At 38.0% G+C, this 72089-nt stretch overlaps 1 protein-coding gene and 1 long non-coding RNA gene across 20 annotated transcripts; both read left to right on the plus strand.

Moving 5' to 3' along the window:
- The first annotated feature begins 29653 nt into the window (after window positions 1-29653).
- LOC110912078 lies at window positions 29654-34835 on the plus strand. Its single transcript, XM_022156752.2, has 2 exons — window positions 29654-29977; window positions 34332-34835. Exons 1-2 carry the CDS (start codon window positions 29766-29768, stop codon window positions 34615-34617), a joined length of 498 nt encoding a protein of 165 aa, XP_022012444.1. The 5' UTR covers window positions 29654-29765; the 3' UTR covers window positions 34618-34835.
- A 15748-nt stretch (window positions 34836-50583) lies between these two features.
- Window positions 50584-53915, plus strand: LOC110912079. Of its 19 annotated transcripts, none has more exons than XR_004881266.1 (9): window positions 50585-50870; window positions 50985-51096; window positions 51267-51378; window positions 51470-51521; window positions 51624-51726; window positions 51838-51922; window positions 52014-52938; window positions 53384-53426; window positions 53498-53915. It is a non-coding gene; the product is annotated as an uncharacterized LOC110912079 (long non-coding RNA). The 19 variants fall into 19 exon arrangements; XR_004881264.1 differs by having other exon boundaries at window positions 52014-52509; window positions 52812-52938; window positions 53384-53915; XR_004881270.1 differs by having other exon boundaries at window positions 52014-52509; window positions 52812-52882; window positions 53384-53915.
- The last annotated feature ends 18174 nt before the right edge of the window (window positions 53916-72089 follow it).

The raw sequence follows: 72089 nt of genomic DNA on the forward strand, positions 1-72089 counted from the left end.
CTATCGACGAGCGGTTGCAGTTCGTCGAGGAACCAGTGGAAATCACGGACCGGGATGTGAAGGTCCTCAAACACAAGAGAATCCCTCTTGTCCGAGTTCGTTGGAACTCCAAACGTGGCCCAGAGTACACCTGGGAACGCGAAGACAGGATGACAGAAAAGTACCCCCAGTTATTCGAAACCAATGCAACCACTACTGTGGCTGAAGCTACTACTTCGGAATTTCGGGACGAAATTCCAGATCAACGGGGGGAGGATGTGACACCCCAGGAAAATTAGTGAACAATACAGTTTACCTAGCTTCCTCAGTGAGTGCATACCAAATTTCGGGACGAAATTTCCAATTAGTTGGGGATAATGTGACAACTCGAACTTTAGACTCGCTTTGTGTAACGCTATGTGCATATGTGAACTAAGTTATATGTTTGGATTTAATAAATGTTTTATTATTGTGTGTTTTGTGTATGTACGTATGTTAATAACTCGAACCGCACAACATACACATCACTCGCACAAGGCCGTTTGGGCCTCATTCTTGCACACGGAACCTTGGGCAGCCCAAGAGTGGGTTCGGCCCACTTCCTTTAGTCACGTAAACCCCATAGTTGGGGATGGATGGGCATTGTTAGTTGTTACAATTTACACATAACACACACACACAAACCCTACTTGCTCTCTCTCTCTCTCAAACCCGGCGGCAAAGGCACCAAGCGACCGGCGATCACCTCCTAGATCGAGTCACCTCTTTACTCGTAATCGGTTAGTATATTTGCTTGGTTGATGTATGATTCATGTGAAATTTCTCATGTCCATCGGCTTGTTTTGATGTGTATACAGAATGATACTAATCGATTTGTTGGTTATTATGATTGAATGATGTATGGTTTGCATGATTGTATGATGTGATACTAATTGATAGTACTCATGCTAACCGGCCATGTGTGTTGACTTAATCGGATCATAGTTGGTTCATGTGCTAAGTAAATCGGATTAATTGATGATCTCGGCTATATGATTTTATGAATTGTTATGGTTTTGCTCATATGTTAGAATGTATTCATAAATGCCTCGGTTAGGGTTCTTGATAAGAACATGTGAATTATGCTTGTTTGATCGGATATTGAATAAGATAGAAACTGTTAATTGATATGGTCAAACTTGGAAACTGATAATGTTAATTGATTTGCATCAATGCGTGTAACCGAAACTGATTGGCAGGAAACATGGAAATCTGTTACAAACTGATAGACCCACACGGTTGCGAGTCGGCACCTCCAGTTGCGACTCGAAACCTCACACCGACACGACAGCACGAGCCGAAACCATGGTTGCGAGTCCCGTTACGACTCGTAACCGGACCATGATGAGCCGAGACCACCCGTTGCGACTCGTAACCCCCGGTTGCGACTCGTAATCCCTGTTGCGACTCGAGACCTATATGCATGTACACTGTTTCGGGCTTTCACTGTCACGGGCCCAATCAGTTTGGGCCCAATGATTGGATTGTTGACTGTTTGTTATTGGACCAGTATGCGTTTACTATTTGGGCCGATTGGGAATCTGGACTATTTGGTTTGGGCTGCTATATGAATTGGTTGAATGTTAATGCCATGCTCTCACCTGCTCACATGCATACGTGATAGTAACGTGTTAACATATGTGATGCACACGTGTATTACCTCAGTCAAAACCTGACTTGCATAATAACCATGATAGGACGTGGTTGACCATTTACTTGCTACCTGTACTCTTTGTGTATCTGCCGAGCAAACCAAGGTGAGTTCACACAGCCAAGGCATGGGATTCCTGGGTTGGGAATCGGGTTGGATATGTTGAATATGGAATGATTACTCGTACTTACGCATTCTCTAGACTATAGACCATCGTCCTCAGGATAGTCAGGACACGTTACGTAAAGCCTACGTAACCCAGTATTTGCCATTTGTCTCCCGGGTCGGGAGGACACGTTACGTAAAGCCTACGTAACCCAATACCATCTACTGGCTTCCAGGTCGGAAGGCCACGCTGTGTAAAGCCTACGTAGCCCCCACGCGTACCATGTCCTCGGGGAAGGGCACGTCACGTAAAGCCTACGTGACCCTGTACGTTTTCCTGTTCTCGGTAAAGAAGAACACATGGTCGGAAGTTAGTCTAGTAAGTACCGTTAATGAGAAGCCCTCATTAGCCAGGTTAAACATGGGAAGCCCCCACCAGTAATATGAACACAAGGTTTGGGAAGCCCCCACCTTTAGTACACACTAGTATGGGAAACCCCCACTAGTTATACTTATGCACTATGTTATGAACTTACTTTCTGTGAACTCGCTCAACTAGTTTGTTGATTATTTGCTGCATGCCTTGCAGGACCTTAGGTATACTGGGAGCTTGCACAGGGAGGAGCAGGTCGTTGTGGGATACGGATCGTGAACTTTTTCTGAACTTATAACTATTTTGAGATTACATACTATGCTTCCGCTATTTAAACGATGTTTGGTTTTGGAACATCAATCATGTCATGATGATTTATATTAACTACTTTTATTATTAAATGCTATGTTTGATATGATTGATGGCTTGATCCTGGTCATGTCACGCCTCCAAGCGGTGGTACTCCGCGTGTGGATTTTGGGGGTGTGACATAAAGCATGCAAAATTCGGACAAGATAACCTTAATAAACAACGGACCTATACAATACATTAAAAGTCGGATCCCCCTTGTGAGGTGCATAATGTTCGGACATGTATCCTACTTGTAAAAGTCGGACCTCTAAAGACAAGCTAAAGAAGTCGGACCTTCCCTTGCCCCTTTAAAACTCGGACCCTTTCCTCTGTATAAAGATCGGACCAAAAGCTCCCCCCTATGAAACTCGGGCATCAAGTGTATAAATCGGACAGAGGGTGGGGGTTTCCTTACCTTGAAACTCGGACACCCCACCTCTCATTTAAATTCGGACCAAAGGGGTGACACAAAGGTCGGACCTTCATCACCTTGTAAAGGTCGGACAAGGCTTTATGCAATCAACATTCGGACAAGCCAACACAACTCAAAAGTCGGACCATGTTCTTCATAAAAGTCGGACTCCCTAAAGCTTAAACAAAGTTCGGACATGCCTTCTTATTACAAAACTCGGACACATTGTCCATTGCCAAAAGTCGGACAAGTATCGATGATGTGAAAGTCGAATCATGACAAATTTATAAAGGTCGGACAAGCAATAGATCATGAAGCTCTGACCACTATTAACATTCAGAAATCAAAACCCTAGTAGCACATACGATGAGTAACGTAACAACATTCATACGATCCTGAAACTCAAACTTCACACATTTCTCAGTACAGTAATCCAATCAAATCAATGGTTTTAATATATCATGTATCTAAATCGTCAGGCAACCGTTTATTCGTGTAATCAACATTATTAACACAATAAACAGAATCCAAAACAACAATCACAAAATATTATAAGAAGAACTAGGGTTTCCATGAATCATACATTCAAGAATTGAAAACAATCAATCAGTCAATTAGGGTTTTCATGAACACATAATCAATAAACAATTACCTTGAATGATTCTAGATGGATTGGTAATCAAACTTGATGCAAAAGAACTTGTGAATCCAAGAATGATGAGAAGGTGGTTGTAGAGAGGATTAGGGAATGTGGGTGTACGTGTTTTGATTCTTGTCATGATTAGTGAAAGAGATTAGGGTTAAGTATGGTTTAATTTTCACTAATTACTCTATACACCCTGAATTACTATATTTTACACAAGTACACCATCTCATAACAATTTCACAATTCCACCACCAAGTTCACATATTTAACAAGTCTTTCACAATTAACACATAACCATGCATAATCACACAATACCGTTTCATTGCATCAAACGTATACAATTCCAAAGCACTCAATTGTGCAAGAAAACAACTAAATAATAAATGAACGTGCAATAAATGCGAAATAGAAATCTTGGAAATTTGAGTTGTCACATTATCCCCAACTTAAAAGAAATTTCGTCCCGAAATTTAGCATGCGGTTACTGAGGAAGCTAGGTAAGTTGTATCGTTTACTGGTTTTCCTGGGGTGTCACATCATCCCCCCGTTGATTTGGAATTTCGTACCGAAATTCCGCAGTAGTAGCTTCAGCCTCAGTAGTGGTTGCATTCGTTCCGAATAACTGGGGGGTACTTTTCTGTCATCTGGTCTTCGCGTTCCCAGGTGTACTCTGGGCCACGTCGGGAGTTCCAACGAACTCGAACAAGAGGGATTCTCTTGTGTTTGAGGACCTAACATCCCGGTCCGTGATTTCAACTGGTTCCTCGACGAACTGCAGCCGCTCGTCGATAGTGAGTTCCTTAAAAGGAACTATGAGGGTCTCATCTGATAGGCACTTCTTCAGATTCGACACGTGAAATACATTGTGAACTGCATCGAGTTCAGCTGGTAGGTTTAGTCTGTAGGCTACCTTGCCTATACTTTCAGTGATTTCGAACGGTCCAACATACCGTGGATTGAGCTTGCCTCGTTTACCAAATCTAACCACACCCTTCCAGGGTGAAACTTTAAGTAAAACTCGGTCCCCGACCTGAAATTCCAATGGCTTCCTACGCTTATCCGCGTAGCTTTTCTGGCGATCGCGAGCTGTTGCCATGCGTTGTCGTATTTGTGCTATTCGTTCAGTGGCGTCAACTACCATCTCTGGACCTGTAATCTGACTATCTCCCACCTCTGCCCAACCGAGAGGTGACCGGCATTTACGTCCGTACAATGCCTCGAATGGAGCAGCTTGTATGCTGGTGTGATAACTGTTATTATACGAAAACTCCACCAAAGGAAGATGCTTTTCCCAGCCGTTGCCGAAATCAATAACACATGCCCGAAGCATGTCTTCAAGAGTCTGGATCGTTCGCTCAGACTGCCCATCCGTCTGAGGGTGATACGCTGTGCTCATGTCTAACCGTGAGCCGAAAGATTTATGCATCGCTTGCCATAGCTCTGACGTGAATCGTGCATCCCGATCCGAAATGATGGAGATGGGCACCCCGTGCCTCGAAACAACTTCTTTAAGATAGATGTCTGCGAGAGTGGAGAACTCATCCGTTTCTTTGATAGCCAAGAAGTGAGCAGACTTGGTGAGTCGATCCACGATCACCCAAATAGTATCGTTCCCACGCTGGGATCTAGGTAGGCCTGTAACGAAATCCATACAAATTTCTTCCCATTTCCATTGTGGTATCTTGGGTTGCTGAAGTAGGCCTGAGGGTTTCTGGTACTCTGTCTTGACTCTCGCACAAGTCAACCATTTGCCGACATAGGTTGCAATGTGGGCCTTCATGCTAGGCCACCAATATGTAGTTCTAATGTCGTGGTACATTTTATCCGACCCTGGATGTACCGAGTAGCGAGACTTGTGTGCTTCATCCATCACAAGTTCTCGTAAACCGCCGTATAGTGGAACCCAAATACGTCCTGTTACATAGTAGGCGTCGTCTTCCCTTTGTTCTAATCGTTGCCTTGAGCCACGCAAGGCTTCAGCCTTTACGTTTTCTGGTTTCAATGATTCCCCCTGAGCATCTCGTATCTGTGCAGGAAGACTGGACTGAATAGTGAGCTGCAAGGCTCGTACGCGTCTAGGTAGAGTGTCTTTCCGGCTGAGAGCGTCAGCCACAACATTGGCTTTGCCTGGATGGTACTTGATGGCGCATTCGTAATCATTAAGTAACTCGACCCATCGTCGTTGACGCATATTCAATTCCTTCTGCTTGAAGATATGCTCGAGACTCCTGTGATCGGTGTAAATAGTGCACTTGGTACCGTACAGGTAGTGTCGCCATATCTTAAGCGCGAAAACAACAGCTCCCAGCTCTAAATCATGCGTCGTGTAGTTCCGTTCATGAACCTTGAGTTGACGAGAGGCGTAGGCAATAACTTTATCCCGCTGCATCAATATGCAACCAAGCCCCTGTATCGATGCGTCACAATAGACGACAAAATCATCCGTGCCCTCTGGCAATGAGAGAATAGGTGCGCTGCATAGTCTATCCTTCAGATACTGAAAAGCAGTTTCTTGTGTATTACCCCAACGATAGGTAACACCTTTCTGTGTCAACATTGTGAGCGGCTGTGCGATCTTGGAGAAGTCTTTGATGAATCGTCTGTAATACCCCGCCAAACCCAAGAATTGGCGTATTTCCGTTGGTGTACGCGGCGCAGGCCAGTTCCTGATCGAATCTACCTTGGATGGATCGACATGAATCCCATCCCTGTTCACCACATGACCTAAGAAGTGGACTTCTCGAAGCCAGAAGTCACATTTAGAGAATTTGGCGTACAATTGTTCCTTTCGAAGAAGTTCCAAGATAAGACGTAAGTGCTGCTCGTGTTCCTCCTGACTCTTGGAGTAGATCAGAATGCCGTCGATGAAGACAATGACGAACTTGTCAAGATAGAGTTTGCACACCCTGTTCATAAGATCCATAAAAACGGCGGGCGCGTTCGTAAGCCCAAATGGCATGACAAGGAACTCGTAATGACCATAGCGAGTTCTGAATGCTGTCTTGGAGACGTCCTCATCCCGGACTCTCAGCTGATGATAACCAGACTTTAGATCAATCTTGGAGTAGTAACTCGACCCTTGCAACTGGTCGAATAAGTCGTCAATGCGTGGAAGAGGATAACGGTTCTTCACTGTGACCTTGTTCAGTTCACGGTAATCAATTTCACATCCTGAAGGTGCCATCCTTCTTTTTCACAGATAATTGGTATCCAAGAGTTCTTGTAGCTCCCCAAGGCGAAGAGATAGGTCGGATAAATCCCTTATCCAAGATTTCTTGTAGTTGCGTCGATAGTTCTTCCGGTTCTGGTGGAGCTAAGCGATACGGTGCTCGAGCTATGGGTGCTGCTCCTGGAGCGAGCTCGATTTGGAATTCGACCTGACGATGAGGCGGTAGACTAGGTAAATCTTTAGGAAAACCTGAGGAAAGTCGCGTACAACTGGATGGTCTTCCAACTTCTTTTCTTTCGTTGATGTGTCAGTAACGAGAGCCAAAATTGCGGTGTGGCCCTTCCGCAAACATTTCTGAGCCTTCAAGAAAGAGGTGATGCCAACCACAGCACCACTCTTGTCGCCTTGAACTTCGAGAGGTTCTTGACCAGAACGAGGAATGCGAACAATCTTTTCTTTGCATAGGATTTCTGCTTGCTGTTGCTGCTGGCGATTCCGATTTGCAGGCTGTGGGCTCCTGAATCCTTAGCTTCATGGCCCATCTTGAGACACCGCTGGCAACGTCCCTCGTTGCACTAACCACCGTGGTGTCTGTTGCATTAGTTACATATTGGGTGAATTCCCCGATATCCACCCTGCCCCTGACCACCAGAAGTTGGCTGACTCGGCTCTGGTGATCACTATTCTTGCGCTGCTGTGTGCTTGAGACTGAACGGTAGCTGAACCCTTGCTGGAATACCCATCCCATTTCCGCTTGTTGTCACTAGGAGTAGCGGGAGTAGCAGAAGTGATAGCGGTAGTAATAGTGCTGATACAACTAGGCAGCCTGTTCTGTTCCACTGCCTGATCCGTGAGGCGATGAGCAAGACGCTGAATGTCTTGGATATTGTCGAGGTTAGCTGATGTAGCATGGCTTTGAATCTCTGAGGCTAGACCCTTGAGGTACAATTCGATACGCTTGGTTGGAGGGTCCACCATGGTTGGACACAAGATGGCCAGTTCGTTCGACCGTTTCGTATAAGCTTCAATTTCTGACCCCGTCATTTTCAAATGGTAAAGCTCTACTTCCAACTTGTGGATGTCATCACGCGTGCAGTATTCCCTTTTAATGCGTTCTTTGAATTCGTTCCAGGGGTGGCGTTAGCAGCTGCCAACCCTAGTATCCGTACTTGCGCGTTCCACCAAGTTAGCGCGATTTCTTCCAAGGTACCAGTGGCGTACTTGACCCTGCGAGCCTCAGGGCATTCACACATCTCGAATACTGACTCGAGCTTCCCAAACCAATGGAGTAGTCCCACTGCTCCTTCTGTGCCACTGAATGTGCTTGGACGACAGTCCATGAAGTTCTTGAATGTGCAGACAGGTTGCTCTGCGTTCTGACCCGTTGCGCGAGAAAGATAGGTCAAGGTTAAGCGCGAGAGTTGGGTCACGAGAGTAGGATCTAACATCCTAGGATAGGTTTGGAATTGCAGATTATACCTCCTGCTTATGCGGCTGCAAGCGCCGCAGCAACTTGTTCGTTAATGAGAGCCGTCAACTGGGCTTGAGTCATGTTAACACGTCCAGACATGATCGAACAGTAAAGGTAGCATAAGTATGAATGGTTCGCGAGTAGTGCGATGACAGAAGAGAGTAAGCACGCATGTGTTCTCAAGCAATACCAAGTAACGAGCATTGAAATCTAAGCATACTACGAGCAAAGTTCTATACAGTTCTAGCAAGCAGGTAATAAACATAAACCTTATTACCTAGGATGTTGAGTCTTGCACGTGGAGCGAAGCGTCGTTGTGGATCGTTGAGAGCACTATTCTGGTTATAGTCTGGCTTTAATAAAAACGTTTTCCCATATTAAAACCAAGTTCTCTATAACCAATGGCTCTGATACCAATTTGTCACACCCCCAAAATCCACCTGCGGAGTATCACCGCTTGGGAGCGTGACTAACCAGGATCAAGCCACCAATCATATAGAACAACGTATATAGTTAAAGTAATAGCAATTAAACCAAACCAAATCCATATGAAAGGTGTTCCAAAACATAAGTAAGTTATCATTGTTTTAGCGGAAGCGTATAAATAAACCCATCGTAATTAAGTACGGAATGTCATGATTGTTTAATAAGATAATCCCGATCCAAGCCCACAACGACCAGCTCCTCCCTGTGCAAGCTCCATGTATCTAACGACCTGCAAGGCATGTAACAGAGGATCAACAACTAGTTGAGCGAGTTCACAGAAAGTAAATGCGTAATAGTAAGTTCGTAAGTAACATGTGGCTCTGCTGGGCCGATAGTACGTTCTATTAGTGGGGGCTTCCCATGTTGTATAACCACTAGACTATTCGTAACCATAAGTATCCTTCACAACCGAGGATAGTAGTAAGTATAAATACACGTAGGTTTTACGTGAGTATCCTTCACAACCGAGGATAGTAATAAGTATAAGTACACGTAGGTTTTACGTGAGTATCCTTCACAACCGAGGATAGTAATAAGTATAAGTACACGTAGGTTTTACGTGAGTATCCTTCACAACCGAGGATAGTAATAAGTATAAGTACACGTAGGTTTTACGTGAGTATCCTTCACAACCGAGGATAGTAATAAGTATAAGTCTACGTAGATTGTAAGTATGTGTCCTGCACAACCGAGGACAGTGAATAGCATACGTATGTGTCCTGCACAACCGAGGACAGTGTGTAGCAAAAATATGTGTCCTGCACAACCGAGGACAGTGAATAGCAAATGTATGTGTCCTGCACAACCGAGGACAATGGTATGGTAGTCTAGTATTAGTGTCAGTACGAATCTATTCAACCTTATTCCTTCAATCCCATTCCCAAGCCCTGGGAATCCCATGCCTTAGTAAGAGTGTGAACTCACCTTGGTTTGCTCGGTATGTTATTGCTTCTAGAGTTAATTAAATGTCTAAGTCTGTTACACACGACCTAGGATACATTGCACATGATTGACGTAAGTATTTATATTCAATTAGGGTTTACAAGTCTTTGATATCCAAGCAATCGTGTTTGGTGTGATTATCGTGTACAGAATGCCATAATAAAGATTGTCGATGCATACAGTATTACCCAGTAATGCACATTATCATATAATCACATATAATCATACAAGATTCTAATCTTGGCATCCTAATACATTCTGTCTCTTCAGGTGTTATCAGACTTAGAGCATGTAACATCACTATAATTCCGTTCATACATTCAATCAGGAGTTCAGACAACTCATCAAGTGCATACAATAAACTCAGACATTAGGTGTAAAGCATGCAAAATTCGGACAAGATAACCTTAATAAACAACGGACCTATACAATACATTAAAAGTCGGATCCCCTTGTGAGGTGCATAATGTTCGGACATGTATCCTACTTGTAAAAGTCGGACCTCTAAAGACAAGCTAAAGAAGTCGGACCTTCCCTTGCCCCTTTAAAACTCGGACCCTTTCCTCTGTATAAAGATCGGACCAAAAGCTCCCCCCTATGAAACTCGGGCATCAAGTGTATAAATCGGACAGAGGGTGGGGGTTTCCTTACCTTGAAACTCGGACACCCCACCTCTCATTTAAATTCGGACCAAAGGGGTGACACAAAGGTCGGACCTTCATCACCTTGTAAAGGTCGGACAAGGCTTTATGCAATCAACATTCGGACAAGCCAACACAACTCAAAAGTCGGACCATGTTCTTCATAAAAGTCGGACTCCCTAAAGCTTAAACAAAGTTCGGACATGCCTTCTTATTACAAAACTCGGACACATTATCCATTGCCAAAAGTCGGACAAGTATCCATGATGTGAAAGTCGGATCATGACAAATTTATAAAGGTCGGACAAGCAATAGATCATGAAGCTCTGACCACTATTAACATTCAGAAATCAAAACCCTAGTAGCACATACGATGAGTAACGTAACAACATTCATACGATCCTGAAACTCAAACTTCACACATTTCTCAGTACAGTAATCCAATCAAATCAATGATTTTAATATATCATGTATCTAAATCGTCAGGCAACCGTTTATTCGAGTAATCAACATTATTAACACAATAAACAGAATCCAAAACAACAATCACAAAATATTATAAGAAGAACTAGGGTTTCCATGAATCATACATTCAAGAATTGAAAACAATCAATCAGTCAATTAGGGTTTTCATGAACACATAATCAATAAACAATTACCTTGAATGATTCTAGATGGATTGGTAATCAAACTTGATGCAAAAGAACTTGTGAATCCAAGAATGATGAGAAGGTGGTTGTAGAGAGGATTAGGGAATGTGGGTGTACGTGTTTTGATTCTTGTCATGATTAGTGAAAGAGATTAGGGTTAAGTATGGTTTAATTTTCACTAATTACTCTATACACCCTGAATTACTATATTTTACACAAGTACACCATCTCATAACAATTTCACAATTCCACCACCAAGTTCACATATTTGACAAGTCTTTCACAATTAACACATAACCATGCATAATCACACAATACCGTTTCATTGCATCAAACGTACACAATTCCAAAGCACTCAATTGTGCAAGAAAACAACTAAATAATAAATGAACGTGCAATAAATGCGAAATAGAAATCTTGGAAATTCGAGTTGTCACAAAACGGCTCATGTACCGCTTGAAGACATTGAAATAGACGAGAAAATGAATTACATAGAAAGACCGGTAGCTATAAAGGATTCCAAGGTAAAAACCCTTCGTAACAATGAAATCAAGCAGGTTCTAGTCCAATGGCAACACAGAAAAGGGTCAGATCTTACCTGGGAATCGGAGGACGAGATGAGAAAGTTCTACCCGTCTTTATTCGGTACGTTAATATGGTTTCGGGGACAAAACCTTCTTTAAGGGGGTGGACTTATAACACCCCAGAATGTAATTATGTGCGTTATATATATATATATATATATATATATATATATATATAGGAAAAGGATCATGTGAGAAGTGATAGGCTAGTTGAGAAACTTGAGAAGCATTCTGGACCACACATTTTTCTAAGCCTTTCGTAATATACACATATGTATAGTTTAAAATTGACTATATACATATGTGTATAACTCAATATACATATATATATATATAGTCAATTTTAAACTATACATATGTGTATATTACGAAAGGCTTAGAAAAATGTGTGGTCCAGAATGCTTCTCAAGTTTCTCATATAGGGTAGACTTCTCTTAGGATCCCTACCATATATATATATATATATATATATATATATATATATATATATATATATATATATGTTGTTACAATATGTTTAAATTTTATTTTTAGAATTAACTAGAAGGTAAACATAGTTAGAAAGTGAAAAAGGGTTCTTAATTAAAAGCAACAAGTTTCAGCCATTTAAAAACAATTGGGCATATATGAGGGATGGAATGTGTAATTAATGAAAGATAAGTGATTAAAAACAAACAAAACACACAACTCACACACATACGTGTGTGGTTGGTCGCCAGGAGCAAGAAGGGAAAGAAAACCCTCCTTTCCTTCACAAAATCGAAGAATTGAAGCACAAGAAATGGCTGAAACACTTGCATGTTAACAAATTCGTGATCCTCTAGTCCTAACAAAGCCCAAGGTAACAAGAATTTTATGTTTTAGTGATCTTGGATAATTGGGGTTTCAAAGAATCCTTGAGTTTAAGTGAAATTAGTATGAGAACGAACTAAGATCACCTTTTAGAAACATGACGAATGCTTGATTTATGTTAATTTGATGTTAGAAAAGAAAACCCCATGTAGACTAAGATGATAGTGCTATGTAACATGGAATTTTGATGTAAATGGGTATAATGATGTTGTATGATAATGTTCTTGTTAAATTGTTACTATATGAAATCGAATTAGGATGAAGGTGATAAGAGACTTTGATAGAAATTGATGTTTTTGATATTATTGATATGAACTAGTGATGGATATGCAAATAATACTTGTACGCTATGCTTGATTAGTAGTACGCACACCAAGTGTTTGATAAAATGCTTGAATGAGGTGTCCAAATGATTTCCAAGGATAAATGGTTAAAATTAGAAGTTTGTAAATTGTTAATTTGAAGTTGTCAATTTTGGAATGAAAAGGATGACATGAGCTTAAAGTATGTAATTTTGGATTGTAGGGATTAAAGAAGAAAGCTCAAGTCATTCCGGAACACAAACAAACCACGACAAAGGTAAGTTTTCTTGCTTACGAAATGTTATTAGTATGCACGATTATAAATAATATCTTTGTACATGTTGAGATCGTATACTTGTAATGAGTTAGTTAAGGACGAAGTGTGATAAGAATGTGATTTGAGTTAGTAGAAGTGATTATGTATCAAGTTGAGAAATTCATGTTTGGAAGAAGGTTTATATGCTCTTTGAAGTTGACTAGTAAATTGATGTTGAATAAACTTATATTTTAAATTGTCTAATGAGTCGGTTGTATGTAGGTAAAGGAACTTGTTAGCGGCGCTACTTGGATCGAACACACTCATGATGCACGCTTCCACGAAGATCCTAGTTTGGTTTAAATCTTTGGGTTAAACGTTTTTGTTAAAACGGGTCTTTTGTATGTAAGTTAACCCGGTAGTGGTTAGATGTTAACTTGTAGTTAAAGACTTGGTTAATATTTTGTAAAACATGTGGGGTATGAACTCTTTTATAACCATTTTACTTAGTTAAAATGAAGTTGAATGCAGAATTTTGCTTATAAAATTATTCGACCCATTTGGTATTTTTGTCTAATGAAGCTCGTTGTCCCTTTTCAAAGTTTAGACCTTACATCACGAGTATGCCAGAGGAGACTACAAAGACTATCATAGAAAGATATTGCCATCTTGTGCGTACCATGTCTTTGTTGAAAATCACTAAAACTCCAGCAGAGTGGGTCGAGAAGTTAGCTGATGCTTTACCTCAGAAAAAATGGGGTACATATCTCATGATTCTAAAGAATGCAGGAGTGTTAGTAGATTATCAATTGCACAATTCATTGAGAAGCTTGAAGGTCAAGATCTTGAACAGCAGAAAATTGCAAGAATGAATAGTTCAAATGCTCAACAAGACATCAAGTTATATTACAAAGGAAATGTTGAGAAGACTGAAGCAAGTCCAAAGATCCAAACCGCGTTTAGTGCAGGAAATTCATCCGGATCAGACAGTCAAAGTTCAGTCAACACTAGTGGGTTTTCAAATGTTAATCCTCCAAGTGTTCAAAGTGCAAGTGTTGGAAATGGGCATATGATTCAGTGCAATGTAGCTTTACATCTTCAAAATGTTCAAAACTTTTCTGAAGAAGTGGTGAAAAATCATATGGGTTTACTAGTTACTGCATTGGAATCTTATGAAGGATTGATTGCTGGAAAGATCGGAAATCCGATGCTAACAAAGGAAGATTATGACCAAATAGATGCAGAAGAGTTGGAGCTCATGGACATAAAATGGTGTCTAGCTAGTGTCCTGAGAAGAGCTGAGAAGTTTAAAATGATAACAAGACAAAATGACTTTTTAGATGCTCATCTTTCATCTTTAGGTTTTGATAAATCTAAAGTTACTTGTTTTAAATGCAGGGAAAAAGGTCATTTCAAAAGAGAGTGCAAGAATCAGGAGCCGAGAGGAGCAAAGGATCCTTTTGGAAAAGATGATTACTATAAAAAATCTAAATACCAACAAATCACTTATCAACCGCATCAACACAAGGAATCTCAAACTGCACATGAAAAAATGATCGAGGATGCAAACAAGAAAGCTTACTATGGCATCATTGATCAAGATTATGAGAAATTGGTTGGTGGTTTTAGCTGGGACAAGTATATTCCAGCCGATCCTAATGTTAAAGCTTTCATTGCTCAGATTGTTCAAAAACCAAAGTTAATGAAGGAGTGGATGGCTGTGATGTCAGATAATGAAGAGAGTCAAGATGGAAAATCTGTTTCTTCAGAAAGAAGTGATGATGATGAAGAGCTTGAACAGATAAATCTTGGAAAAACGCATTTATCTTCTGACAGATTTGAATTTTATTTTGTAGAAAAATTGAAGAAACTGAAAGAGAGAATAGCTGCAAAAGAAATGAAAGAGGTCAAAGTTGTTGAGAAGATAGTGGAAGTTGAAAAGGTAGTTGAAGTAGAGAAGATTGTGGAGGTCGAGAAGATTGTTGAAGTCACAAAACCATGTCTCACATGTTTGGAATCTTGCAAACAGTGTGAAGTAAAAGACGCGAGATTTAGTGAATCAGAAAAGATGAAAGAAAAATTGTTGTTTGATGTGAAAAATTTGAAAGAATCATACGATGTTTTGAACAGAACAGTGAATAGTTTGCAAACGACAAACACTGAAAGAGAAAAAGCGTTGAAAATGTTGAATGCAACGATGATGTCGAAGCAGAAAAAGATAAATTTCTACATTGAAGAATGTGCGAAATGGAAGCAAGAGTTGGATGGTGAAAAAGTTGAAAATGAAAGAATCAGATGTTTGCTGAGAAGTTATACAAGTTTTGATTACTTAATTGATAGAATTTACCCTACTGTTGCAGGTTTCGAGGCGTTTAAAGATGAAGATAAAGACAAGAAGTCAAAGAAGAAAACGGATACTGGTAAGAAACAGAGTGTCTGTTATAATAGGTGTCCGCCTCCAATTTGGGAAGGGTATTCGCCTAGAAAACTGAATGAGGAACAAGTCAAAAAGGCAGTTAATCTAAAGTTAGAGTCCGAGTTAACTGATGTATTGCCAGATAACATTGATGTCACGTTCATAGCGTACGACACAGATCATGAGTCCGAATTAATAAAAAGAATGGTCGATCAGGTGTTGGATAAGGATGAGGAGTCAGAGTTAAAATCCGAGTCCGAAAGTTCGTGTCAGTCTATCGGGAGTTCGAGTTCGTCTGTCATGAGTTCGAAAACATCGGGAAAACGGGTTTATAGTACAGAGTTTTGTTATCAAAATCTAATTTGAATGATGAAACATTTGAAGTTGTGTATACTTTGAATGATTCTGACAAATTATATTTTGATAAAGAGTTTCCAATACGAAGTGTTCGTTTTGACATGATTAAAAAGGTTTTCAAAATGACAGAAATTAATATTTCTGAAATAAAAGATTTAAATCTTATTGAAAAACCTAAAAGGTACACTTCAAGAGTTCAACAACGGTTAAACTAGAAAAAGAGTTACAGTTCTGGTTGTGGTTTTCAAAAGAAACCAAACCATAACCGTAATTTCAAAAAGAAAGGTTTAGGTTTTATTCTACCTAAAAATTATAAAAATGAAAAATTTTCTAAAACAAATACAAAATTTTTTTCAGGTCCGTCTGCTGAAGAGGAAAAGAAGAGCTCATTCTGGAGACAATCAAATCAAGAATTTCTTGCTGAGAAAAAGAATAATGAAGTTCAGAGAAAAGAAACCAGAACCTGTTTTAGATGCAATGAAGTTGGTCACATTGCATGGAACTGTCCTAAAACAACCAACACAAAACAAGGAGTTTCTGGAAAATTGAAAGAAGTTGTTGTTGATAAAACCGAACCACCAACTGAGAAGTTTAAAGTGTTTAAAAACTCTACATATGAAGTTGGTGAATGTTCGAAAAGATTTTACAGGCGAAGTGTGAAACTTGACAACCAAAAATGGGTTGTTAAGAAATCTGAAGTAAAATCTGGCGATGAATCTGATTCCACGAAATCAGAGGAGCCACAAATTGATGTTAAAAAGAGTGAAAACTCAGTTCCTCCAATGGATGAGGTGAACTTTCCATCATTGAGGACTAAGAATTTTAAAAGAAAAATTGGGAAAGTTGAGATCTCGAATCAATTTTATTCAGGAAAGGATGAATTTGATGTCGAGAAGACATTTAATGGAAATGTTAAGAAAATTTTTGGAAAGATGATCGATAGGAAAGTTAAAGGGGTAAAAGACTTTTATACTAAAAAGAAAGCAACTTACACCCCAACTGAATCTGAATTGATTTCACCCAAGGCTGGTCAGGCTTGGGTGGACATTTTCTTTGCTTGAAAAACCTGACTTGCCGGAGATCCCAAGTTTGTAATCGTGGATCAGGAACCGGCATCTTTCTTAAAAACTGATTATGTAAATGAATCTTAAAGTTTGTTAATATTTTACAGATTGAGGACTTTGCCGGAGCTTCCAGGTAGGTAAGCGTGAAGCAGGAATCGGCATCTTGATTGGTAACATGTATTTGTGTAGATGTTTATTCCTACATGTGGTTAAATGTTTTGGAAATACTTACAAGTGGTAAGAAGTTGATTCTAATAAAGTGATTAACTCAAGGTCATTAGTTTGAACTTGATGTAATCCTGATACGAATGACTGAATAGACAAGATGATGAACCAATCCCTACAAGTGGTTTTCTATCAAACCTACAAGTGGTAAAAACAAACTTATTTTCCGGAAAAATCATTTTGATTAAAACAAACTTAAGTGTTTTGAAATCATAATGAGAAAATAGTTTGTTAAAAGGGGGAGTTCTGATTGTCTATGCCAAGTGGATGGCGAATTGAGGCGATTTGATATCGGTTATCAATTTTCTGTATAGTTTGTTTTCAATTTTCTTTAATGTGTTTGCATTTTAGGGGGAGTAAGAAATTTCAGATTTCAGAAAATCCAAAAACATTAGAAAATTTGAAAAATACAAAAATATGAAAAGATCAAAAATGAGTTTTGTTGTATAAAAGAGGAAATGATAGTACATCAGTGGACTTTCACAACATGCTAAAGAATTGGAAAGTTAAAATGTGATAAACAATCTCACTACGGATATGCCAGTAGGTTTTTGCACATTTAGTAGATTGTGACGAGATATAAACCTAAAATTCAAACTTGCTTAATTCGTGGGTAACAACTTCTTGGATATATGGGTAACCCCCGAAATCTTGTTTGAAAGGTTCCTCTTTCTGAGATACTAGGTCTTTATGCTCAGTGATATCTGGGGTATTATCCCGGGACTTCTGCTGTATGGAAATACTGACCTAGTCCCTGTAAAATAATTTTCGCAAATGCTTGAAATACAGCGCCGCCCTCAGCAACTTGATGAAACAATAAAATTGATAGTCATTGCTGTTGTAAAAAAGATCCTCTAAAGAGGACTCACCTAAAGTCGAGCCGTCATCTCTCTGCTGAACGGAAGTTCGGACCTGAGCTCTCACGGTTTCGCATCTAACCTCTTACAGATATCATCTAGGTATACTCACCTGTAAGACTGAATATTGGGATCTGGATATGGGAGTATATTCAAGTAGTGGGACATGCGAATAAGTTTAAGTGCTTAAAACATTAATTTCGTATCTCGAACCAGTTGAAATTTGGGTGAAAATTTAAAGTGGACCGGTATACTGACAATCTAGGTAAATTGCTTAGAATTTAAAATGAAATGAAGCTTAACGGTGTTGGTGACTTGTCTCAAAAACTGATATGATCCTCTTACACAAACTCACAAAAATAGTGTTTGTAAATATTTCTTTACTGCGTTACATTTCCTTTATTACAAAATCCAAAAAAAAAAATTTAGTGTGTTTTAGCATAAACTTTTGAAAACTCAAAAAAAAAAAAGATTTTCGACAACTGGTGTTGGGAAGCTGATTTTCAAAATTCTAAGTGCTAGACATGATGACAAATTCTGTGAAGGAAAGTTTGGTCTTAAACAAATATGTTTTTAATCTAATCTTCAAGTGGTTCATCAATATTGTCATTGATAAAGTTTCTGTTTGGTTTGAGGGAGAGTTTGTGTTAGTGCATGCATTTTTATTCTAAATTCTAAAACTTATTATTTGGGTAGAGAATTTGCAGGTGATCCAGGTTGTGTTAATTGAATCTGTAATTTGCCAGACTACGATCCTGAAGCAGATGATGCTGATGAACTTAAGGAATGCTAGCACATTGTTAGGGGGAGTCTGTTGATGTTGTTTGGAAAGAAAAGCCCAAAGACTGATAAAGACTGAAGATGAAAAGACTCGACACTGAAGACTCGTCAACATCTGAGGGGGAGTCTGTTGGTGCATACATCTGTCGACTTCGTCTTGTATCGAGTCTAGTACTAGATATGTTAGATCAGGGCACATTGTACGGGAAAATAGAGTTGTAGAGTTGATTTCCCACGAAATGGACATGTCATTTCGTGGGGAATTAGAAAATTACACTTTCGTGGGGAATCAGAAATTAGTCATTTCGTGGGGAATCAGAAATACTATAAATAGGTTTGTGACATTGTCATTTGGGGGGGGAATCAGAAAATCATACCGAGGCGCTGCCGGTTTGATTCCTGAAGGTACAAGCTGTAATATCAATCAAATCAGTGATTTAAGTGAATTGCCTGCTGTTTCTTCATCAGTTACTTGTTTTCCGCACCTGTAACTGATTAAAACTCCTCTGAACGACTCGTTCGGGTCAACAAACGATCCTACAAATATAATTAATATATTTTAATAATGATTAATAAAGCTCTATTTTATACAGACACCATTTAAATTTATTTCAATCATACATTAAATTTATTAACTATTTCATGTAAAAATGATATTAGTTATAGGCTATGGCCACTGGGGCACAAATTTCCCCCGTGCTTGTGGTCATGCTACTATTGGCTAACTTTTTGGCCAATAGTAACGAGGGTCAAGTAATGTATAAAACCTCCCATACCGGCAGTTATTGCAGAATACAAAAATTTAATCACTGTAAGTATAACTAATAAACATTTAGGATTTTGGAAAGCATTTTTAAATATAATTGTATCACAAAAAAAATGATAAAACTGTGAGAGAAGAGAATGGACTCACTATGTAACTTTAGGGTTCAACTAGAAAGCCACCTAGTATAATCTTGGGTATAACTCCTGAGCTATTTAATAAAATATATAATGCACTCGTGTTAAGTATAATAACCCAAATTCAACTTTATCCCTAGGTCACGAGACAGAACCCCAACGAACTTAGTCGAGCAGAGCCTTGACATGCATTATGGGATTCCAGATCAATCGGAAAGGGTATCAGTGATCAGAGGTTAAAACACTTAAAACAGGACAGGCCTTTGGAGTATAATAAATGAAATATTAAAAGAAAAAAAAATGAATATAGAATTTAAAGAGAGGGAGATCGCAAGACATAAGAAGGAAAAGAAAATGAACACTGAATGTTATAGTACAAGGTTGAATTTATACTATGTTCCAAATATTTAAAGTAATACACGTACACATATGAAAACATACGTAAACAACTTGCATTAAATGTCATATTTTGAGGATTGTTCCACGTGGTCATGCATGCTTTCATGCATTACAAAGAATTGTCATATTTTAGTTTTTAATTATTATTATTTTATTATTTTATATATTATAATTAATTCAGCTGATTCACTTATTTGACGGTTATAATTTCTAAAATATGACGTGTTATAAAACTATGAATATATCATTAGAACGAGAATATTTGTGTCTACATTTTGACCCAAGTTTCATTAAAAACGGAGTAAGTCCAAATACGATGTATTTTTATAATTTAATTATTAGACGGTCACTAGGCCCGTCTAGGTACTTCATATTTCTAACAGTTAACTTACCCGTAATCTACCCGTTTAATAATATAAGTTTTATATACTTTATTTTAATATAGAAAATAGAAATGTCACACATATATAAGCCAATTAATTAGTCTAACATTCCAACCAAATATATATAAAATAGTTTTTAAACTATATAGGTTGAATAATGGTTTTAAAAATAAAACTAGTTACTAATGGTTAATAAATTTAAACAACCTATAACTCTTATATGAAAAAAATGGATATGTTACAATAGCCCAAGCTAATCCTAAATCACATAACCATCAAATCTTGAACTTGAACATCACGTGTGGGTTAAACCGTTGAATAAAACAGAAAGTTTGTGAGATTAATGCCTCTGATTTTGAATGTCTCAACCTTGTTTTTAAGCCTAACTAACCATAGAAGTGGTTATAAGCATAAGGACATAGGTTTGAGATGAGTTTCCTCAAGTTTAATCAAGTTTATCAATGTTTGAAAGAAGAACAGAAAAATCAGTCAACTTTCGAGCACTTTTGGCAATGTTCCAGGGCCTGGTTCTCTATGGAAAACCAATGGAAACGAAGCTAAGGTTAATCCAAGCATGTAGGAAAAAGAATCGAGTGAATCGGACAAGAAATGAGGAAGTTATGCTTGTTTTAGTGAAGCAAGGTAATTCTGCTCGAACTCTGATTTCGCAGCTGATTATGAACGATTTTGAGAGAGTTTAGGGAGTGCAAAGAAAGTGAAAAATGATTGGATAGCACTTGGGTTTTATAGGGGAAGCTTGTGGTTGGGTTAGGTGAGCATTTATGATGTTTAGTTTGGAGTTAGCATTAAAAAAAGACAACTAACCACAACTTAAATTTTTGGCCAGCTTTGTTACTTCTATTATTATTTTTTTTATATCATTAGTTGGGTATTTTTTTTATTAATGTGTTACATGTTGTTTAATATGTACCCAACATGTAACAAGGTCTAAAATGTATAGTATACATGTTTTTAAGTAAGAAAAAGAAGGAAACATGTGACTATGTAGAAATCAAGTATGTATAATATATGTTTTAGGTATCAAATAAGTGAAAAATATATATGTTAGTCTTGTAATTGAATAATCAAGCGTTTGTATGTATGGTCGATTTGAAATTACGAATACACGATCGTTATTTGCGAGTTAAAATTACGTTTATGCGAATCATGAATCATGTATTAAACGAATGTATATTTCATATAGAAGATCAATTTTATTATAATCAAAGTCTCGGTTTTAAAATAATTCAAAATAGGCTACGATTACAGGAGAAACAACTTTACGAAAATAGAAATACAAGACACGCTTTCTAAATAAGGGAGGTTACGAAAAAGCAGGGCGTTACAGTCTCCCCTCCTTTAGGAAATTTTGTCCCGAAATTTATTCAAAAGGAAGACCTTTGAAAAAGCGTTTTGGTTAAAATGATGGAGTAAAATCGAGATTTGAAGTTTGATGCGTGTTGAAAAGTATGAAGTTTCGAGGAACGAAAAGATAGGTTTGTAAAAAGGGTTCGTTTGTTTAAAATGATTCGAGGCATTGAGCATAAGTAAAACGTGAATGTTTGTGTATAGACAAGCGAGTTTAATCAAATTTGAATAACTAAATGATGAGGTATTTTAAAATGTGTTAGCTAAGAAGGAAGCTTTCGTATAAAATGGTATGTATTTTGATGAAAAGTGTGGTCGCACTGTTAGTTGTAAGAAAAATGTTTCTTTGGATTTAAAGAGCATTGACAATCTCAGTTTTGTAGAGAATTCTTTATCGGTGAAAAATGAGAAAGTTAGGTATTTTAAATAAAAAAATGGTTTTGGAGGTAACGGCCAACTAAATATGTTTGCGCATAAATAAAGAATGGAAAATAGTTCTAACCAAGAAAGTATTTTAGGATTCGAACGTGCAAACAGACTTAACGAGGTTTGTATATAAGACAAAGAATAACGGAGAGTAATAGGAGTATGGAAGTGAACGATTGACTCTTAATGAACGCAAGTATAAGAATGGCATAAGTATTGGATAGACGAAAGTAGCGTGTTAAGAATGGAGTCTCGTCGTGGATAATCGGCTATAATGCGTTTGTGAGTTGTCTAAAGTTTGTATTAGGTCCAAAGGTCTGCAAAACATTGAATTTCTCATGGCACGTTTTACGAGAGTTTGGTAACGTGGTGAAAACACTTATATGTAGGAAGTACCAGTGGCGTATCCACCATGCTTTAACCATGCTATGTCAGTTTCGTATTCGGTGTCATGTTACATTCTGTGTCTTACCATACACAGTAGTACACTCTATGATTCTCATGCGCCTATCACTACAATCCCGTGTGCACCCGCGATTATTTTGATCGTCACATGATCTCCATAGCTTGTACTAGTTGTGTATGAATCAGAGTATACATAAATTTGAAAATAAGAATGTGTGCCTATAAGAATGTAGTACATAGCAAGTCCATGCTTAAGTATTTATGGGACCCACGTAAGCGAATTCCTCGGATTCCGCTCGCGTACGGGTACGAATGTATGTATCATTAGTAAGAATGAAAGTATGAGCATAAATATAAGTTTAAGTATGATTATTCATGTAAGTATGAGTATAGGCATAAAACGTAAGAGTAGTGCGAGTATAATACGTATAAGCATAAAACGTATGAGTATAAGTGTAGGTACGAATAAGGAAAATTACGTACATAGTGTATGTTGGAGCATAACGAATTTGGGCATATAAAACGTTTGAGAAATTCGAATACGTAAAACGAATGACATAAGCGATTTCGTCGCGTGGTATCGATTAAAACGTGTATGGTGATATACATGTATAGTTGTTTAAGCGAAATGGTGAGTTTATTGAATCAAAATAGATCGAGTTTGAATTTCGAAGGTAGAATATAGTTTGTAGATGTAGGACAATATAAAGTATTCATTGGTTATGCATAACGTTTTTGTAACGAATGGAAATGTTACTTTTGTTTTAAAAGAGTTTACGTATGTTGAAGGTTATCGGTCCCCATGAAGTCTTCTTGCCCACGTGTTTTGAAATTTGAATGACGAATTAAGCGGTGTAGAAAAGTTTTCAAAAATAATAAGTTCGCTTCATTTGCACCAAAACAAGAAATTTTGAATTTTGGAGGTTCTTGTGAAAACGTCGATCCTTAAAAAAAATTCTAACAAATGATTTGTTGATGTTGAAAAGAGTCCCTGGTAAAACGATCATATAACATCTATAAGATCTTATAAGTGTATGAGAAAGGTTAGTTTGATTTCCGATTGAGAATGAAAGTTTTTAGTATGGTGATATAACGTGAGTGTGTTTTAGTGGTTAAGTCGAATATGAAGTTCATGGGCAAGAGATTCATTGGACCGATTAAATTGATAGGTAGCATTTCGTAAGGTTTTGAAATTTAGGTAGTAAAATGTTTTAAGACATGATTAAGAATCTCGTGCATATGAGTTAAGTGAAAATAGATTGTAGGATAAGAAGTACATTTGATAAAACAATGTATTTTGAAATTGATATAAGTAGGTATGTTGATAAATGATAAATGATCTAGGTATAAAACATGATCGGGTTTGCATAATAAAATATTTGAAGGAAAGTTTTGGTAACGATCACCTAGGTAAGGGAATCACCCCTAACTCGTTGGTGAGGTCGTTTTAAGAAAAGAATGAGTGGAGCTAATCGTCAAGGTAAGGAAATCACTCCTATCTCAATGACATGTCTCCATTTTGGCATTACGAAGAATGTAAACAAAATTGAGTGACGTTTTGAAATCATGAGTATGTATAAATGTATGATAAAGATTTAATATGTTGTGTGTGTGAGAAGAAAATATCGAAAGTAAGTTTGAATTTGAAAGATTACATCGTATAAGATAAATAATAGAAACACATGTTTGATTAAAATTTGGATGGTTCCAAAATGGAACTTTAACTAACCAAAGTGGTCAAAAAGTCTTTCGAACTTGAGGAACATGCTTTGGCCTAATAGGTGGAATACTCTCGCCAACAAGTCGGTTAATGGTATTTGCCCTTCCGGTTACTACATGTCCCAAATCAATCGGAATTTCGAGACTTGGCGGGATTTATGAAAAATCAAGGAGTGGAACTAGTCGACAAGGTGCGGGTTTCACCCCTAACTTGGCAATTTCGTATCCTAAGTGTGGTTTGTACTCGTCGGGTCAAAAATTTAATTTCGACATTTTGACGAGGGTCCACTAGAATTTGAAAATGGAAATTCTCCATCAAGATGAGGATCTCACTCCCAACTTGGTGGCGAATTTGGTGTGAAAAGAATAGGTGGATTGAGAGTCGTTCACCAAATTGTGGGTTTCACGCCTATTTTTGTAAAGTCGTCTCGCTGGTAGGGTGCGAGTGTTGTCGGATTTAAAATAATGAAATGAGCGAACAAGTATAAACACATAAGAAGGCATGTCGAGAATAACACATAAAGAGTAGAACAATAAAGCAAGTATCAACACATAATAAAGCAAGTATTAACACAAAAGTGACATACATGTTTAAAAGGTCAAAAGAAAATAAATAAGGAGCAAATAAAGTATCATGCAAGTTGTTCAAGCAAAACATAAGAATAAAGCTCTAGAACTATAGACTAGGTAAAAAGCATGGCAATTTTCCTAATTCCCTATAGTTATGGCTCTGATACCAATCTGTCACACCCCAACCGATGGCGGAAACATCGGAGTGAGACGAAATAGATTGCAAGAGACTTCATAACACTATTTGAGACAAGTATTTAAATAATAAATTTCCATTTTATTTATAAAGAGTCAATTACAAAGATTTGAAATAAATACAACATGCGTAACCAAATACAATACAACAACAAAACAAATTTAAAGTGTGTATCTAAGCATCCTACTAGATTCCATGCATCACCAACATCATCGCTAAACCTACAACATGTTTTAAAAGTGTAGTTCACTACAAAAAGTATTGGCGAGCATACAAGTTTGGTGCGTAGTATATAAATATAAAAATGATAAGGAACAATCCACATGGCAAACCTAGTTATCAATATTAACATATTAAACTGGCATGCGATTTACAAGTCAACCCTCTGTTTACGCAAGTATGAATGAATAAACCTAACATGACCTCTTGTTCACGGGCGGTGCGTTACTCCTATAGCGCTATACATGTTAAGTGGAGGCTTGTACGAAGCTAATGACAAGTTCATCACATAAGAATCACCCAGAAAACACGAATTAAGCATAACAAATAGTAAGCATGTATTGGATTGTTTGTTTGTGTATTTGCATAAGAATATGTATACTAAGTGTGTTTTGTATATAAAAACATGTTACACCCAAAAGTGTGAAAACGGTATAATGGGTCAAGTATACTCACAAAATTGCTAAGTCTTCTGATTATCCAAGCGTTGACGAGTGTATGAGGTTGGGAGGATGAACGTATGAGGGTTAAAGTTCTAGGTATGTTTAGAGTCGAGATTCGGGATTTAAAAAGGAATATGGAAAGTACATATGCGAAAGTAATCATCTTTAACACAAGTGAACATTAGTTCATCATCAAGGTTGATTACTAAGATAATATTTAGGCTATGTAATATGTTAATATATCAAATTGATCAAGCATGAGGTAGGAGGATGAATCCTCCATTTAGGAACCTCTTAAGTGTCATAGAATTCATGTAGGAGGTAGGAAGAAAAGTCTTCCATTTAGGCACCTCTAAGTGTTCACCACTACACTTGATGGCATGAACATTCAAGGAGGGTCATGAACTTACAAGTAATAATAGAATATGACTAACTAATCTATGAGAAAACATCAAGAAATGTGTGGATTTACAAGTAGGATAGCCCAAGCTAATCCTAAATCACACAACCATCAAGTCTTGAACTTGAACATCACTTGTGGGTTAAACCGTTGAACAAAACAGAAAGTTTGTGAGATTAATACCTCTGATTTTGAATGTCTCAACCTTGTTTTTAAGCCTAACTAACCATAGAAGTGGTTATAAGCATAAGGACATACGTTTGAGATGAGTTTCCTCAAGTTTAATCAAGTTTATCAATGTTTGAAACAAGAACAGAAAAATCAGTCAACTTTGGAGCCCTTTTGGCAAAGTTCTAGGGCCTGGTTCTCTGTGGAAAACCAATGGTAACGAAGCTAAGGTTAATCCAAGCATGTAGGAAAAAGAATCGAGTGAATCGGACAAGAAATGAGGAAGTTATGCTTGTTTTAGTGAAGCAAGGTAATTCTGCTCGAACTCTGATTTCGCAGCTGATTATGGACGATTTTGAGAGAGTTTAGGGAGTGTAAAGAAAGTGAAAAATTCTTGGATAGCACTTGGGTTTTATAGGGGAAGGTTGTGGTTGGGTTAGGTGAGCATTTATGATGTTTAGTTGGGAGTTAGCATTAAAAAAAGACAACTAACCACAACTTAAATTTTTGGCCAGCTTTGTTACTTTTATTATTATTTTTTTATATCATTAGTTGGGTATTTTTTGTTTATTAATGTGTTACATGTTGTTTAATATGTATCCAACATGTAACAAGGTCTAAAATGTATAGTATACGTGTTTTTAAGTAAGAAAAAGAAGGAAACATGTGACTATGTAGAAATCAAGTATGTATAATATATGTTTAGGTATCAAATAATTGAAAAATATATATGTTACTCTTGTAATTGAATAATCAAGTGTTTGTATGTATGGTCGATTTGAAATTACGAATACACGATCGTTGTTTGCGAGTTAAAATTACGTTTATGCGAATCACGAACCATGTATTAAACGAATGTATATTTCATATAGAAGATCAATTTTATTATAATCATAGTCTCGGTTTTAAAATAATTCGAAATAGGCTACGATTACAAGAGAAACAACTTTGCGAAAATAGAGATACAAGACACGCTTTCTAAATAAGGGAGGTTACGAAAAAGCAGGGTGTTACACATGGTGAGCTGGGCATGGCCCCGTGGTGGGCGTAGAAGCTTCTGCAGTCGTTGTCTTCTTGTATTAGGGCTGAGCACGACCCATGCCTGGCTGGGCACGACCCCATGGTCAGTTTCTGTTTTCTTGTTTTTGTCTTGGGGGATGTTGCCGAGGGGTCGGCATATCACGTTATTCCTTCTTCTTGTATTCATGTTGATTTTTGGCTGCTTATTTGTTCCTTTTGTTCTTTTAAGCTCATTTGGTCCTATAAATTCAAAAGGAAGAAAGAAACGCGCTTTTTCCAACATTAGTGCTAAAAAAGGGTTGGTTTTATGCCTCTATTCATGTAACTTATATGTTGCATTTTGTACACATCACTTCTTCAGTCATATTGTAGACGAAATTATCTTCAACCACTTCCTTCTCTTCCACCTTTAAACCTTTCTCAACTTAATGGTTACAACAACACTATGAATAAGATCAACATATAACAACATATTAATCTACATAAGCAACATATTAAACATGCATCAACATAATGAACATAAACATAGATTAAATCCATTGCAAGGTTGGTTAGAGTACGTTGAAACATAATAAAAAACATCAAACGAACTACTAAAACATGCAAAACAAACGACAACCAATTAACCACTACAGCAATCTTCCACATTGTGAGTTTCTTAGCTTTGCTTTTGAGCATTTTGTCTTTCATGTTGATATTCCATAACAAAGCAGAAACTACAGTTTCACATGTGTCACAGATGGGAGTATCAACCCACTTTAGGAAACCACATATTCTGTGTAGAACAAACATTGGGTGTCAGCCCAATGGCCACCAGCCCGCATTCTAACCCGGAGGTGGCGGGTTCGAGTCTTGCTCGTTCCCAATGCCCCTACGGTAGCGGATTTACCCCCAGATTCAGTCTTGCTGGGTGGCGGTCTGCGAGGTGGGATCACCTCGGCGATTGGGAGGACCGTGGAATATCCCCCCCCCCCCTATTTTGTGTAGAACACACAAAATCTGGTCAAACACTTGATAAGCACACACGCTGATCACACACATTAACAATGCAAGAAAACCAAAAATCAACTAAACCACACTTTGAACATGGTGCCCCATCACACACACTAACACACTGATCCTAGTTACACTTACATAACAGTTACACTCTAATCATAGTTACACTCTAAACATTATCCAACAGTGCTGCAACTCCACTAAACAAAAATCGACATATTTACAACTGAAAGTATGAATCGACGGTTAGGATTAGCTTTAGTCTGGGACGTTTTATAGCATGTACTTTCACCGCAAACTAAGCAAATCTTCTCCGGCCCATCAACATTAACTGAGGTCCGTTCCAATGTAGAAGATGACGAGTATTAAGACATTGCTTCTTTGGATCGATTTGGCAGTCTTCATATACCACACTAGATCGATTAAGTGATTTGGGGAAGGAGGTTCAAATTAGGGCTTGGAATAGGGATTTAATGTAAAGCTAATAGAGAAGAGGGGCATAAAGGTCTTTTACTCAGCTTTTGAACGGTTAAACCAAGGTCTGACTAACGGATGGGGGCAAAGTGTGAAGAATTGCGGGCACAGGGTGGCATTAGGCAACATTTGGAATGGAGGATGTTATTATGCAATATGGGCGAAACTATAGGAGGACAAATTGTAATTAACTTCAAAAAAAAAATGGTACAACCTACAAACCAAAAGGTACACCACAGATAAGGAGGGAAAACCATAACAGAATGTACAATATACCATTACTTACCAATGTTGCAAATCAGTAGTATCATAATATAATATAATATAATATACTAATTTACTGACCTAAATGCTCTGTTTCATGTCGATATACATTTAAATAATAAATTTACGAGCCTAGCTTTAGTAATAGAATGACTTTATTTAGACTGCGGGGTATGGGGCGGGGGTTTGGGCGTGGGTGGGCTGAAAACGCCCAAGCCACCACCCCGGGTGGGCATGGGTTTGGGCGTGGCCCCTTTTTCGTGGGTTTGAAGCCGGGCGTGGGGCGGGCTAGCAAGGTGACATGATAGGTTCTCAATGGCTATGTGTTAACTCATGCCCCAACCCAAGCTCCCAACTCAAGCCCCACCATACCCCATGGGTGTGAGTTTTTTTTTCCATTTTTTCCCATTCCACGTGTCAACAAATGCCCCAACTCATGCCCTAACCCAAATCCACCATACCCAACAGTCTTACAAAAAGGCATGAGTTTTAGTGTGTAAGCGTAACCCATGCCTACGAAGCAAACCCCGTACATTGAGGTGGTGTCATTCATGCCAAATCAAATGGGCCCCACCAAATCTACAATTGGGTAATGCCGAATCTTTTCTTTGCCCACTCCAAAATAATACAACTATAACACAATATGTCTCTATAATATTAATTACTCACATACCACTTGTCCTCTTATCCTTTAAATCCATTATCTCACTTTCCTCGTAAGCAAAGAAAAGCATTACACTTTTTTCGTACCAAAAACCCCATTTTTGTTTTCTTGTTCTAAAAGCTCTACAGTTGATTACTTTGAAGATGGGTTCTTATTCATTAGATCAAGAAAACAAGATCGGTATCATGGGTTATGATTATAATGATTGTGATGATTCATTTATATCGGATGTTTCGAGTGTTGTGTCTTTAGATGATGATTCTGATGATGTCTTAGAAGAATGCGACTCGTCTTCCTCGATTCGCAGCCATGGCTTAGAAGACATGTCTGGTCTCCTTCAACAACTTCCCTCTAAGTAAGTCAATAAGTTAAAACATGATTCTTGTTTTTTTTTTTTTGACGGACGGGTCAACCCAACCCGTATTTTTTATTATTATATGTTTTTGATGAGCCCCGTGAATTTTTGGACTTTTTAAGCAAGAAAAAAAACGAGAATCGAACTAGATTATATCGTTCAGTTATTATTTCCAATGGTTACTTAAGAGTGTATTAGCTTTTTATGGTTAGAGAAAAATTATCGGAGGTTTGTCCATTTTTCATCTTTAATCACTAACTTTTTAAAATTACACCTATAGTCCCCAAGATTTTGAATTTCGTTCCCAGATAGTCCATGGCGTGGATGAGGGTTAGTTTTTAGTGTTAGGTGTGTGTGAAATGACAAAAATACCCTTACTATCAAATTAATAACTAAAAAGTTAAAAGAAATATAATTAATATTTTACAATTTATGTGGGACCCACCCCCCACTTCATCTTCCTCACTCCACACCACCACCACCACCATCTTCCCCCCACCCCCCACACACACTGCGCCATGTTAGACGGTTTCCTACATCTTACTTGGACTCTCAAGTGAACCCATAGTCCAATATACAAGAAAGTATCCTTTAATACACAATAGAGATCATATATTATATGAATGTGCTAGCAAGCCTGTGTGGATTAATCAAGAAACTGAACTTGCCATTATAAAGCGATCCTTTCACTAGTAAGACCGTGGGGTATGGTGGGCTTGGGTTGGGGTTTGGGTTGGGGTTGACACGTGTAATTTCAAAAGTTAATTCTCAAACCCACTTTAGATGGGGTATGGTGGGCGTTGCTTGGCTGGCGTGGCCAAGCCATATCAACTTTTTTTAATATATATATATATATATAACCAAAAACTACATAAACATACAAAATAATTATTAAAATAAACATACAAAATAATTATCAAAATAAAAAACTATCATTCTTCGTCGGTTTCGAACCCAGGAATCGTTGAAACATGATCCACCAAATCAGATCGAAGGTTGTGATGTATATCCCTTGACTTTATCAAAAATTCATTTGTCGCTTTATCTTCGTCTGTTACGTTACCTGGTTGGGAGTCATCGTCATCATAGTAGGTAAAGACCGCTCTACCTTAATCCTCCAAAATCATGTTGTGAAGAATGATACATGTGTACATCACGTTTCCAATCTGATCCTTGTCCCATAGTCGACAAGGCATTGCCAATATTCCCCACCTTTTCTTCAAAACACCGAATGCTCGCTCGACGTCTTTACGTGCAGCCATCTGGACCCTGTTAAACTTTAATCTCTTTAGATCTGTGGTACGGTGTCTTGTGAACGATTTTACGAAAACCCCCCACTCTGGGTAAATCCCATCAACTAGGTAGTACCCGTACACTACTCAACCCCGTTTACAAATAAAGTTCCTTTGGGTCCTATACCATTTACCCGATCATTGAAAAGGGGCGAGTGGTTTATGATGGTAATATCATTATGTGAACCTGGCATACTGAAGAACGCATGCAATATCCAAAGATATTGGGACGCAACCGCTTCAAGCATGATGGCTGGCATCCCGTGAAATCCACTAGTGTGAGCGCCTTGCCATTGGGTAGGACAAAGTTCCCAAGGCCATTTCATACAATCTAAACTACCTAGCATCCCGGGTAGCCCATGTTAATCTGCGCGATGTTCCAATATTTGTTGCATGTCACTGAAAGAGGGCTTTCTCAAATATCTTTTCCTATAAAGTTCTAGAATACACGAACAAAAGTTGTGAAGATTTTCTCTAGCTACACGTGCAGACATTTTTAAATAGTCATCCATAATGTCCGAACTATTGCCATACGCTAACTGCCTAAGTGCGGCCGTGACATTTTGCCACGTACTAAATCCTAATTGCCCGGTTACGTCGGGTTTTTGTTGGAAATAAACATACTTCTCCTCAAGATCTCTAGATATCCTTAAAAATAAGTTTCTACTCATACGAAAACGACGCCTAAACATTTTTTCATCATACTTAGGTTCCGCTGAGAAGTAATCGCTTACCAACAAATTGTTAGCGGCGTGCCGTTTACGAGCGATGTACCTTCTCCTCCGTTTAGGTTGTTGAGTCTCTTCCCCATCGTCTTCGTCTTCCACGATAGCTTTCACCACCGTCGCGATCGTTTGTAGAAATATTTCCGCCCCATCGTCAGATGATGATGACGATTCACTATAACTTGAAGAACTCATGGCAAGATTGTGTTTTATGTGTTTGATATTGTGTGAGAAAAATGTTTAATATGGTAAGGTATTTATAAAGGAAATTTAAAAAAAAAAAAAAAACAAAACTAGCCCCCAACGGCTAGTTTGAATTGGTCATTCACAGCCCGCCATGTCAGCTTGCTCCCCCGCCCCACGCCCGGCTTGAAACCCAAGCCCCGAGGGCCACGCCCCAACCCAAGCCCACCCGGGGTGGTGGCTTGGGCGTTTTCCCCCAACCCACGCCCCAACCCAAGCCCCATACCCATAGTCTAATATAATAGATAGTGAGATACACCATTATTTAACTCACTCCTTAATTAATTGAACATTGTCACAAAGGAATGATTCAAAGGAATACGGTGACAAATACATAGATTATGTGGTCATGTAAATAACCGAGGTAAATCCATGGTTAATGATTAATGTAGCACTGTGAGAGTTCTCAAGAAAGTAGTTTCTGACTTTAGTGGGCAGTGTAGGTATATGGTCTTTTTGCTTCTGGGACACCATATTTATCTTCAAACACTTTAAGTTATCAAATGTAGATGGTGGTGGTGGTTGAAGGTAGAGATGGTGGTGGTGGGTACCATATAAATTATAAAATATTAATTATATTTCTTTTAACTTTTTAGTTATTAATTTGACACTAAAGGTATTTTTGTCATTTCAAACGCGCCTAACACAAAAAACTAACCCCCATCCACGTCAGCGACTATCCGGAAACGAAATTCTAAAACTTGGGGGCTATAGGTGTAATTTTAAAAAGTTAGTGACTAAAGGTGAAAAATGAGCAAACCATAGGGACTATCCGAGCATTTTTCTCTTATGGTTATTATTACTTCAAAAACCTTATTAGCTAAGGATGTAAATGAGCTAAGTTGGGCCCGAGTTCATTTATCAAGCTTCACTCGTTATGAGTTTTTTTACTCTTTATGAGTTTTATTTCAAAAGCTCAAGTTCCACTTGTTTACTGTTTATTAAAATTTTATCAAAAAGTTATATATATTTTGTATTTACAAATTATATTATATATTATATATTATATATTATATATTATATATTATATATTATATATTATATATTATATATTATATATTATATATTATATATTATATATTATATTATATATATACTACAATTATCAACTTAGGTGAATAGTGATTTGTGTTTTCTCTTTTTTCTGTCCTTTTTGTCTTTTCGCTTTTTTTTTCTTTTTGTATTTTTTCTATATTTATACCTCTTCACTTTCAGCATTAACACATACAACCTCTTAACTTTCCAAAAATATTGTAATCGAGTTTTACGTGTTTATTTTTATGTACATGTGAGTATAAATTCATGTTGATTTACGTTTCGACATAATTTTTTTCGGGAAATGAATCGGGTCAAATATAATATAGTCTTATGCTTATTATTATGTATCTTTTCAGTTGTTTTACGTTTTGACGTAAAAAAAAAATTTCTGCAAATGAGTCGAGTCAAAATATAATACGTTTTTGTGCTTATTTTTATGTATGTTTTCATTTGACCTAAGTTTTGACGTAATTTTTTTGAGACACTGCGGCATGCGGGGCAATTTACTAGTTTAATACACATATTAAATTATACTTTAGTTATCTTTAAATTATCTTTTCCATATATTGTTTATTATTATTATGTAAATATATATTTAATACATTAAATAAAAACATTTATAAGCTAATGGACTCGTTTAGGCTTGTAAGCTAATTCGAGTTCGAGAAGTGAAGCTCAGGTTCCTTATTAAGCATGCTTATTTTTAGGCTTAAGCTCGAGCTCAGTTAAGTTCGTATCGATTCAAACTTTTAACAAGCAGGTCTCGAGTAGATCACTAGCGGGTTGGCTCGTTTAAATCCCTATTTGTAGCTCATAATATTACTAGTTGCAATGGTAAGTGACCACAGTTCGTTTAAATCCCCATTTGTAGCTCATATTATTACCGGTTGCAATGGTAAGTGACCACTGTTTATGTGACCAACCTGAATAAAAAATTCGAAAGTCGAGTTAAGAGACAATTGAGCACAAAATGACCCTAGTAGAAAAAAATTATGTGTCCGTCACCGTCCTTATATCATGAATATGTTCTTATATTTATGCTTGAGGAACCCACAGGAGATCAGGGTTGTCCAAGTACTTTCAAGGGAAGTCACAATCATTCACATCTTTAGCAAACGTGGTGTGCTTAGAAGATCTTGCAAAGCCAGAAAACCCTTTCAACAAGAAGCTGAAATCATGCAAAAGTTATGTAGGATTATCAAGAGTTGTTTCATCTCCCACAGAAAGTGCTTCATCTTCAAAACTTTTAGCCAAAAGGATGTCTTCAGGAACATCTTCTTCTTTACCAAGCAACAACGGCTGCAGACTGGCCACCTGCTCGTCGTTCATCTCATTACAATGATGCTACAAGTGCTTAGGTTTCTCAAATCAAACTACCTTGTTTGTTTGAGTAATCATGTTCGAAAGGGCATTTCGCGCAGAGAGAATGATGGTCATGAACAACCATATTCATATTTGAGTTATAACCATTGTGTATACTACTAAATTACTAATCACCAAAGGATCTGATTTAGTTTCTATTTGACTAAACTTTAAAATAATCGAACACTTCTACCGTCACTTTTGAGTTTTGATCAACTCAAGCAACGTAACACTATTCATTTCATTTATATATAATATAGGAGAATTATATAAATAAATTGATTGCGATTGGTGTTTCTTTCTTTCTTTTTTTTTTTTTTTTTTGAAAGGAGAACTTCATTAAAAAAAACACACGCCAAACCCAAAAAGCGGGCGGCAACAAAGACAAACAAAGTACATAAATACAAATTTACACCATTTTCCTAAGAGATATTTTTATGATTAGATCTACTTCTAAGCCAAAGACAACCCACCGTCTTGACTTCATGGATAATGTTTTCAACACGGACATGTTTGTTGTCGAAAAGGAAGTTGTTTCTTGCCCTCCAGATACTCCAACAAATGATCAAGATAATCCCGTGAAACACCTCCTTTTCCGGATCTTTTAAGCCCACGAAGATGTGCAATTCCAATAAGTCTTTAAGCGAGAACATGAAGAGATTGGGAACCTGGCACCAATTGCTGATGTGGAGCCAAACGATAGCTGCCACGCCGCACTCGATGAATAAGTGATTCATTGTTTCTTCTCCGATGCCGCATAGAGAGCATGTCGTATCCTCCACGTGAATGTTCCTAGTCCTTAAAGCAACCCTGGTGGGGATTCTATCCATTTCTGCCCTCCAAGCTAAAATGTTACATTTAATCCGGACCCAATTGATTGGTGTTGGAATAAACAAAGGGGGTGCGGGAGAGTGACGTAGGCACATGATTCATGAATGCAATTAAAACTGTGTTAATTGTTTAATTTTAAATTACTTGTGCAAAATTGCATGCACGAATGGAAATGGCTCACAAGCACCGGTCCTACTGGATTCTAAATTATTTCAAGTGGGCTTAGCTATAAGTATTTGGGCTAGAAATTACATTGAGCCCACAATGCAAGTCTACTTGAATTAGGTGTGCGTGCACAAACCGGGTTTTTTTCTAATACCCGGTTCGGGCATATACTCGGGTACGGGTATGATTGGGTTTTGACTTTTCGGGTGTTGGTCATACCTGTGTCAGGTTCGGGTCCGGGTTTTGGCCAAAAACTCTATACCCTGTCTACCCGGGTTCGGGTTTTCAATGCCCGGGTATTAGAATACCGTATTCCAGGTCCAGGTAGGGTCCGGTTATTGGTCGGGTAGGGTTCGGGTGTTGGTCGGGTATGTTCGGGTATGGGTATAGATCAGGTTTTTTTTCGATTCATTTTTTTGGCATAAACATAGAAATATAATAGAAACTTTTATATTTACATATTGTATGCTTTGAAATTTGCCCAAAACAGTCTCACGGAAGCTCTAAACGTTCAAAAAAAGTTGTTGTACACAACGGATCCAGGTATTACGAAAACCCGGGTACAAACCGGGTATGAAAAAACCCGGGTTCGGGTATTGAACAGAATATGCATACCCAGTCCCTACCCTACGGGTAGGATCGGATTCGGGTTTAAAAAACCTGGTTTTTCTAATGCCCGGGTTCGGTTATTTTTTTCGGGCCCGGGTTTGGGTTTTTTGTGCACCTCTAGGGTGCACAGAATTGAGGTTACACTCTTATCAATAGAAGTGCACGTATCGGGTATCTTCAATAACCAGTTCAGGACAAAGAACCAGTTTCGGATATTGAATTGAAGGGCAAAATCGGGTATTGTTATACCCGGTTTCGGTTATAGGCTTAAAAACCATACCCTATATACCTTTTTCGGTTCGGGTATGGAACCGGTTCTTCCAGTTCCGGGTATTGAAAAAAACTTGTCCGATATGCAAAAAACCACCAGTTTTGAGGCTGCAACTTATTTTGTTACAAATATATATATATATATATATATATATATATATATATATATATATATATATATATATATATATATATATATATATATATATATATATATATATAGGGGACCGTTAAAATGAAAACCACCTCCAGTTGTAAGAGCCATGAGAACTTTTTGATCCGGGGCGAGTTGGACCAAATTTTTTTTTCATAAACGTTGATGCGTGTATTATAAACACATTTGTAAAAAATAAAATTCAAAAAAAATGTCGTGAGTGTAGTTTTGAGCACCACAAGTTTGTTTTTACGGGTACCGTAAATTTTATTTAAATAAAATTTACGGTACCCGTAAACACAAACTTGTGGTGCTCAAAACTACACACACGACATTTTTTTTTGAATTTTTTTTTTTTACAAATGTGTTTGTAATAAGCGCATCTATGTTTTTAAAAAAAAATTTTGGTCCAAATCGCCCCGTACGGTGTAGTTCTCATGGTTCTTACAACTGTAGGTGGTTTTCATTTTAGCGGTATATATATATAGGGTGGGGTTCGGCTAGAAAGTCCAAATTTCATAAAAAGTGTAAAAAGTCATAAAACACTCTAATTTCAGCTATAAAACACACCTAAAACCCACAAATAATAGAGCGAAAATTACTAAAACAACATATTCAAACCATAATAGTTCATAAAAACTTAAAACACACAATCGTAGAACTATCAATATAAAACACAACATGATAATCAACATAAAACACACTAATGTTAGTCATTCGATAATCAAAGCCTTATCATCCAAAACACAACACAAACCCCACAAATATGACGTTTTAGTAATCTTTACTTTGGTATTTATGGGTTTTGAGTGTGTTTTATGGTTGACATGATGGTGTTTTATTCAAAAGGGCATGATGGTAATTTGATTATTAATTTAATTTTGGAATATTCTATATATATCCTAAACTAACTATCCAGATATTTATAGAAACGTATATCTCTTTGACAATTTCAAATCATTAGGATTTCAAAAGGGCAGTTACTTTAAACTACGAAGTTCAAATCATTAACAATTTCTTCACATTGTGTTTTATCAGTTACTGGGTTCATCAAAATGTGTTTTAACAGTTACTGGTTTCATCACAATGTGTTTTATCAGTTACTAGTTGATATGATTTTTAGCATTCTTGATGTTGTGTTTTATCAGTTACTGGTTCATGTTGTGTTTTATCAGTTAATGGTTTCATCACAATGTGTTTTATCAGTTTCGGGTTTCAGTTACTGTTTCATCACAATGTTTTCTATCATTTACTGGTTGATGTGATTTTAGCATTCTTGATGTTGTGTTTTATCAGTTACTGGTTTCATCACAATGTGTTTTATCAATTACCGGTTTCATCACAATGTGTTATACCAGTTATGATTCATGAATGACATGTTCTTTTGTATTTTATCTATTGTTTCATCATAGTGTGTTTTATCAGTTACTGGTTGATGTGATTTTCGCATTCTTGATGTTGTATTTTATCAGTTACTGGTTTCATCACAATGTGTTTTATCAGTTACTGGTTCCAGTTACTGTTTCATCACAATGTGTTTTATCAATTATTGGTTGATATGATTTTGGCATTCTTGATGTTGTGTTTTAGCAGTCAGTCACTAGTTCGTCACATTGTGTTTTATCGCACACACTACTATGAACACATCTAGATCTGATTTATCGTTATTTTTTATATGATTTGGTGTTTTTAAATGTGAGGGATTAGAGAGAGAGAGAAAAAATTTCGACATTTTTGGTGGTGGTTTTATGATTGGTAGTTATTTCCTTATTAAAAACAACTTAAATGACACATTTACCCCCAATAAATTAAATTAGCTTATTTTAAAGACACGTATATTACCAAAATGTGAACAAAACGATCTCAACCATTAAACACACTCATCTAATGGCCTAGATCGCTTCCTACACTTTCTAGGAAAACACACATTCCGCAGGATCCCTACTATATATATATATATATATATATATATATATATATATATATATATATATATATATATATATATATATATATATATATATATATATATATATATATATATAGGAAATATAAAACGAAAACCCACTTGAGTTAAAAAAACCCCAAGAAAACCCTATGTAACATTTTTACTTTTTTCTAAAAAATCAGGAAATGTAACATAAATATATTTGAATATTGATGTTAGGTATATTTTGTAGTAATTCGCATTGATTTTTAATGTGTTAACATGTTAATTCGTATCCGTTTATATACTTATCACGTGTTGGTGTTTTTGACTTAATAGGTGCTAGAAAGGGTGAAAAGAGAAACCGAGCTGAAAATCGGGTTCGATGGGTCAACACGGGAGCTGTAGCAGAAAAAGTCAACCTGGGTATCTCAGGCTACATGCGGAAGCTGACCAAGACTCTCCCGCGACGCGCGGGAGAGGTCAATTATGGGAAAAAAAGTATAAGACAGCTGAAATCAATTTTTAGGTTATCCATTCCATTCCCAGCCGTCAGAGATGAATCAAAGGGCGATTTTAGGCGATTTGGGCACTATTCTTCCATATTTCAAGCTGTTCTTTGATTTCCGATCAATTCTCGATGACAACTGAAGTTGTGATGACTTCCATGCGCGGCTAAACGCTTGGTGACCTCCGCCCGGATGAATGTTTATTAGTTTTTGCACTTTGAACTTTGTTTGCAGATTCGTATAAACTGGTAATTTAAACTATTTGTGTTGATTCTGTGAAACGTTTATTATATTTGAATTGTTCGTCTTTTATCAAGAGTAATGTTGGTGCACTTGTGTCTGTACTTTGTCTGTATTTTGTAATGTTATAAAACGATGTCTTTTGTCTGTCGTGTTTACGTCTTATGTTGGTTTGTTTATGTGTTTGAATGTATGTTTGACCAAGTCAACCATCCTCCTGGTTTGACTTGGCCAAACAGTCAACACTAAGTTTGTAAGATTGTTTGCTTCGAAGGATGTCATCGAAGGATGGTTTGTATCCTTCGATGACTTCGAAAGACAACCTTCGATGGATACAGATGGACCTCGAAGGATATATCATCCTTCGAGGTATGTATGGATCCTTCGGTAGATTTCTGGTCGATAGATGATCCTTCGACCAGACTATCTTATCCTTCGAGCATGTAATCTGTTATGGGTATATATATCCCATGTATGGTTCATTTCACAGTTAGACATCTAGACATCAGTGAGTTATATGTGTGTGAGTGAACCAAGTCTTGTAGAGAGCATTTTCAGTTTGGTCAAGGGCTGTAACCGTGTCCACTGAAATATAAGAGAAAACTTTGATATCTTATGTGTCTACTCTTTCTCTTTGTTGCTTGTGCTTTCATATAAACTATCGGTTTGCATTCTAGCTTGGATTCCGCACTTGCTAGAGTGTTAAACATAACAAGGATAAGGTTTAACCTCAACCTCCGAGGGACCTACAAGTGGTATCAGAGCCGTGGCTCTTTTCCTTGTTAAAAACCGGGTTTGTACAAGACTTTGGAAGTGTTTGGACAAAACTCACTTGGTTTAGCACCCGTTTTTAGTGTGTTTCTTGCATTTTTAGCCTTAAAAACGTGTTCTAAACTAACCGGGTGTGTTAAGGGAAGGTTTGGGTAACTTAAAATCTTGTTCTAAAAAGTTTTGGTAATTTCCGGCCAAAATTCCGGTTAACTCCGGTACCGGTTTCTGGATGAGAAGCTTCCTTTTTGGGCAATATTTCAAAAGTCAAATCTGAGTTGGTGAAAAGTTGGGTCTGAACATACCTTCTGCCGAATGTTGTGCACCAACCCATCACCTTTTTCACCAACCTGTCAACTCTGTGTCAGTGTGTCAGAGCTCATCGAAAGATATCCTTCGAAGTCGAAAGATCATCTTTCGATCAAGGAGGTTCGACAGATACCCATCCTTGAACATCTTTCGAAGTCTGTGAGTTATCTTTCGAGCCAAGGAATCTTTTCGAAGGATATATCGTTCGAGCTACTGTTTCTTTTCGAAAGATAAGGATCCTTCGTCTTGGAGAATCTTTCGAAGTCATTATTCGAAATTCAACAGTGATCTTTCGAACACTGTTGATCCTTCGAACAGGTGTTATCTTTCGTTTCTTATCTGTTTAAATTTAACAGTTGTGATTTTCAGGTCTTTTGATCCAGTATCCTTCGGCTGTTTGTTCATTTCGACATATTAACATAGTTTGTGAACATTGAATTTTCAAAAGGAAAAACTTGTTTTTCAAATTTTTAAATCAATTTTCACTTAATATATTAATTTTTTTTAAAATGGGAACAAACGGTCAGTGGGATCCATCCGCGTGGACTACAACAACTTTGACTCCACAATCATCAGCTACGCAATCATCAGCCACGCAATATGCGTCAGAGTTCAACAAAACTGCATGGATGCAGGCTATTGCCCCACCTCAAGCTGCAATGATAACTGCAAATCAATGGGCATTGGTCACTAATCAAAGCAGCAGCATTCAAGCAATGATGCAGAACGACAGTGAAACTGGTACAAGCACAAAACCGCCAAAACTAAATCACATCAATGATTGGGGATGGTGGAAAGAAAGGCTGAGAACTTATGTTCAGGGGCAAGGTCAAGATCTATGGATGTGTTTCTTCACTCCATTTGAAAATGAGTTGGAAGTTGCAGGATCTAATCCAGAAACTTACAGCACTATGTCTGATGATGATAAGAAGAAATTTGAGTTGGAAAAGAAAGCATTCATGATTCTCACGCAAGCTCTTCACAGAGACATATACCACCAGTTTGTTTATTGCACGACTACTAAAAGCTTGTGGGATATGCTCACATTACGATGTGAAGGAAATGCTCAGTCTAGGAAGATCAAGCAAGAATTGCTGAAGAAAGAGTTTGAAGGTTTCACGTGTATGGAGAACGAGGGTTTGGCAGAGTTGTCTACAAGGTTCCATCATCTGTTGAGTGAAATGTTTGCTTTTAGAGTCACTGCCACTCCACAAGAAATGGTGAAGAGATTTGCTTATAGCTTACCAGCAAAATGGAGCGGTTATCTTGAAATTCTCAAGGAAAATGGTGTTCTGGACACAATCACCGTTTATGAGTTAATTCAAAAATTGGAGAACAAAGATGTACAAGAAAAGCTAAAGGCAAAAAGAACAATAACTCCTCAGAATCCAGAGATGTACTATGGGATTGCAGGAGGTATCAGTGGAGAAAAACCAGCCTCTCAACACGCGAAGCTTCAAACAGCTTTCATCTCAAACACCGGACCTTCCACAACAAATCAGTTTGATCCTTCAGCATACACGATGATGTATTCAAGACCAGATTCTTCTTCTCAACAACAACAGACAACTCAGCAATTCACACCACCGGCTTTCTTAGACCCAAGCAGAGCTCAGCAGCAACAACCGCAACAGCAAGGGTTTTATGGAAACTCTTCAAACTTTCAAGCCACTTCCAATCCGAACACAGTCAGATTAGACACTTCCAACTTTTCCAAAGTCACTGTTGAAATAGCCAAGGAGCATATGGAGATGTTGAATACCTTGGTTAGTGCTTATTGTGGATTAGTTGCAGGTCAGATTGGGAATATCAATCTAACCAATGAAGACTATCAGCAAGTGGATAAAGAAGAGTTTGAAATGATGGATATCAAATGGGCTCTTGCTAGTGCAATTCGAAGAGCAAAGGAGTTTATGGAAAGGACGGGGAGAACCAACTTGGAAAGCAACAACAACACCAAGTATGGTTTTGATAAGAATGCTGTCACTTGCTTCAATTGTGGTGAAAAGGGTCATTTCAAGCGGGAGTGTCAGAAGCCACCTAAGCAAGGCAATCAGAATCCCTTCAGGAATCAAAGACAGCCACAACAGCAACAGAACAACAATTCTGACAGATCAATAGTTCCCGTTGGAGGAAATACATCTGGTTCCACAAACACTAATCCCCACAGAGGATTAGTTGTTCAAGCTGATGAAATATGCAACTGGAATCTTCAGCTTAGAGAAGGAGGAAATGGTGGAACAGCATGTTATGCTAAAGTGGTTGAAAAGGTAGTTGAACCCGTGTCTGCTGGTGAATCTTCGGAAGATGAAGATAACTCGGGTTATAGTGGGAGCATGGATGGGGAATCACTTGATGCTGGTGATTTATCAAGTGATGCTTTAGACTTGGAGGTTGATGAGCTTTTGGCTGAAGCTGAAGCATTATGCAAGAGGAGATCTATTCTTTGCCAGAAATCTGCTGGAACTTCCGAGAAGCTTGCTCAGTTTTTCTCTGAAGATGGATCTTTTTCTTTTCATACAGCCTTTATGGCTCATGTAGAAGGTCAAACCTCTCAGGTATGTGATACTAACTCTGACTCTATTTCTGCTTCTGTTGAATGTGCAAAGTGTTTAGAATATGCAGAAAAGGAAATTCAGTTTGAAATCACACACAAACACAATCAAGAATTGATTGTAGATCTTTCTAAAGCAACCGAAGCTAACTTGTTTTTAACCAGAAATGAAAAGGAGTTTAAAGCAACAATTGAGTCATTAAAACATGATGTTTCTGAATTACAAAAGGCTGTTTTGAGAAAACAACATGCTAACAATAATCTAATTGACCCAATTGAAAAGCAAATGGTAGAGTTAGCAACAGCTCGATGTGAATGTGAGACAATTAAGCAGAAATTGGAAAGCTATTCCAATTCCCGCTATGTTTTGGATCACATTATTGATGTTCAAAAGAAAAAGGGGGATGCTAAATGTATTGGTTACAAATCATGTCCTCCCCCGATGAATCACAATTACTCCAAGTTGCCTGATGACGAGGATACGCCCCGTTTTGAACCTACTGTGCCACTCGGTCTAGATGACTTTGCAGCAGGCCTCGGGTTCACAACTGGTACATCATCCTCGGGTAAATCAGAATCTGAGAATGTGACAGATTCATCGTGTGTTAAGGAACAGAGTCCTCCCATTATTGAGGATGCTGATTCTTCGGACGATGAATCTAAAGAAATTGTGAAACAACAGTCTAACTCGGTTACAACAGATATTCCTATCGAGAATCACATTCTGTGTGATCCACCAGTGAAACCGAGTAAGACTGAAATGTCAAAAGCAATGGAATCCCTTGTAGTTAGCTCTGAAGGGAATAACTTGTTGTATACGCTCAAAGGAGATAGCAAAATCTACTCTAACAAAGATTTTCCAATTAAAAATGTAAATCAAGATTTAATTGAGCAAATTTTTGAAGGATGCACTGATAAGTTTTTGGGGAACAAAAGTGGCAAAATTACAGTTACTCAATGTGATCCAATTCCGTGTGAACAAATTAGAAAACAATACGGAAACCAAAAACTACCAATTGAGCAAAAACAACAAGTCAACTCCGGAAAGGGTCAGGTACAGGGAAAGAAAGCTCAGAACAAGAATGTTCATGCACCAAAAGTTCAGCAGCCTAAGACTGAACAACCAAAGGTTCAACAACCTAAAGTTGAGCAGTCTAAGGCTACTCAACCTAAGGCTGCACAACCTAAAATTCAACAATCTAAGGTTGAGCAACCTAAGGTTCAACAGCAAAAGGTGCAAAACAAAAGAGCTCCTGTTAAGAAAAGAGAACCGAAAGTGAACTTTGTTGGATCCAAGGGTACATATAAACTTGAAACATTTCAGGATAAATCTAACGTTGATTTTATAAAACAAGTTAGAATTTTAAAACGAAATGATCAGAATAATTACACCCAACACACAAACGGATGTGATTTAGGTCCAAGTACATCTAGATCACAAAGTTCATTGTCTGGTTCTTCGTCTGGTCATCAACATGTTTCTCCGAGGTTTGTAGAGCGGAGAACATGTTTTGAATGTGGCACAATTGGGCATATTGTAAGATACTGCCCATACCTGCAAAAGTTGAAGGCAAAAACGAGTGCTCCCCAAGAAATCAATTACCAAAAACGACCAATTTCCCCGAAACAAGACCCACGTGTCTTGAAAGAAAGGGAAAAGAAGTTAAAACAAAAGAACCAAAAGGTAATTGAAAAGGCCTTAAAATCAGAGGTCAAAGAAGAAAAACCTGTACAAGCAAAATCTACAACTGTAAAACCAGTAAATGCTAAAACAATTAATACAAATACTGGTAAAGGACAAACAGCTTGGAAACAAAAACAGGTAATTCAATCAGGGGGAGCACCACAGGTTCTTTTTCCTAATCATCAAGTGATTGAAATCACTTTCCTTGATGATCAAGGACGACCCAAGTCCACAAAGGCTTGGGTCCCCCTCTCAAACTAATAAGTTAGTTGCATGTGCAGGCGGTTCCAGGAGGAACTATTAATAGTCATTGGATTGTTGATAGTGGGGCTTCCAGGCACATGACGGGCGACTATCGTCTTCTTTTCGATGTGCGAAGTATAAGAGGAGGATATGTTGCGTTTGCTGGAGACAAAGGAGGGTATATCACCGGCGAGGGAATGATCTCAAATGGAATTGTGAGTTTCGACAAAATCAATTATGTGCAACAGTTGGATCACAATCTCCTAAGTGTTTCTCAGATTTGCGACAAGAAGTTCACCGTGCATTTTGATGATGCCGGTTGTTATGTGCTGAAGCCAGGTTTCAAGATTCCCGCAGAATGGATTCTCTTATCAGCACCAAGAGTTAATGATTTGTATGTCCTTGATATGAGCCAAGCAATAACTCAGTCCAAACAAGTTACTTGCTTTATTTCAAAAGCCACTGAAAAGGAGACGATCTCTTGGCACAGACGGATGGGTCATATTCACCTCAGAAAAATGAATCACCTTGTCAAAAACAATTTGGTGAGAGGTGTCAATGTGAAGAACTTTCAACTTCAAGATGTCTGTGTGCCGTGTCAGAAAGGGAAGCAGATCAAGAAATCACATCCATTGAAGAAGGTTAACACTGTCAACATGCCACTTGAACGTCTGCATATGGACCTTTTTGGCCCTGTCAAACACAAGAGTGTGCATGGGGAAGTTTTCTGCTTGGTAGTTACTGATGACTATTCAAGATTTTCATGGGTTGACTTCATGGTTCACAAGAGTGGGACTCCAGAAATTCTAAAGAATTTGATCACCTTATTGGAAAATCTTTATAATCTAAAGGTGAGGCGAATTCGAAGCGACAACGGAACCGAGTTCAAAAACAGGGTTATGGATGAATTTTGCACTGCAAAAGGAATCCTTCATGAATACAGCTCTCGGTACACACCACAACAAAATGGAGTCGCTGAAAAAAGAACAGAACCTTAATTGAGACTGCAAGAACCATGTTGGTTGAGTCTCAGCTTCCAGTTCGATTCTGGACTGAAGCTGTTGCCTCGGCTTGCTACACGTTAAACAGGGTTCTCACAGTGAAAAGACATGGCAAAACGTGCTTCGAACTCCTACACAAGAAGACTCCTGACTTGGAATATCTAGAACCTTTTGGTGCACCATGTACCATGATTGAGCCTGACGGGAAGTTTGGTGCCAAAGCTATCGAAGGTTACTTCCTTGGGTATGCTACTCCTAATCTGCGAGTATGGAACCTGACTACCAAAAGGATTGAAGAATGGGGTGAAGTAAGAGTTCAAAGATATTCTAATCCTCCGAAGCCTTCTGGAGACCCACGGATGTTCGATTATGATGGTCTTTTCGACTCATTTAATCTGCCGACATTTGATGATGAAAATGCAATTGCTCAAATGTTGTCTGAAAGCGAGAATGCGACTGGCTCTCAGTTAGCTCGTCCAATCATTGTTGACTCACAAGCATCTTCTTCTGTCAACAATCTCGTTTCAAATGAGGTGTTTAATGATGCTGTCGATTACAATTTGTCATCGGAAGATGAGGAGTATGTTGATGCAAATGATGGTGAAGCACTGCGTCCGGTTCAAGGTACTTCAGAAGCAATGGATCCAGTGTCTGCGCCAATTATCCAAGAAGAAAATGCATCATCTTCTACAACTCAACAGCTTCAGAATGATATCGGGAATTTAAATATCAATAACTTGAGGTCAAATGTTGAAATTCCTCCAGTTTCTGAAACCCGAATTCATAACATTCATCCTCAGCAGAATATTATAGGTGATGTTCTCAGTGGTGTAAGGACAAGGAATCAAATCAGAAATAACGAAAATGCTGGCTTGTATGCTGAGATACGAGAATCGGGACAACAAAATGATTGGTCTTTCGCCTGCTATGTTAGCCAAGAAGAGCCTAGATCTTGGAAGGAGGCATTGAAAGATGATTCCTGGGTGGAAGCCATGCAAGAAGAACTTCAGCAGTTCGAGAAGTTGGGCGTATGGAAATTGGTTGATAGGCCCGACAACTACAAGAAGATCGGAACTCGTTGGGTGTTTAAGTGCAAAAAGGACGACCGTGGGATTGTTGTCTGAAACAAAGCAAGGTTAGTTGTTCAAGGCTTCAGTCAGATCGAAGGTATTGACTACAATGAAGTGTATGCACCTGTTGCACGTCTGGAGGCGATTAGAATCTTTCTAGCCTACGCATCCTTCAAGAAATTCAAGGTGTACCAGATGGATGTTAAAAGTGCTTTTCTTCATGGAGTAGTCGAAGAGGAAGTATATGTCGAGCAACCACCGGGGTTTGAAGATCCATTACATCCTGACAGAGTTTTATTACTTAACAAGGCGTTATATGGTCTTCATCAAGCACCCAGAGCCTGGTATGAGACATTGTCTACCTACCTGCTGAGCAATGGGTTTAGACGGGGTTTGATCGATTGTACCCTCTTCATCAAGGAAAAAGGTGAAGATCTTCTGTTGGTACAGGTGTATGTCGATGACGTTATTTTTGGTTCTACCGATGATAAACTATGCAAGGAATTTGAAAAGGTGATGCAAGATCGATTCGAGATGAGTGCGATGGGTGAAATGACGTTCTTCTTGGGTTTGCAAGTTAATCAGTCCGAATCTGGAATTTTTATCCATCAAACCAAGTACGTCGGAGACATCTTGAGCCGGTTCCAGATGTCCGATTCGAAGCCAATTTCTACTCCTCTTCCGCAGAATCACGGGATTACTCCGGATGAAAAAGGGGATGATGTGGATTCTTCACTTTATCGTGCTATGATTGGATCCTTAATGTATCTCGCCGCATCAAGACCCGACATTATGTATCCAACTTGTCTTCTCGCTAGGTACCAAGCGAATCCGAAGGTCTCTCACTATGCTGCTGTCAAAAGGATTTTTCGTTATCTGAAGGGTTGCCCTGACACCGGGTTATGGTACCCTAAGGATGATAACTTCGATCTCAAGGCTTACAGTGATTCTGATTTCGGCGGCTGCAAGAAAGATGGCAAATCAACTACAGCAGGATGTCAGTTCTTAGGCAATCGCCTAGTCACTTGGCAGTGCAAGAAGCAGACATGTGTGGCTACGTCTACATGTGAAGCGGAATACATTGCTGCGTCTAGTTGCTGCTCCCAGGTTCTATGGATCCAACAACAGATGCGGGACTACGGTTTTGAATTCCTAACTACTCCTATTTATGTTGATAATGAGGCTGCCTTACAAATCACTAGAAATCCTGTACAGCACTCGAAAACGAACCACATCGATATTAAATATCACTTCATACGTGATTGCTTTGAAAAGAGACTTATCGATGTGGTTCACATTCATACCGATCACCAACGTGCCGACCTTTTTACCAAAGCATTTGATAAATCAAGATTTGATTATTTACTTTTGGTAAACGGCATTAAGGTGAAGCAAGAGTAACCGACATCAGGAAATCGTTTTTGTAAATATTTTTCTAAAAACCAAAAATCCAAAAATATTTTTACTTTACTTTATTTTTGAATTTTAGGGGGAGAAAGTTTCAAGAAAAATACAAAAACATTGAAAAACCACAAAAATACAAAAATATGTCTTTAATTTATTTACTTTCTGCATTTAAGGGGGAGAAAATTCAGAAAAACACAAAAACAATAGAAAAACAAAAATGAGTTTCTTGGTAATATAAGAGAAAGTGATATTACATCAGAGGTCGGTTGAAACATGTTTCTAGACACTCTAATTTCAGCTATAAAACACACCTAAAACCCACAAATAACAGAGCGAAAATTACTAAAACAACATATTCAAACCATAATAGTTCATAAAAACTTAAAACACACAATCGTAGAACTATGAATATAAAACACAACATGCTAATCAACATACAACACAATAATATTTGTTATTCGATAATCAGAGCCTTATCATCCAAAACACAAAACACAACCCACATATATGATGTTTTATTAATCTTCATTTTGTTATTTGTGGGTTTTTGGTGTGTTTTATGGTTGACAATTTGGTTTTTTATGACTTTCTACACTTTTTAGGAAATTTAGACTTTCTAGCCAACTCCTAGCATATATATATATATATGTATATATATATTTGCCTAAAAACCATAAAAACAACATAGTAACATATATAAAACATAAAGGTGTATATATATTAGAAACTTAAAGTATTAGAAAGAGTATATATATATATATAGAGAGTGGGAGTTGGCTAGAAAGCCTAAGTTTCCTAGAAAGTCTAGGAAACAATAGGGAGGTGACATGTGGCTTTTAGTTTTTTTATTCAAAAGGGCATGATGGTAATTTGATTATTAATTTAATTTTGGAATATTCTATATATATCCTAAACTAACTATCCAGATATTTATGGAAACGTATATCTCTTTGACAATTTCAAATCATTAGGATTTCAAAAGGGCAGTTACTTTAAACTACGAAGTTCAAATCATTAACAATTTCTTCACATTGTGTTTTATCAGTTACTGGGTTCATCAAAATGTGTTTTAACAGTTACTGGTTTCATCACAATGTGTTTTATCAGTTACTAGTTGATATGATTTTTAGCATTCTTGATGTTGTGTTTTATCAGTTACTGGTTCACGTTGTGTTTTATCAGTTAATGGTTTCATCACAATGTGTTTTATCAGTTTCGGGTTTCAGTTACTGTTTCATCACAATGTTTTCTATCATTTACTGGTTGATGTGATTTTAGCATTCTTGATGTTGTGTTTTATCAGTTATTGGTTTCATCACAATGTGTTTTATCAATTACCGGTTTCATCACAATGTGTTATACCAGTTATGATTCATGAATGACATGTTCTTTTGTATTTTATCTATTGTTTCATCATAGTGTGTTTTATCAGTTACTGGTTGATGTGATTTTCGCATTCTTGATGTTGTATTTTATCAGTTACTGGTTTCATCACAATGTGTTTTATCAGTTACTGGTTCCAGTTACTGTTTCATCACAATGTGTTTTATCAATTATTGGTTGATATGATTTTGGCATTCTTGATGTTGTGTTTTAGCAGTCAGTCACTAGTTCGTCACATTGTGTTTTATCGCACACACTACTATGAACACATCTAGATCTGATTTATCGTTATTTTTTATATGATTTGGTGTTTTTAAATGTGAGGGATTAGAGAGAGAGAGAAAAAAAGTTTCGACATTTTTGGTGGTGGTTTTATGATTGGTAGTTATTTCCTTATTAAAAACAACTTAAATGACACATTTACCCCCAATAAATTAAATTAGCTTATTTTAAAGACACGTATATTACCAAAATGTGAACAAAACGATCTCAACCATTAAACACACTCATCTAATGGCCTAGATCGCTTCCTACACTTTCTAGGAAAACACACATTCCGCAGGATCCCTACTATATATATATCTATACTACTTTAATAAGGATATTAGAAGGACAAGATGGTAATTGAACAAGGTGTTGAAAAAACACTGAATGCACAATGTACAACTGTTAAGGCACAAGAAAACACAAACCCTTTTACCCTTTACAAGGGTATACATCTGCCGTCCATCTATACTACTTTCTCACACGGATCAACATCGGGACCGTCCATTTGACTTCACACGGATCACCAATTGCTTTCTCTCTCAATGCTCACACATCTCACAAAACAACATCTGATCTTCTCTCTCTCTTCTCTCTCTCTTCTCTCTCTCTATCAACAGATCCAAAATTTCAGACACCTCGCCTTGAATACCTGATGTTATTTCAAATTTCAAATCCCTCAACAAAACCACACCTCCGACCTTCTGCTATCTGCTGGAGATCAAACATCACCACCGTCCCCAGTCCTCACCAGCAAGATCAGATAGAAATAGCATGGCCAAGAAAAATGTCGATGGATTTTTAGGGCTTCGTGTTAAAATCCCCTGTCGTGTTCTAAGTGCCAGGTGATACTTTTGTTCTGTTTTTATTTGACTTTTTTTTTTTGTTTTTGGTTATGAATCCAAAAATTTCCTTTTTTCTAAGAATATGGTTTACATGTGTTCATTAAACGAGCTCAGATTTAGGGTTTCGGTGAGGTTTTGGCCTCCTTGATTTCGCGTTGCATTTTACATCGATGTTTAGATCCGTCTCTCGCGAGTTCGTTCCACAAGTTGAAATTCTGATGACAAGGTAAACTTTGGTCACTGATTCTTTTATGCTTCCGCATCTCTGTTATTATTCAGCTAGAGCTGATGTATTAATGATGCTGTGGGTGTTTGGATGTGGGTTTATATGAATATTGCGATTTGTAGTTCTATATAATCAGGTTTTATATTTGTTTTGAACAATGATGATATCAGATTGGGACATCTTCAGCGAGATTATCGGGAAGACCAATGTTGTGACCACACCTAGAGTGGTTCGGACCTGCTGGTAATGGGTTTGTTAGGGTCAGTGCCTTTGAATTTGCAGGTTCTTAATTTTTTAGTTTCAGAGGTTCTTGAAGTCATTTTACCTGTTTTTGGATACATTTCATTCAATGTGAATATTCATGAATTTACAGGTTTTTGACTTTAATCGTTTCGACAGAGGTTGCATGCTATCTCATATTTGTGGTACTTCTTAATAAATTTATCATACACACTTCATAATATCATGAATTTACAGCTTCTTAACTTTAATCATTTCATTTAATGTGAATATTTGTGAATTTACAGGTTCTTGACTTTAATCATTTTGACTTTATTTGGTGCATGTTTTAACTTTCGTTAATAATATCATCAGGATGGGGTGTTCAGGATTGACTGTTTGGAATTAGAGGTATGGTAATTTGTTCTTTTTATAAAATTAGTGTTCATTTCCAGAACAAGTATATTTAGAATTGTTTTTCTCCAAAAGTGAAATACTTTGTTTATACTTCCTTTGAGCCAGAACAAAGAGGGCTTTGATTAAATTAGAAGACAGTGACTCTAATGAGACGATCAAGCAAATTATGTCATTCACATTGATAGAAAAGGTAGAAGGTATACATTAAAGTATCGTTATATATGCCAGAAGACAACTGGAGTATGGTCATAATTTGAATTAACTAATACTCATTTGGGCAGGGTGCAATTTTGAGGGAAATACTTCTTCAAGGCTCAAGCATCCGTTAACTAAATACATTGGGGCCTGAATTTTCCTTGGTTTCATAAAATGTTAGCATCTAGCACTACTTCATTATTTCAGTATTGAATAGTGGTGCTATATATGATGCCAGTAAGTCTCTTGAGTATAGTTGGTTAATCTTTATTGTGGAACTTCCTATTTACATTTATTAGAAAGCGCATCTGGAAACGTGGATCTGATGAAAAACATGTAATGCATAGTCTACTTTCTAATGTTTATTAAACCATACGGTTGCTAGAGACTTCTGATAAATCTTGATATTATCAATGCAGCAAGTATATGCACTTCTAGAGAATACTGGTACCTATTTGAATCCTAACAATGTGGACTGGTTTGGAATTGAAGTTGCTGACATCCAAGAAATGTTGATTGTTTAGTGGTTATCGAATTTTGTTACAAGCAAATCCTTTTGATTATTCTACCACTAAGTTAATGGTACAAATTAGCACAAAATAGCAGTTGAAATAGTATTTAAATGGTCTTTTTTTTGTTTTTTTACAAAAAGGAAACACACAATTATTCTCAGTTCTTCTGTGTTTGTTTCTTTATTTCTTTTAACGTTTCACCCATGAAATGGTTCGTGTTATGAAAGAATATTAAAAATAATATATGTACTTAAGAATGATTGTTTAATTTGAGCGAGTTACTCGAGATCTTGACCTGGAGTTGTCTCAGACTAAGCCTATCCCTCGAGTTATTTCAACCTCAAGTTTTCTATTATTTTATTTTTGTTTCAGGTATAAAAGATAGTAGAGGGCCAGTTTGAGTTATCCAGAAATATGTACAAGCCTACGCCTCTGGTTGAAGAGTAAGCAACTTTTGAGACTTTCCTCATGTGGTGATTATCTAATGAACATATCCCAGGTTTGTTTAGAGTCTCAATATTGTAATGTAAGAAACTTGTTTAACCAAGGTTTTAGATGGCGTGCCTGAGGTGCGAGGCGATTTGGGTCAAATCTGGTCAAAGTTAGGGTATGTAGGAGGGCAATATGTAATAACAAAAATATAAATATTTCATTGTTTCAGAAACAGTGTGCCAAATACGATTACAAAAATATCATCATTTCAATGATATTCTAATTTTATTAACCAGAGACAGTTACAGTTGCAGGTAAATCTTTTTTTTGTTTGGTTTTGTTGACTTAATTCTTTTACTCTTTTTAATATGGGTCAAACATGTAAGTCTAACTTTCGCTGAAATTACTAAGGAAACGCCTTGGCCCCCTTTATACTTTCCAGTTTTATCTCCAAGAAATAGCAATTTCTACCGAAATTTACTAACGAATTGGGTTGGGTTTTTTTTAAACAGGGCATCTTTGAGCATCATATTATGGAAACTGTTACAGCTGCAGGTAAATCTTTTTTTTTTTGTTTGGTATTGTTGACTTAATTCTTTTACTCTTTTTTAATATGGGTCAACCAGGTAAGTCTAAATTTCGCCGAAATTACCAAGGAAACGACTTGGCCCCCTTTATACTTTCCAGTTTTAAAGGCAAGAGAAGTGTTCTAAAGGTAAAACACTGCACGGATGCTATGATTCTGGAAACATCAAATAAGTTTCTTACTGGGTGGATCGTTAGGAGGGATATGGTTGGGTTGAATATGGAGTCATAGTGCAGCTATGTTAGTCTGATGTATAATTAGTTTATTTTTTAATTCGGAGATATTTTGTGAGTGGCTTGCTAAGTTCTGTTTTGGTGTTTATATATTTCTTTCTTTGGCTGGGCAAAAACATGGATGAAGGAAAGTCGAAGTCATCACTGTAACCTTTTTTCCATTCCCATGTATTGATGACATGAATATTTTATTAAGAAGGAAGAACTTTTTTTATAATAGTTAAATAGATAATGAGTTATTGTTATAAGATTAAACTTGTTTTAGCCTTGATACCTTGTTCTAAAACTTATAAGAATTTAGTTAAGTGATTTCAAATATTTAAAGAGAATACTTCCAAAGAAAAGTCATTTATTGGCAGTGGTAACTTAGTACATGCTCTTTATGGTCTAATCTTTTTAAGTAAACAATACAAGCTAAAGCGATGAACATTCACGTAAACAATACATTAACATCTCACTTAAAAAGAAGCGGGTCAAATGTTGTCACTTAAAAAGAAGCGGGTCAAATGCTTTTTTGATTAAAAAGATACGGGTCGAATGCTTTTTCGATTAAAAAGGTACAGGCAGAATGCTTTCGATTAAAAGATACGGGTCGAATGCTTTTTCACTTAAAAAACAAACGGGTCGAATGCTTTTTCACTTAACTTAGTACATGCTCTTTATGGTCTAATCTTTTTAAGTAAACAATACAAGCTAAAGTGATGAACATTCACGTAAACAATACATTAACATCTCACTTAAAAAGAAGCGGGTCAAATGCTGTCACTTAAAAAGAAGCGGGTCAAATGCTTTTTTGATTAAAAAGATACGGGTCGAATGCTTTTTCGATTAAAAAGGTACATGCAGAATGCTTTCGATTAAAAGATACGGGTCGAATGCTTTTTCACTTAAAAAACAAACGGGTTGAATGCTTTTTCACTTAACTTAGTACATGCTCTTTATGGTCTAATCTTTTTAAGTAAACAATACAAGTTAAAGCGATGAACATTCACGTAAACAATACATTAACATCTCACTAAAAAAGAAGCGGGTCAAATGTTGTCACTTAAAAAGAAGCGGGTCAAATGCTTTTTTGATTAAAAAGATCCGGGTTGAATGCTTTTTCGATTAAAAAGGTACAGGCAGAATGCTTTCGATTAAAAGATACGGGTCGAATGCTTTTTCACTTAAAAAAACAAACGGGTCGAATGTTCTTGGCTTAAAAAGAAGCGCGTGAAATGCATTTTCAAATGTATAAAATATGTGGGTTTTTAGATTATTATTGAGCATGGTGTAGATTTTATATATAATTTGACTTTTAGCACTCAATTTTTGAGATTTATGGTTTTTAAAACTCATGTTGTATTGTTATTTTTTCTTAAGGATATCAATGTTGTATATATAAAAGCTACTCATTTAAATGAGCAAAAGTATATCACAAAAGAATCGATAAACTAACAGAAAAACGAGTGCCAACATATCATGAATAAAAACTAACTTAAGTACTATACAATATGTCACGAGGCCATGGTTTAAAAAGGCTTTCCGAGGCCCGCCTCGAGGCTTACGCCTCGGCTGAGGCTATGAAAAAACGCCTTAGAGGCTTAGCCTCATAGGGGTCAACTGAAACCTAGGCCTCAGTCATCCGAGGAGGCTTTCTGAGGCTGTCTGAGGCGCTGAGGCAGTGAGGCGAGGCGGTAAGGCTTAAGCCTCACTAGACCTTGTGAAAATTGATAAAAATTAGGTTTTCTGGACTTTATTTTAGCCCATTTAATGTTTATTGGGCTTAAATGGTGGGCCAACCCAATAGTTCACATAAAAAACATCTATAAGGTTAAAAAACCTAACCACTTACACAGTATGTAGAATAGAATCATGTCTGAAGTAAAACAGGAGATTAAAACAAAATTTTATAAAGAAGACGAATCTAAAAGATGATGAAGACCCGATTGTTGCCAATGATGTTTTGTCGGATGACGACTGGATAGCTAACACAAGTGGGGATGAAGATGGCATTGGTGGAGTTGGCCGGTCAAATGAGGAAGAAGGGGTGAGAGTTCATCATCTAGGAGGAAAAGGAAAAGAGTTACTAATTTGGTTGATGAAGATGACAATGCCAATCTAAATACGCCAGATGAAAACTTTGAGGATGATGATGCGGAGGAAAACGAGTACTATGATACTTAGATGTCATAACATTACTAATTTAATTTGTTCGAACTATTTTATGATGTTTGTTTTACGTTAAACCTTGCTTGTTGAACTATTTTCTATTTATGATGTTTGTTTTATGTTAATTTCTAATATTTATGGGATATATATATTTTCTTATTCTTTTTTAATAATGTTTCGAGGCTTACGCCTCGACCTGCCTCAAGGCTTACGCCTCGTGAGGCTAAGGGAAAACGCCTCAATACCCGTTTCAGCCTTTTTAAACCTTGCACGAGGCGACTGATAAACTAACGGAAAACGAGTATCCTATTGTAAATCGTCACTCCCGCTGCATCGCGCGGGTAAATGGCTAGTTATATATATATATATATATATATATATATATATAGGAAATATAAAACGAAAACCCACTTGAGTTAAAAAAACCCCAAGAAAACCCTATGTAACATTTTTACTTTTTTCTAAAAAATCAGGAAATGTAACATAAATATATTTGAATATTGATGTTAGGTATATTTTGTAGTAATTCGCATTGATTTTTAATGTGTTAACATGTTAATTCGTATCCGTTTATATACTTATCACGTGTTGGTGTTTTTGACTTAATAGGTGCTAGAAAGGGTGAAAAGAGAAACCGAGCTGAAAATCGGGTTCGATGGGTCAACACGGGAGCTGTAGCAGAAAAAGTCAACCTGGGTATCTCAGGCTACATGCGGAAGCTGACCAAGACTCTTCCGCGACGCGCGGGAGAGGTCAATTACGGGAAAAAAAGTATAAGACGGCTGAAATCGATTTTTAGGTTATCCATTCCATTCCCAGCCGTCAGAGATGAATCAAAGGGCGATTTTAGGCGATTTGGGCACTATTCTTCCATATTTCAAGTTGTTCTTTGATTTCCGATCAATTCTCGATGACAACTGAAGTTGTGATGACTTCCATGCGCGGCTAAACGCTTGGTGACCTCCGCCCGGATGAATGTTTATTAGTTTTTGCACTTTGAACTTTGTTTGCAGATTCGTATAAACTGGTAATTTAAACTATTTGTGTTGATTCTGTGAAACGTTTATTATATTTGAATTGTTCGTCTTTTATCAAGAGTAATGTTGGTGCACTTGTGTCTGTACTTTGTCTGTATTTTGTAATGTTATAAAACGATGTCTTTTGTCTGTCGTGTTTACGTCTTATGTTGGTTTGTTTATGTGTTTGAATGTATGTTTGACCAAGTCAACCATCCTCCTGGTTTGACTTGGCCAAACAGTCAACACTAAGTTTGTAAGATTGTTTGCTTCGAAGGATGTCATCGAAGGATGGTTTGTATCCTTCGATGACTTCGAAAGACAACCTTCGATGGATACAGATGGACCTCGAAGGATATATCATCCTTCGAGGTATGTATGGATCCTTCGGTAGATTTCTGGTTGATAGATGATCCTTCGACCAGACTATCTTATCCTTCGAGCATGTAATCTGTTATGGGTATATATATCCCATGTATGGTTCATTTCACAGTTAGACATCTAGACATCAGTGAGTTATATGTGTGTGAGTGAACCAAGTCTTGTAGAGAGCATTTTCAGTTTGGTCAAGGGCTGTAACCGTGTCCACTGAAATATAAGAGAAAACTTTGATATCTTGTGTGTCTACTCTTTCTCTTTGTTGCTTGTGCTTTCATATAAACTATCGGTTTGCATTCTAGCTTGGATTCCGCACTTGCTAGAGTGTTAAACATAACAAGGATAAGGTTTAACCTCAACCTCCGAGGGACCTACAAGTGGTATCAGAGCCGTGGCTCTTTTCCTTGTTAAAAACCGGGTTTGTACAAGACTTTGGAAGTGTTTGGACAAAACTCACTTGGTTTAGCACCCGTTTTTAGTGTGTTTCTTGCATTTTTAGCCTTAAAAACGTGTTCTAAACTAACCGGGTGTGTTAAGGGAAGGTTTGGGTAACTTAAAATCTTGTTCTAAAAAGTTTTGGTAATTTCCGGCCAAAATTCCGGTTAACTCCGGTACCGGTTTCTGGATAAGAAGCTTCCTTTTTGGGCAATATTTCAAAAGTCAAATCTGAGTTGGTGAAAAGTTGGGTCTGAACATACCTTCTGCCGAAAGTTGTGCACCAACCCATCACCTTTTTCACCAACCTGTCAACTCTGTGTCAGTGTGTCAGAGCTCATCGAAAGATATCCTTCGAAGTCGAAAGATCATCTTTCGATCAAGGAGGTTCGACAGATACCCATTCTTGAACATCTTTCGAAGTCTGTGAGTTATCTTTCGAGCCAAGGAATCTTTTCGAAGGATATATCGTTCGAGCTACTGTTTCTTTTCGAAGGATAAGGATCCTTCGTCTTGGAGAATCTTTCGAAGTCATTATTCGAAATTCAACAGTGATCTTTCGAACACTGTTGATCCTTCGAACAGGTGTTATCTTTCGTTTCTTATCTGTTTAAATTTAACAGTTGTGATTTTCAGGTCTTTTGATCCAGTATCCTTCGGCTGTTTGTTCATTTCCACATATTAACATAGTTTGTGAACATTGAATTTTCAAAAGGAAAAACTTGTTTTTCAAATTTTTAAATCAATTTTCACTTAATATATTAATTTTTTTTAAAATGGGAACAAACGGTCAGTGGGATCCATCCGCGTGGACTACAACAACTTTGACTCCACAATCATCAGCTACGCAATCATCAGCCACGCAATCTGCGTCAGAGTTCAACAAAACTGCATGGATGCAGGCTATTGCCCCACCTCAAGCTGCAATGATAACTGCAAATCAATGGGCATTGGTCACTAATCAAAGCAGCAGCATTCAAGCAATGATGCAGAACGACAGTGAAACTGGTACAAGCACAAAACCGCCAAAACTAAATCACATCAATGATTGGGGATGGTGGAAAGAAAGGCTGAGAACTTATGTTCAGGGGCAAGGTCAAGATCTATGGATGTGTTTCTTCACTCCATTTGAAAATGAGTTGGAAGTTGCAGGATCTAATCCAGAAACTTACAGCACTATGTCTGATGATGATAAGAAGAAATTTGAGTTAGAAAAGAAAGCATTCATGATTCTCACGCAAGCTCTTCACAGAGACATATACCACCAGTTTGTTTATTGCACGACTACTAAAAGCTTGTGGGATATGCTCACATTACGATGTGAAGGAAATGCTCAGTCTAGGAAGATCAAGCAAGAATTGCTGAAGAAAGAGTTTGAAGGTTTCACGTGTATGGAGAACGAGGGTTTGGCAGAGTTGTCTACAAGGTTCCATCATCTGTTGAGTGAAATGTTTGCTTTTAGAGTCACTGCCACTCCACAAGAAATGGTGAAGAGATTTGCTTATAGCTTACCAGCAAAATGGAGCGGTTATCTTGAAATTCTCAAGGAAAATGGTGTTCTGGACACAATCACCGTTTATGAGTTAATTCAAAAATTGGAGAACAAAGATGTACAAGAAAAGCTAAAGGCAAAAAGAACAATAACTCCTCAGAATCCAGAGATGTACTATGGGATTGCAGGAGGTATCAGTGGAGAAAAACCAGCCTCTCAACACGCGAAGCTTCAAACAGCTTTCATCTCAAACACCGGACCTTCCACAACAAATCAGTTTGATCCTTCAGCATACACGATGATGTATTCAAGACCAGATTCTTCTTCTCAACAACAACAGACAGCTCAGCAATTCACACCACCACCTTTCTTAGACCCAAGCAGAGCTCAGCAGCAACAACCGCAACAGCAAGGGTTTTATGGAAACTCTTCAAACTTTCAAGCCACTTCCAATCCGAACACAGTCAGATTAGACACTTCCAACTTTTCCAAAGTCACTGTTGAAATAGCCAAGGAGCATATGAAGATGTTGAATACCTTGGTTAGTGCTTATTGTGGATTAGTTGCAGGTCAGATTGGGAATATCAATCTAACCAATGAAGACTATCAGCAAGTGGATAAAGAAGAGTTTGAAATGATGGATATCAAATGGGCTCTTGCTAGTGCAATTCGAAGAGCAAAGGAGTTTATGGAAAGGACGGGGAGAACCAACTTGGAAAGCAACAACAACACCAAGTATGGTTTTGATAAGAATGCTGTCACTTGCTTCAATTGTGGTGAAAAGGGTCATTTCAAGCGGGAGTGTCAGAAGCCACCTAAGCAAGGCAATCAGAATCCCTTCAGGAATCAAAGACAGCCACAACAGCAACAGAACAACAATTCTGACAGATCAATAGTTCCCGTTGGAGGAAATACATCTGGTTCCACAAACACTAATCCCCACAGAGGATTAGTTGTTCAAGCTGATGAAATATGCAACTGGAATCTTCAGCTTAGAGAAGGAGGAAATGGTGGAACAGCATGTTATGCTAAAGTGGTTGAAAAGGTAGTTGAACCCGTGTCTGCTGGTGAATCTTCGGAAGATGAAGATAGCTCGGGTTATAGTGGGAGCATGGATGGGGAATCACTTGATGCTGGTGATTTATCAAGTGATGCTTTAGACTTGGAGGTTGATGAGCTTTTGGCTGAAGCTGAAGCATTATGCAAGAGGAGATCTATTCTTTGCCAGAAATCTGCTGGAACTTCCGAGAAGCTTACTCAGTTTTTCTCTGAAGATGGATCTTTTTCTTTTCATACAGCCTTTATGGCTCATGTAGAAGGTCAAACCTCTCAGGTATGTGATACTAACTCTGACTCTATTTCTGCTTCTGTTGAATGTGCAAAGTGTTTAGAATATGCAGAAAAGGAAATTCAGTTTGAAATCACACACAAACACAATCAAGAATTGATTGTAGATCTTTCTAAAGCAACCGAAGCTAACTTGTTTTTAACCAGAAATGAAAAGGAGTTTAAAGCAACAATTGCGTCATTAAAACATGATGTTTCTGAATTACAAAAGGCTGTTTTGAGAAAACAACATGCTAACAATAATCTAATTGACCCAATTGAAAAGCAAATGGTAGAGTTAGCAACAGCTCGATGTGAATGTGAGACAATTAAGCAGAAATTGGAAAGCTATTCCAATTCCCGCTATGTTTTGGATCACATTATTGATGTTCAAAAGAAAAAGGGGGATGCTAAATGTATTGGTTACAAATCATGTCCTCCCCCGATGAATCACAATTACTCCAAGTTGCCTGATGACGAGGATACGCCCCGTTTTGAACCTACTGTGCCACTCGGTCTAGATGACTTTGCAGCAGGCCTCGGGTTCACAACTGGTACATCATCCTCGGGTAAATCAGAATCTGAGAATGTGACAGATTCATCGTGTGTTAAGGAACAGAGTCCTCCCATTATTGAGGATGCTGATTCTTCGGACGATGAATCTGAAGAAATTGTGAAACAACAGTCTAACTCGGTTACAACAGATATTCCTATCGAGAATCACATTCTGTGTGATCCACCAGTGAAACCGAGTAAGACTGAAATGTCAAAAGCAATGGAATCCCTTGTAGTTAGCTCTGAAGGGAATAACTTGTTGTATACGCTCAAAGGAGATAGCAAAATCTACTCTAACAAAGATTTTCCAATTAAAAATGTAAATCAAGATTTAATTGAGCAAATTTTTGAAGGATGCACTGATAAGTTTTTGGGGAACAAAAGTGGAAAAATTACAGTTACTCAATGTGATCCAATTCCGTGTGAACAAATTAGAAAACAATACGGAAACCAAAAACTACCAATTGAGCGAAAACAACAAGTCAACTCCGGAAAGGGTCAGGTACAGGGAAAGAAAGCTCAGAACAAGAATGTTCATGCACCAAAAAGTTCAGCAGCCTAAGACTGAACAACCAAAGGTTCAACAACCTAAAGTTGAGCAGTCTAAGGCTACTCAACCTAAGGCTGCACAACCTAAAATTCAACAATCTAAGGTTGAGCAACCTAAGGTTCAACAGCAAAAGGTGCAAAACAAAAGAGCTCCTGTTAAGAAAAGAGAACCGAAAGTGAACTTTGTTGGATCCAAGGGTACAGATAAACTTGAAACATTTCAGGATAAATCTAACGTTGATTTTATAAAACAAGTTAGAATTTTAAAACAAAATGATCAGAATAATTACACCCAACACACAAACGGATGTGATTTAGGTCCAAGTACATCTAGATCACAAAGTTCATTGTCTGGTTCTTCGTCTGGTCATCAACATGTTTCTCCGAGGTTTGTAGAGCGGAGACATGTTTTGAATGTGGCACAATTGGGCATATTGTAAGATACTGCCCATACCTGCAAAAGTTGAAGGCAAAAACGAGTGCTCCCCAAGAAATCAATTACCAAAAACGACCAATTTCCCCGAAACAAGACCCACGTGTCTTGAAAGAAAGGGAAAAGAAGTTAAAACAAAAGAACCAAAAGGTAATTGAAAAGGCCTTAAAATCAGAGGTCAAAGAAGAAAAACCTGTACAAGCAAAATCTACAACTGTAAAACCAGTAAATGCTAAAACAATTAATACAAATACTGGTAAAGGACAAACAGCTTGGAAACAAAAACAGGTAATTCAATCAGGGGGAGCACCACAGGTTCTTTTTCCTAATCATCAATTGATTGAAATCACTTTCCTTGATGATCAAGGACGACCCAAGTCCACAAAGGCTTGGGTCCCCCTCTCAAACTGATAAGTTAGTTGCATGTGCAGGCGGCTCCAGGAGGAACTATTAATAGTCATTGGATTGTTGATAGTGGGGCTTCCAGGCACATGACGGGCGACTATCGTCTTCTTTTCGATGTGCGAAGTATAAGAGGAGGATATGTTGCGTTTGCTGGAGACAAAGGAGGGTATATCACCGGCGAGGGAATGATCTCAAATGGAATTGTGAGTTTCGACAAAATCAATTATGTGCAACAGTTGGATCACAATCTCCTGAGTGTTTCTCAGATTTGCGACAAGAAGTTCACCGTGCATTTTGATGATGCCGGTTGTTATGTGCTGAAGCCAGGTTTCAAGATTCCCTCAGAATGGATTCTCTTATCAGCACCAAGAGTTAATGATTTGTATGTCCTTGATATGAGCCAAGCAATAACTCAGTCCAAACAAGTTACTTGCTTTATTTCAAAAGCCACTGAAAAAGAGACGATCTCTTGGCACAGACGGATGGGTCATATTCACCTCAGAAAAATGAATCACCTTGTCAAAAACAATTTGGTGAGAGGTGTCAATGTGAAGAACTTTCAACTTCAAGATGTCTGTGTGCCGTGTCAGAAAGGGAAGCAGATCAAGAAATCACATCCATTGAAGAAGGTTAACACTGTCAACATGCCACCTGAACATCTGCATATGGACCTTTTTGGCCCTGTCAAACACAAGAGTGTGCATGGGGAAGTTTGCTGCTTGGTAGTTACTGATGACTATTCAAGATTTTCATGGGTTGACTTCATGGTTCACAAGAGTGAGACTCCAGAAATTCTAAAGAATTTGATCACCTTATTGGAAAATCTTTATAATCTAAAGGTGAGGCGAATTCGAAGCGACAACGGAACCGAGTTCAAAAACAGGGTTATGGATGAATTTTGCACTGCAAAAGGAATCCTTCATGAATACAGCTCTCGGTACACACCACAACAAAATGGAGTCGCTGAAAGAAAGAACAGAACCTTAATTGAGACTGCAAGAACCATGTTGGTTGAGTCTCAGCTTCCAGTTCGATTCTGGACTGAAGCTGTTGCCTCGGCTTGCTACACGTTAAACAGGGTTCTCACAGTGAAAAGACATGGCAAAACGTGCTTCAAACTCCTACACAAGAAGACTCCTGACTTGGAATATCTAGAACCTTTTGGTGCACCATGTACCATGATTGAGCCTGACGGGAAGTTTGGTGCCAAAGCTATCGAAGGTTACTTCCTTGGGTATGCTACTCCTAATCTGCGAGTATGGAACCTGACTACCAAAAGGATTGAAGAATGGGGTGAAGTAAGAGTTCAAAGATATTCTAATCCTCCGAAGCCTTCTGGAGACCCATGGATGTTCGATTATGATGGTCTTTTCGACTCATTTAATCTGCCGACATTTGATGATGAAAATGCAATTGCTCAAATGTTGTCTGAAAGAGAGAATGCGACTCGCTCTCAGTTAGCTCGTCCAATCATTGTTGACTCACAAGCATCTTCTTCTGTCAACAATCTCGTTTCAAATGAGGTGTTTAATGATGCTGTCGATTACAATTTGTCATCGGAAGATGAGGAGTATGTTGATGCAAATGATGGTGAAGCACTGCGTCCGGTTCAAGGTACTTCAGAAGCAACGGATCCAATGTCTGCGCCAATTATCCAAGAAGAAAATGCATCATCTTCTACAACTCAACAGCTTCAGAATGATATCGGGAATTTAAATATCAATAACTTGAGGTCAAATGTTGAAGTTTCTGAAACCCGAATTCATAACATTCATCCTCAGCAGAATATTATAGGTGATGTTCTCAGTGGTGTAAGGACAAGGAATCAAATCAGAAATAACGAAAATGCTGGCTTGTATGCTGAGATACGAGAATCGGGACAACAAAATAATTGGTCTTTCGCCTGCTATGTTAGCCAAGAAGAGCCTAGATCTTGGAAGGAGGCATTGAAAGATGATTCCTGGGTGGAAGCCATGCAAGAAGAACTTCAGCAGTTCGAGAAGTTGGGCGTATGGAAATTGGTTGATAGGCCCGACAACTACAAGAAGATCGGAACTCGTTGGGTGTTTAAGTGCAAAAAGGACGACCGTGGGATTGTTGTTTGAAACAAAGCAAGGTTAGTTGTTCAAGGCTTCAGTCAGATCGAAGGTATTGACTACAATGAAGTGTATGCACCTGTTGCACGTCTGGAGGCGATTAGAATCTTTCTAGCCTACGCATCCTTCAAGAAATTCAAGGTGTACCAGATGGATGTTAAAAGTGCTTTTCTTCACGGAGTAGTCGAAGAGGAAGTATATGTCGAGCAACCACCGGGGTTTGAAGATCCATTACATCCTGACAGAGTTTTATTACTTAACAAGGCGTTATATGGTCTTCATCAAGCACCCAGAGCCTGGTATGAGACACTGTCTACCTACCTGCTGAGCAATGGGTTTAGACGGGGTTTGATCGATTGTACCCTCTTCATCAAGGAAAATGGTGAAGATCTTCTGTTGGTACAGGTGTATGTCGATGACGTTATTTTTGGTTCTACCGATGATAAACTATGCAAGGAATTTGAAAAGGTGATGCAAGATCGATTCGAGATGAGTGCGATGGGTGAAATGACGTTCTTCTTGGGTTTGCAAGTTAATCAGTCCGAATCTGGAATTTTTATCCATCAAACCAAGTACGTCGGAGACATCTTGAGCCGGTTCCAGATGTCCGATTCGAAGCCAATTTCTACTCCTCTTCCGCAGAATCACGGGATTACTCCGGATGAAAAAGGGGATGCTGTGGATTCTTCACTTTATCGTGCTATGATTGGATCCTTAATGTATCTCGCCGCATCAAGACCCGACATTATGTATCCAACTTGTCTTCTCGCTAGGTACCAAGCGAATCCGAAGGTCTCTCACTATGCTGCTGTCAAAAGGATTTTTCGTTATCTGAAGGGTTGCCCTGACACCGGGTTATGGTACCCTAAGGATGATAACTTCGATCTCAAGGCTTACAGTGATTCTGATTTCGGCGGCTGCAAGAAAGATGGCAAATCAACTACAGCAGGATGTCAGTTCTTAGGCAATCGCCTAGTCACTTGGCAGTGCAAGAAGCAGACATGTGTGGCTACGTCTACATGTGAAGCGGAATACATTGATGCGTCTAGTTGCTGCTCCCAGGTTCTATGGATCCAACAACAGATGCGGGACTACGGTTTTGAATTCCTAACTACTCCTATTTATGTTGATAATGAGGCTGCCTTACAAATCACTAGAAATCCTGTACAGCACTCGAAAACGAACCACATCGATATTAAATATCACTTCATACGTGATTGCTTTGAAAAGAGACTTATCGATGTGGTTCACATTCATACCGATCACCAACGTGCCGACCTTTTTACCAATGTATTTGATAAATCAAGATTTGATTATTTACTTTTGGTAAACGGCATTAAGGTGAAGCAAGAGTAACCGACATCAGGAAATCGTTTTTGTAAATATTTTTCTAAAAACCAAAAATCCAAAAATATTTTTACTTTACTTTATTTTTGAATTTTAGGGGGAGAAAGTTTCAAGAAAAATACAAAAACATTGAAAAACCACAAAAATACAAAAATATGTCTTTAATTTATTTACTTTCTGCATTTAAGGGGGAGAAAATTCAGAAAAACACAAAAACAATAGAAAAACAAAAATGAGTTTCTTGGTAATATATGAGAAAGTGGTATTACATCAGAGGTCGGTTGAAACATGTTTCTAGAAATCAAAAGAAAGGAAAATGATAAGTAGCTCTACTAATGATGTACCGGTAGACTCACGATCATTTTAAAATATGCAGGAGATATAAACATAACAGACTGAAAACCGTGTGGGAACCGCTCATTGGCATATGGTCTTGGTACCGAAATTTCGTTTGATAGATTGCCGAGGTTCTGAGATATTTGGGGTTTATGCTGTTTATCATCTGGGTATCATGGTTGTTTCTATAAAAGACAAAGTCTAAGTTCTTCCATGATACCATACATACGTGTACATAATTCATACTGCATTCGACCTCAATAAGTGATAAACAATCACATGTCCATACAAAATAAGTGATAAAATATCACATTTATCCGGGAGTCAAGTTCGTCTCTCTGCTGTACGGAAGTACTGACCTGTTCACGGACTTGCTCCTGTGCCCTCATGCATCGAAAATCAAGTTCCTCATCAATAAGTGATTCTATCACATAGGGCTTGTTTTCAAACTCAAATAAGTGACTTGTTCACATTGTATATATATACGTTAAAAACGGATGATAAATGGTATACTCCCAAGTAAGATGAACTCTCGTGCATACCTTGATACGGGAATGTGTCGTGAGTGGATGAACACCGGTCGGTAAGTATAAATCATACCTTAAATGTATCTCATTGTATTATGATTACACTTGATCGTTGAGTTTAAGTGGATAACAATATCGGTAATTGTGGTAGAATACTTATCCATTTCTGTAAAAGAATTTTAAAAGGAAATGTGTGTTGACAAAAGACCGCAAGCTGATATGATTCTCTTCGCCAGAAACTCGCAAAAATATTGTTGTGTTTGTACATATTTATTTACTGCTTAATTTTTCTTGTCTTATTTTTAAACAGTTTTGTCGTTTGGTGCATATCAGCACGACATTAGCGGTGATGTCGTTTGATAACATTCAAAGGATATTAAAATTGTTGTCTTTTATTTTATCAAAAATCCAAAAAGATTTTCAAGTTAATATTATTTTTGATTAACTGATGTTGGTGCTCGATCCGATACCTGACAAGCCGAGATATTTCATAAAACTAACCTTTGCAGAACTTCATAACGGACAACTTTTCAAAATGGTCATTTCTGAAAACCTCCAAAATTTGAAGGGTTTGAATTGGAAATCCCCAAAATCCAAAGTGTTGGGGTTGGTGGAAATCTGATCCTTCGAGGAAGCAATGGCCCTCGAAAGATCAGATGGTCAATGAAAGTCAACGAAAGTCAATCATCTCAGTCGAAAGATGAATTGGTCAACGAAGGATTTGACCAATTTGATCTTTCGAGCTAATCAGATCTTTTTGAAAGATGGATAAGGTCGAAAGATATCCTTCGAGGATTCCACAAATATCTGGTATCCTTCGATCCAGATCTTTCAAATATCTGGATCTTTCGAGTCAAATATGGATCCTTCGACCCAAGGGTGATCTTTCGAGACACCTTTACATCCTTCGAAAGGTCATGGATCCTTCGAGATGGTTCAACTTTCGAGGTCAGGGTATAAAAAAGGTCTTCTTCTTCATTTGAACATAACAGTTTCAAACTCTCATCACTCAAAACCTCTGATCACCCCGAAACTCTGCCAAAATTTTCAAGAAGTTAAAAATATCAGGATTTTTATATAACATTCTGGTAGGATGATCCTGAATCTTCTAACAAACAACATTATGAAATCTTAATCTGATCATGTTATATTCCCTTATTGTTCTTATTTTTAGTTTATGAAGATGAGGAATGATATGTGATGAATGTAATGTGTAAATGTTGGAATCATGTTAATGATAAGATTTTGATGATTTTAATGTTCATATCAGATTTTTGTTTGAATAATGGTGTCTAGGGCTTTGGGTTGGGTTAAACAGAGTCTTGTTTGGGGTTTTTGGTTTAAAATCAGTGCATGTGGTTGTGGTTAATGTCCGGTTTGATTCTAAAATGTTGTTGTTTTTAAATGGTTTTTTTGATGTCGGTTTTATCAAGGTATAAAACATAGTTAAAACCCACTTAAAAATTATCACCGGAAATCACTTAAAATGACCGCCGGAAAATCGCCGATGAACAGTGTTGTCGGAATTCAACACGAAAGATGTTGACCTTCAACCTCGAAAGATTTGCTGCACAACATCTTTCGAACTGAGACTCGAAAGGTGTTAAGCTTTTCGAAGGATCATCCTTCGATTGATCAAACCTTCGAATGATCAAGATATCTTTCAAAATTTTTGATCTCCCGAAAGATGATCTTTCGATAAGGTTGTCATCCTTCGAGGAAAGTGACATCTTTCGAACAGTCTGCCATCCTTCGAGTCATGTTTCAATCCTTCGATGGATAAATGGCATCCTTCGAGGGTTCAACACTTAGAAATTTTTCAAGAAATTGAAATTTCTCTAAGTGTGGAATCCTTGTTGACTGTTTGACTTTTTCTCATTACGTGTCAATGTTTTGATGTACAGAAATGGCACCGAAAGTGAGAAAGGAACGGGCAAAGCCAACAAAGAAGGAGAAATCTGAGGTTGAATCTATGTCTGAACCTAGACATAACATGGCTGCTTATTTACAACCTGAAGGCAAGATCAGTCCGGAATTCACGGGAATTATGGATTACCTTCATCGCGCTCGTATCAACTATGCAATCACTACACAGCACACTGCCTATCAATCTCATATCAAGGAGTTCTGGAATTCGGCTGTGGTTGAAACAGTGGAGAATAAGGAAGTGATTAATGGATCAGTTGCTAGGAGACCCGTGGTAATTACAGAGAACACCATCAGAGCACGTCTACAGCTTGGAGATCAACCAGAAGATCCTACTTCTATTGATTTACAATGTCAGCGGGGCTTACTGATGAGGCTACGGTACAGCGACAACGTTCTTGCAAATCAGATCAACAAGAAGTATATGCCGCTTCGGTACAAGTTCTTGTTGCATATTCTCATTCACTGCCTGAGCAACAAGAGATCTGGATATGATCTGTCGCCGATTGATTTAACGGGATTGTTTACGGCTCTGATTCTGAACAAGCCGTTCAACATATCGCGTTATATTTTCGACAATCTGAAGGAAAATGCTCGAAGGCCACTCCCGTCCGCAACCCAACGAACTTCTACCAAGTTCTGGCTATATCCTAGATTTCTGCAGATGATGATTGATGATCAGATTCCTGATCTTCCAAAGGCTGAAGCAGATATTCTACCTGTCAATCCAATGAATGAGCGTACACTATTGATCTTCAAGTCCATGTCCGCCTATAAGGAATCGGATCCAATTAGAAAGCTTATTGGTCATCTCGATGTTCCTAACTACGAGGCACCGCAGAACAACAAATGGCGTCGAGACGCGAGTGATTCTGATAATGAAGAGCCAAGGTTAATCGCTTTGGCTGACACGCAGCTCGGGGCTAAACACGGAATCAAAGCAACAAGGAAGTCTGCTGGCAGTTCTAGTGCTGCAGCACATGTTGAGGTTGATATTATTGTTGCTGCAGAAGAGGTTCAGGAAGTGCTTGTCGATCCTAATGCTCATGTTAGTGCAGGTGGTGATGGTGGTACTGTAGTTGGTGAGACAGGCGGTAGTGAAGGTGGAACTGGTGGTCCTGCTAGTCAGTCAGGTAATGTTGCGACTGACAAGGGCAAAGGAAAGGTAGATGAGCCGAGGAGACAAGCGGATGAAAGTAGTTCGTCTTCTGAAGAGGAAGGAGGTTCTGGTGACGATGGTTCGTCTTCTGAGGATGATAATCCTCCTCCTCCAGGGATGAAAAAGGTCTATGATAATCGCGGGAATCTCCGTTTTGAACGAATAGAGAAGACGGTTAGATCTGGAGAATCTGACAAAGATGAGGATTATATCCCTGCTGCTCCGGGTTTTATTAGAAAGAGGAAAGCAAAAAGACAGGGTACTCGTGCGTCAAAGAAAACTGCTGGTGATTCCTCTATTCCTGTTTCTATTCAGCTTTCAACTGCTCCAGAGCAACAGTTGCCTCCTGTTAGTGATCAACTGATTGCATCAGAGACGCTGGACCTGATGTCTTCTCCTCAGAGGTGTTCTGGGACGCGCACGGTGTCTGTTGATCAACAGCCGCCTGCAACTCCCGCCTCAGGTACACATGTCTGACCTCCTCTTGTTATTACTGGTCCCACAGGTGCTTCTCGTCAGGCTGGTCAGTCTGGCTCCTCAGGACCTGAGCCTTCGCGACCGACTCTGGTAGAGACTTTGTCTGTTTTATCTGAAGCTGAGAAGATTCAATTCCTGATTGAACAAGTCAGTGAATTGGGCTCCATAGTCGGTCGGCATACAAGAACAATTGAAGAGTATCGTGTGCAGCGAACACAGGATGTGGTGGCACACAACACGCTGTGTTCAATTGTTAATGCTCAGAATCTCAAGATTAAGGAACAGGCTCTAGAAATTGACAGGTTGAAGGAAGCGAACAGGGCTCGTGATAGGGAGGTCGAGATAATGAAAAGGCATAGTACTGTGTTGGAGAATGAGGCAAAAGCACTAAGGCAGAAACATGATGAGTTGTCAGAGCGGTATAAAAATCGTGATGATAAATTAATGGAAGCCTTCAGGCCTGTCCATGCAAACTTCAAGAAGATTAATCAGAAAGTGGGTACGCTGTGGAATGAAAGATGCAATGCATTAGGCATCATACCCTCAAGGCGTGAGGATGACAAGGATGATGATGCAGCAAATCCGGATCAACCAGCTGCCTCAGGTTCCGGTGCAACTGCATCCGGTGCTGCAGGTGGATCTGGTACATCTCAAGATGCTCCTTCTGCTCCTCCAACAGCTACCACTGGCCCATCTGAGCAGACAGAAACGCTAGAAACTTCTACAGGGCATGAGCATGTTAGTCTGGAACCAGAAACGTTTGCAGATCTCCTTGAATCCTCAGGTGTTCTTCAGTATCATCCAGTCACGGGTGAACTGTTAGAAGAGGGAGAACATGTTACTGAAATGTCTGATGAACAGGTACTGGCTCTGACAGAATTGGATGAAGTTGATGTGAGCATGATTGATGCTACTCCATTGGTTCAGGACCAAACCGATTTCTCTACAATTGATGAAATCTTCATCGGTTCGGATCCTGAGCGTCCTGTTTATGCTGGACAAGATAATACGGAGGTTAATGCTCTTAATGATGAGTATGTGGCAGAAAAGACAGCAGAATTTGCCAATCTTTCTTCAGATTCTCCGACAGCTCAAGAAAACCGTGAGAAGACAGTGAATGAATGGCGAGCGGATTTCCTAGCTAGGAATCCTCCTCCGCTCGCTCCGTTGGATCTGGTTAATTACATGAGTCTGGAAAAGAATCAGGCTCGGGGTCGTATCATTAGTTGGATGTTCGTTAAGGAACTTCACTGCATGGTCGTGAAACGAGAAAGTGGTCTTCAGTATTTTAGGACTCTTCTAAGCATTCTGTCACTTCCGTACTATGATGTTGCAGTTTTAGCTCAACTAGATGTTATCAATCGAGTCGAAGACAAGATGGTGGATCTGTTTGCAAAGAAAATCAGGTTGGAAAGAAGAAGGGGTTGGAAGGATCCTCTATACAAGCCGCAGTTTCCTCGATACGAGCAGATCAGATTTACACTTGATCCAGAAACAAACACTGCTCGCTATCGTTTGGTTTATGATCCTCCAAAAGTGATGAAGAAGATACCTTTGCTGAAAATGAAGACTGACTTTCTAGGAAACTTTCGTTGCTAGGTCTATGATGCGGATACTGGTGAAGCCGTGATCTTATTCCGAGATAGTCAAGAGAACTTTCGAATAATAGATCCGATGTGGATTACTAACATGTCCAGGTCGGATATTATTGTTCTTAAGGATCACGAGATCAACTACCTGGTTAGAGATCGTGAACAGGCAATGAAGTTTCAGAAGATGGCCTTGTACTGC

This window comes from Helianthus annuus, chromosome 15 (genome assembly GCF_002127325.2).
Source record: "Helianthus annuus cultivar XRQ/B chromosome 15, HanXRQr2.0-SUNRISE, whole genome shotgun sequence".
In the NCBI taxonomy this organism is placed as follows: Eukaryota; Viridiplantae; Streptophyta; class Magnoliopsida; order Asterales; family Asteraceae; genus Helianthus; species Helianthus annuus.

Coding starts and splice junctions, on each gene's coding strand:
- LOC110912078 (XM_022156752.2), top strand. CDS start 29,766: ATGGGTTCTTATTCATTAGATCAAGAAAACAAGATCGGTATCATGGGT. Junction 29,978..34,331: donor CTTCAACAACTTCCCTCTAA/GTAAGTCAATAA, acceptor AGGAACCCACAG/GAGATCAGGGTTGTCCAAGT.